At 42.1% G+C, this 65627-nt stretch overlaps 3 protein-coding genes across 5 annotated transcripts; 1 reads left to right on the plus strand and 2 right to left on the minus strand.

Annotated features, from left to right (window-relative positions):
- Window positions 1–5030: 5030 nt before the first annotated feature.
- LOC120560192 (histone-lysine N-methyltransferase SETD1B-like) lies at window positions 5031–27798 on the plus strand. Of its 3 annotated transcripts, none has more exons than XM_039802435.1 (19): window positions 5031–5130; window positions 5691–5825; window positions 8049–8153; window positions 9247–9517; window positions 10451–10563; window positions 11758–12585; window positions 13472–14566; window positions 15204–15308; window positions 15994–16072; window positions 17867–18087; window positions 18665–18770; window positions 20534–21055; window positions 22573–23020; window positions 23660–24039; window positions 24683–24834; window positions 25691–25798; window positions 26261–26380; window positions 26650–26787; window positions 27275–27798. In XM_039802435.1, the coding sequence occupies exons 2-19, from the start codon at window positions 5706–5708 to the stop codon at window positions 27446–27448; spliced, it is 5085 nt and encodes a 1694-aa protein (XP_039658369.1). In that variant the 5' UTR covers window positions 5031–5130; window positions 5691–5705; the 3' UTR covers window positions 27449–27798. The 3 variants fall into 3 exon arrangements, with proteins under 3 accessions (XP_039658369.1, XP_039658370.1, XP_039658371.1); XM_039802436.1 differs by having other exon boundaries at window positions 25694–25798; XM_039802437.1 differs by having other exon boundaries at window positions 20537–21055.
- An 806-nt stretch (window positions 27799–28604) lies between these two features.
- Window positions 28605–43753, minus strand: hpdb (4-hydroxyphenylpyruvate dioxygenase b). Its single transcript, XM_039802496.1, has 14 exons — window positions 43687–43753; window positions 43565–43591; window positions 41840–41902; window positions 40862–40966; window positions 40314–40356; window positions 35633–35715; window positions 35452–35541; window positions 34229–34332; window positions 33963–34040; window positions 32405–32567; window positions 31520–31591; window positions 31131–31253; window positions 29361–29477; window positions 28605–29154 (listed from the first exon to the last, which is right to left on the minus strand). Exons 1-14 carry the CDS (start codon window positions 43687–43689, stop codon window positions 29044–29046), a joined length of 1182 nt encoding a protein of 393 aa, XP_039658430.1. The 5' UTR covers window positions 43690–43753; the 3' UTR covers window positions 28605–29043.
- A 5540-nt stretch (window positions 43754–49293) lies between these two features.
- LOC120560191 lies at window positions 49294–58080 on the minus strand. Its single transcript, XM_039802434.1, has 2 exons — window positions 52936–58080; window positions 49294–52266 (listed from the first exon to the last, which is right to left on the minus strand). Exons 1-2 carry the CDS (start codon window positions 57989–57991, stop codon window positions 51416–51418), a joined length of 5907 nt encoding a protein of 1968 aa, XP_039658368.1. The 5' UTR covers window positions 57992–58080; the 3' UTR covers window positions 49294–51415.
- Window positions 58081–65627: the final 7547 nt, after the last annotated feature.

Here is a 65627-nt window from a genome sequence, read left to right on the forward strand (position 1 = left end):
ATCTAGAAACAATTGACCTCAATGAACAAATTTAAGTTTACAAAAGTAAGGGAAATGTCAACAAAAATGGAAAATATCATGGGATGTGTTAATGTAGAAATGGAGGTGGAGAAAACAACGAATATATTAATAAGCTGCATCTATAGAACACCTGGATCTCGTCTTGTTACCTTTTAATGAGAAGACGGTTGACATGTATGATAACAGACATAATAATAAGATGATCATCTTATGTGGAGACTTTAATCTAGATTTGTTAAAATTAAAGGAGCACAAACCCAGCAGAGATTTTATCAACACATTGTATAGTATACCAGTAGGTCTATTAGCTTCAATCTTAAAGCCAACTAGAATAACAACTGAATTGATAACATCTTTACCAATGAAATTGGAAATAGAGTAATAAGTGGATTGCTTATCACTAGCTATGTTTCCATCGACCCGTTTTTATCCGAATTACGTGATATCAAATGAAAAATGCCTTATGGAAACAGTAAAATCTTATTGAATTTCATGAATATCGACTCAAAGAAAATACGTTCGGTCTCATCGGATTTTCTCTTGACCGATATACGGCTTATGCGATAAACGCTGATGGAAATGTTATTTGCCAAATAAATAATGAATTGCGATTACGCTTTAGGTCATTTTATGGTTGCAATCCGCAATAACCCCGATCTGTTTGCACACATGACAGGTGTCAACAAAAACAGATGCAAGCGGACAAACGAGGAGACGAGATACGTTTTTAATTTAATTTACCAGAAAAATATAACAGCTATTTTAGATAGCAAAAATCTAAGAAACGCCATCATTTATCAGCAGCTCGCGAAGGAAATGACCAACAAAGGTTACGACAGGGACATTCAACGCTTAACGTGAAACGGTTTAACGTGAAAAAGCTTAACGTGGTTTAAAATCTAACAACAATCAATCATCACCAGATGTATCATGGTCATATCTTGTCATGAACACTTAAGCCTGTCAAAAAAAGTAAATCGAAATCCAACGATTATAGAAGTTATCTCACGTTCAGGTTTTCTTCATCAGTGGCCGTATGGCGAGGAAAAAGCTTAACCAAAACAATGATCAATCATCACCAAATTTCTCTCTCATATTACCCATCATAACCACGGAAAACTGTCAAATAATCTAACCCAATGTCCAATTATTATGGACGTTATCTGACACTATGATGAAGAAAACGTGAGATAACTTCTATAATCGTTGGATTTCGATTTAGTTTTTTTGACAGGCTTAAGTGTCTCCTATACCGGATCCTGACTACTCTGTGCATATGAACATCACAGCAGGGCGTTGCGGGATGCGGGATTCGCATGAGTTTTTTTTACCGAACTTCAGATAATTCGATTGACAAGTGGATGGAAACTTAGCTACTGATATAAGTGACCATCATCCCGTGTTTGCAACCCTGCAAAATTTCTCAAAGAAAAATACACAGAGAAACTCCAAAATTGCTAAGTTGACTCGGAAAAAAACACCTGACACCAGAGAGGCCCTTAAGGAGGGGTTAAGGCTGGGCACCTGGATAGCTCAGTTGGTAGAGTGGGCACCTATATCTAGAGGTTTACTCCTCAACACAGTGGCCGTGGGTTCGACTCTAACCTGCGGCCCTTTGCTGCATGTCATTCCCCCCTGTCTCTCCCCCCTTTCATTTCTTCAGCTGTCCTGTCAATAAAGGCCTACAAATACCCAAAAAATAATCTTAAAAAAAAAGGAGGGGTTAAGGCAGCAAAGCTGGTCTATTTAAATCATGACCCAATTAAAGCCTATGATGAATTCATGTCTCCATTTACCACTCTGTATGACCAAAATTGCCCTTTACAACAGGACAAATACATATGAAGACAAACCCTGGATTACGTGGGGACTAGAAAATGCTTGTAAAAAAAAAACTATTGTAGGAGCAGTTTCTACAATTTAGAACAAAGGAAACAGAAGATGAATATAAGAAATATACAAATTACTTGACTAGCATATTGAGAATAAATAAGGCCGCAGGTGAGATCTTCTCTGGACCAGCCTTGTCTAGGAGTAGACGACGCTGTCATCTATCTTCTGCAGCGAGCTCATTGGCACCTGGATGGCGGTGGCGGCACTGTGAGAATGACAGATTTAGATTTCTCCAGTCCATTCAACACCATCCAGCCACTGCTACTGGGTGAGAAGCTGCAGATGATGGGTGTTGGTGCGTCCACAGTCTCCTGGATCACTGACTACCTGACAGACAGACCACAGTCTCCTGGATCACTGACTACCTGACAGACTGACCTCAGTTTGTCCGTCTGGACCGTGTTCTGTCTGATGTGGTGGTGAGTGGTACGGGGGGCTCCACAGGGGACTGTGCTGTCTCCCTTTTCTGTTCACCTTATACACCACAGACTTCCAGTACAACCCAGAGTCATGTCACCTACAGAAGTTCTCTGATGACTCTGCAGTTGTTGGGTGTATAAGGGATGGTCAGGAGGGAGAGTACAGAGTGCTGGTGGACAACTTTGTGGAGTGGTCTGGTAAGAATCACCTGCTGCTGAACGTGGATAAGACCAGAGAGATGGTGATTGACTTCAGGAGGAATGGAACGGCTCCGCAGCCCCTTTGCATCCTGGGAGGAGATGGTTGAGGAGTACAGATACCTGGGTGTCAACATCGACAACAGGCTGAAGTGGAAAATACACAGCACTGCTGTTTACAAGAAGGGGATGAGCAGAGGAAGCTGAGATCCTTCACCGTGTGCAGAAGGATCTTGGAGATGTTCTACCTGTCTGTTGTGGTGTTGGAGATGTTCTACCTGTCTGTTGTGGTGTTGGAGATGTTCTACCTGTCTGTTGTGGTGTTGGAGATGTTCTACCTGTCTGTTGTGGTGTTGGAGATGTTCTACCTGTCTGTTGTGGTGTTGGAGATGTTCTACCTGTCTGTTGTGGTGTTGGAGATGTTCTATCTGTCTGTTGTGGTGTTGGAGATGTTGTACCAGTCTGTTGTGGTGTTGGAGATGTTCTACCTGTCTGTTGTGGCCAGCGCTCTGTTCTCCTCGGCCATCTGCTGGGGCAGCAGCATCGGAGCCAGCCACACAAACAGGCTGAACAAGTTGATCAGGAAGGCTTGCTCCGTTATTGGCTGAGAGGAGGTCACTGAACAAACTGTTAATTAGTTAACCCCCCACACACACACACTTGTCCAACAGAGGAGCACCTTCTCTTAGAGGCTCCGACAGCTTTGATGTTGCACGGACAGCTACAGGAAATCATTCCTACCACAGGCAATATAACTTTTTAATACTTCATCACTAAGATGATGAAGTTAGATAAGACTCATAGACATCACAACTGCACTAATCAGACCCAAAGCGCTGCTGTCCTCAGTCTGACTGCAACTTCCAGATTCTGCAAGACTCTCAGACTCTCCTGGACTCTCACAGACTTTCACAGAATTTCTTGGACTTTCCAGGACTCTATGTGACTCTCAGAGCTGTCAAAGAATCTCCCTAACTCTGCAGGACTCTCCTGGACTCTTCCTAACTCTGCAGGACTCTACTGGACTCTCCCTATCTCTGCAGGACTCTCCTGGACTCTCCCTATCTCTGCAGGACTCTACTGGACTCTCCCTTTCTCTGTAGGAGTCTCCTGGACTCTCCCTATCTCTCCAGGACTCTCCTGGACTCTCCCTATCTCTGCAGGAGTCTCCTGGACTCTCCCTATCTCTGCAGGACTCTCCCTATCTCTCCAGGACTCTCCTGGACTCTCCCTATCTCTGCAGGAGTCTCCTGGACTCTCCCTATCTCTGCAGGACTCTCCCTATCTCTCCAGGACTCTCCTGGACTCTCCCTATCTCTGCAGGACTCTCCCTATCTCTCCAGGACTCTCCTGGACTCTCCCTATCTCTGCAGGACTCTCCCTATCTCTCCAGGACTCTCCTGGACTCTCCCTATCTCTGCAGGAGTCTCCTGGACTCTCCCTATCTCTGCAGGACTCTCCCTATTTCTGCAGGACTCGCCTGGACTCTCCCTATCTCTGCAAGAGTCTCCTGGACTCTCCCTATCTCTGCAGGACTCTCCCTGTCTCTGCAGGACTCTACTGGACTCTCACAGACTTTCCCAAACTGTCTTGGACTCTGCCGTACCTGCAGATGAATGTCTCCAGTAGCCGGAGGTCTGTGTTTATCTGCCGGTAAATCTCTCTTCAGAAGGGTTGAAAAGCAGCAACTGTCTCTGCTTAGCATTTAGCTTAGCACGGCGCCATAGCAACCATGACCCAAACTGTCTCTAGCTTCTTCCTGATTGGTGCTGGACGAGAGCACCCATTGGTTGTTGACAATGTTCACATGAATTTTACGGCCCCAAAAATAAATAAATAAAAATGACAATAAAAAAATGCTAAAAATATACTTTTTTAAATGAACATATGTATATAGGTATATATATATATATATATATATATATATATATATATATAAAAACAAAACTGACATATTGTTATTGTTTTTGAACCATGTAGAATATTAAATATAGCTTTCTTCATATCTTAAACATGACTTAATGTCATGTTTCTCGGTCTCTCTGTGTCTGTGTGTGTGGGTGTGCGTGTCTCTCTGTGTGTCTGTGTGGTTGTCTGTGTGCATGTCGTTATGTGTGTGTGTGTGTGTGTGTGTGTGTGTGTCGTGCGTGTGTGTATGTCTATGCGTGTGTTTCTGTGTGTGTGTATGTGTGTGCGTGATACACATATATAACCTATATAAAAACAACACTGACACATTATTATTGTTTTTGAACCATAGAAAAGAATATATAGCCTTCTTCATATCTTAAACATGACGTAATGTTTCTACATAACTTTCACTTTTTTTATGACTCATCAGCACATTATTGTGTTATTGTGTTATTGTGCAAAAAAACACAGCAGTCGACTGTTTACTCTCCTTCCTCCAACCTTTCGTGTCCTTCCGCCTGTACGGAAGGATCTATATTGTGTCTGTGCAGCCTCCTGGCGGAGGGATCTTTCCTCTTTCATCCAACCTGAGGCTACCTGCGCGACCAACCGTGTGGGGAAACAACACCGAAAACAGCAACAGCTTTTCCACAATGTTGCTCCACAAAAGTGTCGAACTTCGCTTCCGGTAAGTTACAGTTCAAAATAACTTTAAAGTATTTGGAAATGTTTGATGTTTCTGCGTGTTTTTAAAATGTTAGACAGAAGAGAACAGGTGATGCTCTCCGTCTCCATCACCTGTTGGGGCGTGTTTCCCTCAGGCGGCGCAGCTAGCTTAATGCTATGTTATGCTACATTTATATTTATGTTTACTTTGTGTGTGTGTGTGTGTGTGTGTGTGTGTGTGTGTGTGTGTGTTGTGTGTGTTGTGTGTGTTGTGTGTGTTGTGTGTGTGTGTGTTGTGTGTGTGTGTGTGTGTGTGTTGTGTGTGTGTGTGTGTGTGTGTGTGTGTGTCTGTGTCTCTGCGTCTGTGTGTGTCTCTGCGTCTGTGTGTGTGTGTATGTTTCTGTGTGTGTATATCTGTGTCTCTGTGTGTGTGTGTGTGTGTCTCTCTGTCTGTCTGTGTGTCTGTGTGTGTGTTTCTCTCTCTCTGTGTGTGTGTGTCTGTGTGTGTGTTTCTCTCTCTCTCTCTCTGTGTGTGTGTGTGTCTGTGTGTGTGTTTCTCTCTCTCTCTGTGTGTGTGTCCAGGTTGTGACCGATGTGATGGACAGTGCCAGACGTCCTGCTGAGCCCTGGAGAAGCTGTAAGCTGATGATTGACCCTGCTCTAACCAACGGGCTCTACAAAGTGTACCGTTACGATGGACAGCACTTCAACTTACCGGTGAGCATCTTTCACTATCACCTGGTTATTAAGGGCCCCCACTGGCCCCCGCTATGACTCCACATGCCCTCGACAACAACACCCGGGGAAAACACATGCACTAATGTTCAATACGGCTTAGATGAAATACTGTTTATACCTATACTGAAACTTAATATAGTAGCACACAGAAATCTAAATCAATGCTTGAATATCCAACGGATCAGTTTTAGATTAGATTAGATACAGATTTATTGTCATTGTGCAGAGTACAAAGACAACGAAATGCAGTTTGCGTCCAACAAGATGTGCAAAAAGAGCAGAAAAGTGCAACGTGATATTCAAAATATAGACAGGACAAGACATATAGAGCCGTGTAGACAGTAGTGTAAAGTTGGTGTACAGAAGGTGGTTCAGAGTGATATAAGTTAAATATAAATATGTGCAGTGTATTAGCAGTTACCTTATAAGAGCAGAATACATATGACTATGTAATATGAACAATGTATGAACAACATGTACAGATATGTGCAATGTAGCAGCAGTGACATTATAATAGTAGTAAGAATAATATAGATATATGCAGTGTATTAGCAGAATATATAATAAGAAAAGCAGAATACATATGGATATTCAGTATGAACCATATAGACAGATATGTGCAGCGTGGTAACATTATAAGAGTAGTGACAATAGTTGACTGCAACAGTAAAATAAAGCAGATAAACGTACAAACAGCATCACAGAAGAAACTAAACTTCAAACCATAGACATGTTTAAAATGCAACATAATATTCAGTAACAAATATAAGCCAATCTTTCCACTAAGGCAGATGTTGATACCGAGTGTACCGTTAGGATTGACAGCACTGGGAGCATCTTTCACTATCGGTTGTTATGTCGACATATGTCCCCTGAAAAAGCATCAAAAAACTCAGAAAAGGCGACAGAAACGTTGAGGAAAAGCGACATAAATACAGAAAACGGCAAAAAAAATCAATCATTGTTTCCAAATGTTAGCTTCAATGTTGTGCGATTTAGTGCAAATATGAACTGATATCAACACCTTAAAACAGAGTTTCCATGTTTCACCAAGTGAAATTTAAGACTTCTAAAGACCTTTTTAGGACCTTTTTATGAATGAATTTTAAGACCTTTATTACAACATCAACTATAGCTGGGCAATATATTGATATTATATCAATATTGTGATATGAGACTAGATATAGTCTTAGATTTTGGATATCATAATATTGTGATATGACGTAAGTATCTTTTCCTGGTTGTAAAGGCTACATTACAGTAAAGTGATGTACTTTTCTGAACTTACTAGACTGTAACTGTTCTATTATTCACCTTTACCCACTTTGTCATTATATCCACATCACTGATGATTATTTATCTAAAATCTCATTGTGTAAATATTTTGTGAAAGCACCAGTAGTCAACACTATAATATCGTTGCGGTATCGATATCGAGGTATTTGGTCAAAAGTATCGTGCTATTTGATTTTCTCCATATCGCTCAGCCCTAAATTTATTTATTTATTATTATATTTATTTATTTAGTATCGCTAAACCTGCACTTCCCGTTATGTCGACATATTCCCCGTTATAATCCACTCTGTTACCAGTTTATTAGGTCTGTTGATGTGTATTGTTGTTATGTAGACATATTTCCCCGTTATAATCCACTCTGTTACCAGTTTATTAGGTCTGTTGATGTGTATTGTTGTTATGTAGACATATTCCCCGTTATAATCCACTCTGTTACCAGTTTATTAGGTCTGTTGATGTGTGTTGTTGTTATGTAGACATATTCCCCGTTATAATCCACTCTGTTACCAGTTTATTAGGTCTGTTGATGTGTATTGTTGTTATGTAGACATATTCCCCGTTATAATCCACTCTGTTACCAGTTTATTAGGTCTGTTGATGTGTATTGTTGTTATGTCGACATATTCCCCCTTTATAATCCACTCTGTTACCAGTTTATTGGGTCTGTTGATGTGTATTGTTGTTATGTAGACATATTCCCCGTTATAATCCACTCTGTTACCAGTTTATTGGGTCTGTTGATGTGTATTGTTGTTATGTCGACATATTCCCCGTTATAATCCACTCTGTTACCAGTTTATTAGGTCTGTTGATGTGTATTGTTGTTATGTCGACATATTCCCCGTTATAATCCACTCTGTTACCAGTTTATTGGGTCTGTTGATGTGTGTTGCTGCTGGTCAACAGGTGGAGGACTTAGGTCTGGTCCCTGTGGAGGCGGTCAGAGATCCTCGCGTCTGCAGACTGTGGAGCCAAAGCAACAACGTGGAGCTCCTGCTTTCTAGGTTCAAGGTAAATATTAGAGTCACCTTAACCCATGACACGAACACCTTTTTGATGCTTTTTCTGACATTTATATCCCTTTCTTCGACACTTTTGATGCTTTTTTCTATGTTTTTGTCGGGTTTTTTTTTAAAGGTTTTTGTTGCTTTTGTTACCCAACCACCAAACACCACTAACACCAAGTTATTACCACTATGGTTTACACTTATTTTTGGAATTCATGGACAATAATCCTCATTTGTAGGAAATTATACCTAATTTTTGAGTTAAAAAAGCAGAAAGGATGAAATATTTAGACTATTATTAGAGGAACGTATGTTGATGGATAATCAGACTTCAAAGACTCAAAGTTTAGTCAGAATACAGTTTTAAAACCATTTACATTTTTTTTAAATGCTAAAACTTGAATAAAACATCCAAAATTCAATAAAAGTAGTGATCATGAATTGTACGTGCGAAGAGCATTCACATTTTTGGGTACTTTTTATTTAAAAACAGCATATTTCTTATTTATTTAAAGTTTTTAATGTCTTTCAACCAAATTGCCCAAAAATAACATGGATGTATGTTGTATAGAACCCATACAACATTTAAAAAAAATAATGATTATTTACATACAATTTTGTGTGTTTTATTCAGTGTATCTGTGTGTGTGTGTGTGTGTGTGTGTGTGTGTGTGTGTGTGTGTGTGTGTGTGTCTGAGAGATCACCTCTCTTTTGGAATGGCCATGTCGCCAAGGTTGACCAGCAGACGCTACGACTCTCACTAACAGCCGTCACACACACACACACACACACACACACACACACACACACACCACACACACACACACACACACACACACACACACACACAGACACATGCGCACACACATACACACACACACACACACACACACACACACACACACACACACACACACACCCACACACACACACACACACACACAAAACATACACACACACACACACACACCTCGGTCAGACAATAAATACCAGCAACAGAATGATCCATCATGAGGTTTAAGATGAGAGCTGTGATCTGAAGGCTGGTTGTCAGTCACAGTTCTAGTCGTTGTTGTTGTTGTTTGTGTCCCTCCAGGTTGATGAATGGTACGTCGGCCCCGTCCCTCCCAAAGAAGTGACCTTTTCCCGGCTGAATGACAACGTGAACGAGGCGTTCCTCACTAACATGTGCAATATCTACGGGAACGCTGAGGAGGTGGAAATATTTTACAACCCGAAGAACAAGAAGCACTTAGGGATCGCAAAGGTGGTCTTCGACACGGTGAGAGCTGCGAGAGACGCCGTGCAGCACCTCCATCAGACCTCAGTGATGGGAAATGTTATCCACGTGGAAATAGATCCTAAAGGTAACACGGATTCTGGGAATACCACACTATACATCATGCACATGTACAACAATCTTGGAAAATGGTAATAGTAATAAGCTAGAACGCTGTAACCAGCAGCCGTGAACCGGGCTGTAATGTAACCCTACAGGACTAATGTTCAGCATCAGTTATCATCACTAAAAGTTCTGTTGTTGCCGCTGACAGGCTCAGATTATTATTCTAAGTGTGTGACAACATTATGAGATGGATCCCTACAGAGATAGACCTTTTAGTTAAAGAGTAAGATCCTTTTAGTTTAACATCACCAAACTACACCAGACTCCATGTAAATAATCAGGACTTTTAACGTGTATAGAGCCAGCATATTTCCACCAGACTCCATGTAAATAATAAGGACTTTTAGCGTGTATAGAGCCAGCATATTTCCACCAGACTCCATGTAAATAATCAGGACTTTTAGCGTGTATAGAGCCAGCATATCTCCACATGTAAATGGGTGAATTAAGAGAGGTGATTGTTGGAACAGTGGAAAGATGAACCAAGATGGCTTTTGATAGTTTAATTTAGTTTCTGTCCACTTTGAATGAAGTGTGTTTCTCGATGATAAAAGTCCTGATTATTTACATGGAGTCTGGTGGAGTTTGGTGATGGTGATTTCGGGGCTGTTTCATGTTAAACTCTGTAGGGATCCATCCCATAATGTTGTCAGACACAATCTGAGTCTGTCAGCGGCAACAACTGAACTTTTAGTGGACTCTAACTGCTGCTGAACATTAGTCCTGTAGGGTTACGTTACTGCTTGGTTCTTGTTTAATACTGGACCAGTTTCAGAGATTGTTGTTCCCATCAGTCACTCAGACACACAGACATGGGAACATACTGTAGGGTCCAGGTTGGAAAGTACCGAAGTTACCTTTTAACGTTGTTGTTGTTGAATGTTGCCTTCCTCAGGTGAAAACAGGGCGCGGCATCTGCAGCTGCTCTCCCGAGGCTTTTACACTCCGTGCATGCTGCCGGTGGGCAGCAGCGAGCCAACGCTCCAGAGCTTAATCGACAGTCTGCTGGTAAACATTTTAGAAGCACATCTATTATATACCGTTGCCAGGTTCATTATTGTATTCTGTGTTTCTACTAGAACATGTTTACATGCTTTAATGTTTGAAAAACACTTTATTTTTCTCTTACTGTGTGTCTGAATATACCTGTATTCAGGGCTTGACATTAGCACTCACCGTAGATTTCAAACACTCTCACTAGCCACTTTGGCGGGTGGCATGCCCTTATATTCCAACACTGGTGGCTGGAGTACTGGGCCACTGTGCCTCCGCGCGACCGCTGCACAACACGATCTAAGCCCACGGCATGAAGCGCCTGGCGCAGGTGTGTTTAGGGCGTGTCCAAATCCACTTTTGCTAGTTTCACGGCGGTAAAAAGTGTCCGTGCACCGGGCGCCTGGTTCTAAAGGGTTGTCCTTAGTGTCTTCATTAATCAGAGGTGTGTTTTGGGCGTAACATGTAATCAACCAATCAGACATCATCTCCCATTCCCTTTAAAAGCCAGGCGCGTTTGGACCTTGGAGCATTGCTGTTATGATGGAGGATTTGCACCGTAATATTTGTATTTGTAATCTTCTGCATGTGTGTGTGTGTGTGTGCTGCTACTGTGCGTCCCTGTGTGTGTAACAAGCATAGTGTGTGCCTGCTGTGCACGAGCCTAGGAACATTTTACTAATGCTCTGTTAAAATAACAATGAAATGCTGCGTTATTGACTTTAGACCAGGTTTTTGTTGGTCAATGGCGCGATCACTTCCCGCTGCCTCAAGATAGCAATACTCCCAGAATGCACCTGAACACACCTCCCTGTAAGACCAGCACGCCCAGAATGCACCTGAACACACCTCCCTGTAAGACCAGCACGCCCAGAATGCACCTGAACACACCTCCCTGTAAGACCAGCACGCCCAGAATGCACCTGAACACACCTCCCTGTAAGACCAGTACCCCCATGGGCCACAGATGGGTGCAGGTGCATTTGTTATTTAAACAACGTGGGAGCTGGACGGGAAACTGACAACTGAGTCAGTCTTAAATTAGCAGACACTTGCGTCTGGCTTTGCGCTGCGCCGGGTGAAAGATAGGGGCCTAACAGTAAAGCTATCCATTTATTAAAGCTATCTTACTAAAAGATATTTTTTTAACGTTATAGATACAATAGTCTTCTTTAAGGATAATGATTCTCATGTTGTTTTCTCTACCAGGGCAGCGCAGCCAATCAGCGGCAGCCGAGCAGCTTAAGCCCCACCCTGTCTCTGGACACCGCCTACTCCAGTATTTGGCAGGACACGCCGGGCAGCTTCGGGCTCACCCCTCGCTCTCAGGGAACTCCCTGCTTCTCCCAGGACTCGTGTTACTCCAGTCTGCAGGCGACTCCCGTCCTGCAGGGGGAGCCCTCCGTCTCCGTCCTCAGTGTCCACAACCCCTTGAGACGTAAACTCGTGGCGAGGTTTCCCAGCAGACGATCTGCCGAGGACCCTGACGTTTTTTTAAAGCATTACAACAACGCAACCAGCAGACAGCAGCTCACTCTGTGCAGTCACAACACACAATCCTCCACTCACAACAACACAGACCTCGCCTCCCCTGCTCAGGAGTCCACGGACGGGTTTGGGGTCACCGGTACGTCTCCAGACTCTTTCAGCATCCTGAGATTTAACTTCACAGCCGCCCAGCAGACGGCCGCTTCCTCGCTGCCGCGGCAACACGAACGCGTTACAGACGGTTCTTCCGAGAGTTTGGACTCCCGTATTGAGAGTTTGCTGACAAACAGCCAGACTGAACCGTCGCACTTGGACAGGAGGACTTTAACGTTTCTTGATCAGAATCAGGACAGTCCGACCTCGCCGCTCTCAGACGGCTCGCTTGTTTGCACTTCCTGCGACATCACAACCGGCTGCCATTGCCACGACGATGTGGAGGACGTTGATGCGTTGTCGCTGGAGGATGAAACTGCTCAAGCTGTTTTTTTTCTGACGAGAAACTCCCCCCAGTCTCCGTCTGATTTCACTCAGAAGATTCACGGAGACACGGTAAGTCCTCCAACGGGCAGGGCTTAGTTGCTAGTTTTCATCTTTGTTTAGAACATTTTTGACACTTATTTAGATGTATTTGATAGATAGATAGATAGATAGATAGATAGATAGATAGATAGATAGATAGATAGATAGATAGATAGATACTTTATTCATCCAGAGGGAAATTTTAGGCATCCAGTAGCTTAGACAACCATAACACACCAAACACATATATCTCACATGCATAAAAATCACTCACAGAAATGTAAAGAGTTAACAATTAGTGCAGTGACCATGTGACCATGTGATGTAATGACCATGATGAGGTGCTATGGTAGACTGTGTGCAAAAGAGAACCGTGCAGGGATTGAACAGTGCAATAGCTTATTACGAAGTATTAACTGTCTATGACTATGAAAAGACAATAATGTTAACATAATAGAATTGCTTGACAAACAAGAAAAGAATAATATAATTTAAGAACAATATGTAACAGGGAATAAGTTATAAGATGTAGATGTTATGGCCACAATCCAGATTGTGTAGGACTTGTGACATTTTCCAACGTTATTGGCACATTTTTCTATGTTATTGCCGTAGTTCCTGTTGTTCTCAGGGTAATTCCTCAACATCTCTACATGCGCCCTAACTTTCCCAACCTGGCGTGTTACTTTAGGGACATTGTTGAACCCTGGTTATTTTTGGCTTGTTTTTCAAAGAATTCGTCCCCTTTTTTTGCAGACCCAGAATTCGGAAGAATTTAGGAATTATCTAAGAATTAAGATCGGACACAATAGCAGAAAACTCACCGCTGAAAACTGACAAAAACTAATTCCACAGATTCAGGTTTTTATGTCGATCTACAAATGAGTCATTCAGATTTGAATGTGTTTTTGTTCAGGAGCATCATGCAGCGAATGAAGACGGGGAGCCCAGACGGTGCCAGATCTCCCCGGTTCCTCCGGCTCCGTCCGCTCACCTCCCCCCTTCCATCGCTCCTCCAAACTTTAAATCTGTCATCTCCCATCCACCCGTCCCCCCTTTCCCGTTCCCCGTCCCTCCCTTTCCTCGGTCTGTTCCACCGGTTCCACCTCGCTTGCCGAATGGCACCATCCCCATCCCTCCGCCAGGCTGGATCCCACCACCGGGCCTGATCCCTCCTCCAGGCCGTCCTATCCCTCCTCCAGGCCATCCTATCCCTCCTCCAGGCCGTCCTATCCCTCCTCCAGGCCATCCTATCCCTCCTCCAGGCCGTCCTATCCCTCCTCCAGGCCGTCCCATCCCTCCTCCAGGCCGTCCCATCCCTCCTCCAGGCCATCCCATCCCTACTGCAGGCCGTCCCATCACTCCTCCAGGCCGTCCTATCCCTCCTCCAGGCCGGATCCCTCCTCCAGGCCATCATATGCCTCCTCCAGGCAATCCCATCCCTCCTCCAGGCCATCCCATCCCTCCTCCAGGCCGTCCTATCCCTCCTCCAGGCCGGATCCCTCCTCCAGGCCATCCCATCCCTCCTCCAGGCCGTCCTATCCCTCCTCCAGGCCGGATCCCTCCTCCAGGCCATCCCATCCCTCCTCCAGGCCGTCCTATCCCTCCTCCAGGCCGGATCCCTCCTCCAGGCCGTCACATCCCTCCTCCCATCCCTCCTCCCTTCATTCCTCCCCCTCCAGCTTTCCTCGGACCCCCTCCATCTTTCCCTGTGCACGCTGCGTACCCGTTACCGCCACGGCCCGCAGGCCCATTGGATAAACCTCCCCCGTTCCCTCGACCGCCCTTTCTCGCTCCGCCGTTCCCCAGGTTTAACCCCTTAGTCCCTCCGCCAGACTATCCCACCGCGCCGATAAAGAACCCTCACGAAGTCACGGTGGAAAAGGTTTTAGAAGTTATTGCAGATGAACTGAAGTCGATCATTAAGAAGGACATAACACGCAGAGTGATTGAAGGTGGCGCGTTCAACGCGTTTGAGGACTGGTGGGACCGTCAAGAGAAGACAACAAAGGTAAGTTATCTACCTCACACACACACACACACACACACACACACACACACACACACACACACACACACACACACACACACACACACACACACACAAACACAAACAGTCTGACCGAAAACCCCACCCCACTACCTTAACTAACATATTTTCTGTGGGAAGCCCTGTTACTACATATACATTCTATGATCTCTACATCTACATCATATGCAACATTATTATATTAACATGATCTGACCCGAGAGTTTACAGTTTACAGTGTGGACTCTGAAGTCCAGCCGACAGTAGCTTCCCTCCTGAATCCTGCAGGTTGTTGTTACTCAGGTCCAGCTCTCTCAGACTAGAGGACTGGGAGCTGAGAACTGAGGACAGAGCTTCACAGCTTCTCTCTGACAGGTTACAGCCACTCAGCCTGAAGAGACGGTAATAAAGAAAAGTTGAAAAGTTGAAAAGACAGCAAAGCATTTAAGTTATGATTTTTTGGAGGCTTTGACCACTGGCAGCAGCCTCAGAAGAGCCTCGTCTGAAGCAGAGTATTTCTTCAGGTCCAACATGTTCAGATCTTTTTCTGATGACAATAAGATGAAGACCAGAGCTGAAGAATAATGTGTTTGTTGTTGTTGTTGTTTTTCTTCATAAGATCCAAGTTTCTCCGGTGAAGAGCGGAGCAGCGAGCGTTCTTCTGAATCCACTCGGTCACATCGGCGGCCACAAGAGCCAAAAGCCTCCACTGCCGTCCTTCAGGGTAAACTGTGACGCACAACGGCTTTTATTTACACACACACACACACACACACACACACACACACACACACACACACACACACACACACACACACACACACACACACAGACACATAGACACAGACACAATCAGAAACACACACACACACACACACACACACAGACACACAGACACACAGAGACACACTCACTCTACCCCACGCATCCACACACGCACACACACACGCAGACACAAACACACAAGCAGACACACGCAGACACACACACACACACACACACACACACACACACAGATACAGACACACACAGACACAGACACAGTCAGACACACACAGACACACACACACACAGACAGACCAACAGAGACACACACACACACACACACACACACACAACTTGCTCACACTCGCTCTACCCACCCCCACACACACACACACACACACACCTTGCTCTCACACTTGCTCTACCCCCACACACACACACACACACACACAGACACACAGAGACACACAGAGACACACTTACTCTACCCCACGCATCCACACACGCACACGCACGCACACACACACACACACACACACACACACACACACACACACACACACACACACACACACACACACACACACACACACACACCCTCTGAGTGATGATTCTGAAACATAAAAGGACTTGTTGTTCTTCAGGTAAAGAGGAGAAGAGACGATGACGTCGTTAGGTCAGAAGAGACAGAAACTGTAACGTGTTCTACTCACCAAAGCTCAGGTAACTAACTCTCTTCTATAAATATTAAAGGACACCTGTTATGCTTTCATGTATTTTCTCTCATAGCTATAATAAAGGGGGGGGGGGCGGTTTCAACCCTCCCAATTGTCGTCTTTTTTTGGGCAATTTTTTGGGCATTTTTGTCTCCCTTTTCAACGTTTTTTTCCAAGTCTTTGACGCTTTTTCCAACATTTGTCACCTTTTGATGTTTTTGTCTCTACCCCCCCAATGTGGTTCTATATAACAATAACAATAATATATTTTATTCATATGGTACTCAAAGACACTTTATAGAGTTTTTAAAAAGAAATCCACATACCAAAACTAGCTGTTGGTCTTCTCCAGGCAGGATAGAAACACTCCTACATGTAGAAACACGCTAACGCCAGGGAAAGATCTAACTTTAAACGTGCTCTTTTTAGGCTACAATATTTTTTGTCACATACAGCAAACATCTCCTCACTATCTGCTAGCTGCCTGTCCCCTGAACACACTGTAAAAAAATGTGGTCTCTGTAGACAGCTCAGGCTACCCAAACGGCAACAAAAACAAACTGCACCAACCTGCACCACCAAACATAACAAACAGTGTTCCAGCCAATAACCGACAAGAAGGAGTTGGTTGAGTCATGAATACGCATTGTGGAAGTAGCCTACGTGCTAACGCTGCTGCAGTGATGGCTCAACCAGCTCCTACTGTTCCTTCGGTTAACACTGTTTGTTATGGTTACAGAGACTGAATTTTTTTACACCGACGCCTATTTTTCACGCGACACACCAGCGTGTTAGAAGCGTCTCCAGACAACATGGAATAGGAAATGTTGTCATGTCATTTTGACATTTTGACATACATTTAATAAATGAAATGTTGATGTTTGAAAGTCTCTCGAGGTTTTGATATAAATGCAGATATATAAATGTGATTTAAAAGAAGGAAATATTCTGGAGCCTATTTTGCCGTCTATACTGCCGACGTTGTCTTTGCTGTAATCAGATCGGTATATATTTATGTTTATGTTTATGGCAAACATCCATGTGTCCAGACAAGGCTAGCAGCAGCGCTGCGTCAGACACCTTTCTGGTGGGGAAAGACATAGAAAACGCCACATTGCCGCCACGCAACTGACACGCAACAGAAACGCAACACTCATGCCACGCAGCCAGTGTGCAGGAGACCTAATATTTGGTTTAGAAACCTTCATCAGCGATTTGTGACTGTATAAAGTCTCACTTTCTGATAACCTCCAAACAAAATACAAGTGTGAATGTTAACACAGTATATGATAGGTAGGGTTGGGCATCGTTTGGATTTTAACGATTCTGATTCCAATTCCGATTCTTCCTTTCGATTCCAGTTCTTATCGATTCTCGATTCTGATTCTTTGAGTGGTGGAGTTGAAACGGGTCACATGCTCATATCACAAATAAGAGGAAAGTTTTATTTTGATTCAAAGGTGGTTTGCAGTTTTACAGCTTTTTCAACATAAAATAAAGCCACACTAGAGCACCGCTTACTGTGCTCCAAGGCTGCAACACAACAAGCACCTGGCCGCTACGGAAACCCAAACTTGCGCATGTTAAATTTGGAAGTGATGATTGGATTTGAAACCAAATCCTCCAAACGATTCCAAAACGATTCCAATACAGAAACAATACAGAAATTCCGATGGAATCGTAATTTTTTAATCGATTCCGATTAGGAATCGGTTCTCGATGCCCAACCCTAATGATAGGTCTCCTTTAACTCATGTCTCTGATCCAGACTGTGGTCGTCTGTGTGTCTCTCTGAGCGTAGATGTGAAACAGGGCGAGGACGAAGCCAGACTTTGTTCTGAGAGAACCAAACGCAGACACGCACGCCCGCACGCACTCGACAGCGACGACGACGATGATTATGATGATGATGATGATGATGGAGAGAAGGAAGAAGAAGAAGAAGAGAACACGCTTCAGGATGAAGAAACATCAGAAGAAGTGGAGGCGACTGGCCCGGCTGCTGCGGATCCTCAAAGTCTGGTAAATAATGACGTAGAAAGTTAGAAAGACTACAGAGTTCCTAAAGTGGCAACGCTTAAAGTCCGAGATCTGGAACGATCGGCAATGACTAAACAACATTTAATAAACTCACTTTCAACTTTCATGCAACATTTATTGGGGTTGAGTTCTCTCCTGCTCATCTTATGGACTGATTTAGGTGTGTGTGTGTGTGTGTCTCTGTATGTATGTATGTGTGTGTCTCTGTGTGTGTGGCTGTCTGTCTGTGTGTGTGTGTGTGTGTGTGGTACATAGAACAGTACCTTTTTTTTTTTTACGTTATTGTCGCTTTTTCGTCATTTTATTCCAACTTTTTTATCACCTTTTTTAGAATTTTTTTAGGTTATTGTTGCCTTTTTTTTGTTTTTTTTTAACGTTGTTTTTGTCACCTTTTAAAATTTTCTTCTCTTTTTTCAGCAATTTGTTTCGAGTTTTTTGTCTCTTTTCTCAACACATGCAGACGTGTCCTGAGATAGTTGGAGATCTCAACTCCCCCAATGTTGAACCCAAAGTCAGGCCCTTGCAGTATATTTATCTCTATAACTCGTGCTGTGATTAGTGTGATAGAGACGAAGGTGATGGCGCTGATCATCTGGAGGAAGAAAAACCCGCCGAGGACGAAGACGCTGTCCCAAGCAGCGACGGAGAGCGGGGCTCAGATGCCGGTACGTTAACCGGCATGAACAATCCCATACGCCTACACTGTAAACTAGAGCCCGACTGATATTATCGGCCGATATTAGGCATTTTCTACTCAACTATCGGGACCGGCATTTATAATGGCCAATAAATGAATATTTAATGAACAAAAACCCTTCAACCAGGTTCTGAGTGTTGGCGTTGCTTAGTTTGTCCACCAGAGGGTGCTCTACGACCTCCCTCGGGTTTAACCCTTTAAGTTTCATATAGAGCTGCACTGATTACAACTTTCTAGGCCGATTCCGATTTTATTTGAGTTAGGCCAGCCGATACCGATTTTAGCCAATTCCGAGTTTATTAAAGGTTGTCTTTACTGTAACTCGAGTAACAAGTGGCCAACACAAACAATTTAAAAAACTCACCAAAAACAGACAAATCAGTAACTACCTTAATGATATTTGGAACCTATTCCCAGGGCTGTAGTACTCCAGCCTGCTCTCATGAACCATACGTATGAAACATTAAGCCCTGTAATTCATATCATTTAGATGGTTTTTTTCGCTGAATTCATTGCATTAATATTAGAGATGCACCGATTAAAACTTCCTAGGCCGATTCCGATTTTCGAGTTAGGCCAGCCGATACCTATTTTAGCTGATTCCGATCACATTTTTTCTAACCACTTTACAGCACACACACATATTTATTCTCTATCTTTTCTTTAATAGAAAATGTGTTGAACAGATAATGGATCACTATAAAATAGAACTATATAAATGATTCCTGGTGTGGGACATTCACACACATCTAAAGAGCAACGTTAGAACCATTTCCTTCTTTTCACATCTAATATCACAATAAAGAAATGGGATTCTGGTTTTTGGTGTGGTCCCTCCACGCCCTACTGTCTCTTTGCAGGTGTTGCATATTGTAAACTTGTTATCTTGTGACCACACGCTGAAGAATGTCCAAACACACACACACACACACACACACACACACACACACACACACACACACACACACACACACACGCTGAAGAATGTCCAAACACACACACACACACACACACACACACACACACACACACACACACACACACACACACACACACACACACACACACACACACACACACGCGTCGAAGAATGTCCAAACACACACACACACACACACACACACACACACACACACACACACACACACACACACACACACACACACACACACACGCTGAAGAATGTCCAAACAGCTGACATGTTGCAGGTTAACTCATGAGGTTCCCTACATGTGCGATAATAGCGCCAGAACACGCTTCACACCGCGAGCGGGTACATGCCACAGGGCGGAGAAGTTGAGAGAAAGGAGAAAGAGAGCGTGCTGTGGCGTGCGTGCCGTGGCGTCCGTGTGTGCGTGGCGTCCTTGAGAGCTGTAACTCATATAACTTCTGTTGTTAGGTAATTGTAGCGTTGACCGGCATGAAATCGCCATATGTCAGACTGACCTGCCGGACGGTCGTGGCCGAGCACGGGAAAACCGGCCAATTCTGATCACCGGCCGCTCTATCGGTGCATCTCTAGTTTCATATCCTAAGAATACAATTCAATACATGAATACAAATATACACATATAATACACATTATGTTTTGTTACACGTTTCGGCCGATATATCGGAATATCGTATTTTTAAATCGCCAAATATTTGTATCGATATCGGCCTTAAAAATCCTTCATCGGTCGCGCTCTAGTATTCTATGAGTCAGTAAACTTCTGCTTCTTGTGTCAACAGCAGAGAGTTCTCCAGAGAGCAGCTGCTCGGAGGAGAGCCAGTTCTCCTCCGAGCAGCTGGAGAGTTTCGAAGACTCGTCGTCCTGCGACATCAGTCCCGAAGAGGAGGAGGAGGAGGAGGAGGAAGAGGAGGAAGAGGCCGCCCGCGAGGACGCCGAGTGTATCGTCATCTCGTCAGACGAAGAGCCAATGGAGACGGAGATGTCGGCCCCGCTGACCCCCGGCGCTCTGCTGGAACCGGAAGAGATCCACAACACTTCCTGTTTCCTGGAGGAGAACCAGAACTCTTCCTGTTTCCTGGAGGATAACCAGAACTCTTCCTGTTTCCTGGAGGAGAACAGGAACACTTCCTGTTTCCTGGAGGAAAACCAGAACTCTTCCTGTTTCCTGGAGGAGAACAGGAACACTTCCTGTTTCCTGGAGGACAACCAGAACTCTTCCTGTTTCCTGGAGGACATGATGGAGCTGCAAACCAGCGAGCGCCAGGACCACCGCCCGCCTCCGTCGCCTGCAGGACTCCCAGGTTAGATGGACCAGAGTCATTACTAGACCTGTACTAGACATGGACCAGTTATTACTAGACCTGCACTAGACATGGACCAGTTCTTACTAGACCTGCACTAGACATGAACCAGTTATTACTAGACCTGTACTAGACATGGACCAGTTATTACTAGACCTGTACTAGACATGGACCAGTTATTACTAGACCTGTACTAGACATGGACCAGTTATTACTAGACCTGTACTAGACATGGACCAGTTATTACTAGACCTGCACTAGACATGGACCAGTTATTACTAGACCTGTACTAGACATGGACCAGTTATTACTAGACCTGCACTAGACATGGACCAGTTATTACTAGACCTGCACTAGACATGGACCAGTTATTACTAGACCTGCACTAGACATGGACCAGTTATTACTAGACCTGCACTAGACATGGACCAGTTCTTACTAGACCTGCACTAGACATGGACCAGTTATTACTAGACCTGTACTAGACATGGACCAGAGTCACTGCTAGACCTGTACTAGACATGGACCAGTTATTACTAGACCTGCACTAGACATGGACCAGTTATTACTAGACCTGCACTAGACATGGACCAGTTATTACTAGACCTGCACTAGACATGGACCAGTTATTACTAGACCTGCACTAGACATGGACCAGTTATTACTAGACCTGCACTAGACATGGACCAGTTATTACTAGACCTGTACTAGACATGGACCAGTTATTACTAGACCTGCACTAGACATGGACCAGTTATTACTAGACCTGTACTAGACATGGACCAGTTATTACTTGACCTATACTAGACATGGACCAGTTATTACTAGATGCACTAGACATGGACCAGTTATTACTAGATGCACTAGACATGGACCAGTTATTACTAGACCTGCACTAGACCTGGACCAGTTATTACTAGACCTGCACTAGACATGGACCAGTTTTTATATTTTTATATATAACTAATGATATATATTATATAAATAAATATTATAAACATGACATTTATAAAAAAAAGAATTAAAAAAAAATAAAAAAAAAAGTTTTTAAAGTTTTTAAAAAAAAATAAAAAAAACTAACCTGCTTTTATATAATAACTGATTTTAAAAACACTAAACTGGACTTTATAAAAGCAAACCTCCTTTTATCTCTAAAAGGACAGAGTTATGCCCCCCCCCCCCCCCAAAAAAATAAAAAAAAAAAAAAAAAAAAAAATTACACAAAAAAAACAAATAAAAAAAACCCCAAAAAAAAATAAATAAACCACAAAAAAAAAAATAATAAAACCCTCACCGACTAAGAAAGGAAAATAAAAAAAACCAAAAGCAAAAATAAAAAAACAAAAAAAGAAAAAAAAAAAAAAACACCAACCTGGAACAATAAAAAAAAAAAACCCAGGACCTGACAAATAAAAAAAAACACAAAACCGAGAAAAAAAAAAAAAAACACACAACCCCAACAAATAAAAAACCTCCCAATGGACAATATGGAATCCTGTTGTTGTTTCTCTGCACAGCGGCCGAGCCACACCTGGACGTGGAGATGGAAAGCCCTGATTGGGCGGAGGAGTCTCCCTGCAGGCCGGTGACTCCGACCGGCTCCCTGCCGGACAGCGACCCAGACCTCCGGCTCAGAAGCTCGTCTCCGGCAGCGGAGGAGGTGGAGCGGCCGCCGACGCCGGGGAAAGGGATCGTGGTCGGACCGGACAGCGAAGACTCTGCCGACGATGACGTTGTGTCTCTCTCCTCGGCAGACAGCGAGCTCGTTCTCGCTCCCTCTGACCCCCCGGGCTCGTTCCCTTCGTACCAGGAAATGCCCCAAACTCCCGGCAGAGAGGAGAGGCTTGGATGGACTCGGTGCTGCTCGCCACCGGTGATTAACCCGTACGTCACGGCCCCGAAGACTCCCGGGAGAGACATCATCATACCCAGAAGATCCTTATTCCACACGAGGAAGACACAAAGGTACACACACACACACACACACACACACACACACACACACACACACACACACACACACACACACACACACACACAGGTTTGTTAACCCTCAAAACAGCCCTTAAAACTTGTGGGGTCCAGAATTTTGGGCCCCACAAGGCTGTGCAGACCCCACAAGTATACTGTATTCCCTGGTTATTGGACCCCACGAATATAGTAAAACAAGCCCACACACACACACACACACACACACACACATGGACACACAAACCTCCCCAGGAACAGAAATCACACTTTACTGTCTGAATTGTTTTGCTTTACATTACTTTTGAGTCACTTTCACAAAATTAACCACAGAAGTATGACTTGGCAGGTAACGTCTGAATATCAACACGGGAGTCCCTTCTTTATCCATTTCAAGTATCATCATTTATTTATTCATTCATTATATTTATTTATATTTATCTAAATCTCCGTGTTTTCATCTGTTTTTATTCCTGTTCGTCTTTTACAGCTTGTTGATTGTTTGAGATAAATAAAACATAAAAAAACAAATCCTCTCAACTAACGTTTCTTTTTGTTTTCTCTGTGTTTTCTCCGTCTTTTCTCCGTCTTTTCTCCATCTTTTCTCTGTGTTTTCTCCGTGTTTTCTCCATGCAGCCTCTCGGAGTCTTCCTCCGACTCCTCCGACGGGAACGCTGCCTGGATGAGTTCCTGCGTGAGAGCGAAGCCGCTGCGGGGGCTGGAGAACATGCCGGGGCGTCTGGGCGAGACGGAGAAATCCTTACGGAGGAGAAAACACTGGAGGAGGCGAAGGAGGAGGCTCCGTCATCGGAGGAGGATCGCCCGTTCCCTGTCCTCGCAGCGTGAGCCTGGGCCGTGGCGTTCCCGCGGCCAGGAGACCAGGATCCTACACAGCGTGTGGACGGACGGCCTGGACGAAGAAGACGCGCGGCTGCTGCGGTGCACGTACGAGCGGCTGCAGGAGGTCGACAGCAGCCTCGGCTGGATCAGCGACACGCGTTGGGTTCCTCACCCTCATATCCTTTAACAGATTACACCAGATCAACACAAGCTGGTTTGAGTTTGGTTGGATTTGCGCAATGCTAAAGGTTCTATATTATTATTATTAAAAATACTGTAAGAAAAGTTGAAATAATCATCAAAAACGTCACAATTTTTTCTTCTTCCTGAAAGCGTAAAAAAATGTCAAAAAAAGCACGAAGATTTGTTGAAAAAGCAAAAAAACTTCAAAATTAAAGGCCGTTAAAAAAAGCTTAAAAATGTCGAGAAAACAAAGGATACAAAATATTAAAATAATCATCAAAAACTTCAAAATTAAAGGCCGTTAAAAAAAGCTTAAAAATGTCGAGAAAACAAAGGATACAAAATATTAAAATAATCATCCAAAACTTCTGGACAAAAAAGTTCTTAAAAGGCATCAAAAACAGTTGAAAAAAAATGCAAAGATTTATTGAAAAAGTGACAAAAACTTCAAAATAAAAGGCCGTTTAAAAAAAGCTTTGAAAATGTCGGAAAAAAAGGTAAATAAATGCCATTTGTGTAACTTTTTTCAAGGTTTTTGTCTGTTTTGTCTTGTTTTTGTCTGTGGAACGTCCTGACACGGTAACCTTATTGTCTGTGAATCACGTTGTGTTGTTCGGATCCTGAGCTGCGTCTCACTGACTAAAGTCGTTGCGGAGAAGAGTTCGGAACACGATCACCGGACCGGCTCGGCTCGCAGCGAAGGTTTCTACAGAATCAGCCGGAGAGAGAAGATGAAATATCTCAACGACACGACGCCGGCGGCTGAGCTTCCCTCGACCAGCTCTCAGGTACCCACCCAGGAATGTAACTAAGTACATTTACTTGTACTTGTAAGTACACATGTTTGGGTACTTGTACTCAGAGCCGGCCCGAACCGGTTCGTCGGTACCCGAGACAAGATTTCAGCTGTTTATGACGCTTTTACAAAGTTTATATTTTTTCCCCGATATTTTTTTGTTGCTTTCTCAGCATTTTGACATTGTTTGTGAATCATAGTTTCTTTTCCTTATTATCCTAATTTATTTATTCTGTGTTGTTTTCTTTCAGTCTTTGTAATTTGTGTCAATGTCGTTGTAGAAGAGGGCCGTCTCTCTCACACACACACACACACACACACACACACACACACACACACACACACACACACACACACACACACACAAAGACACAGACACGCAGACACACACACAAACACACACACACAAACACACAGACACGCAGACACACATACACACAGAGACACACATATACACAAAGACACACACACACCTCTGCCGTCTCTCACTTTTTTCCGATGTTTTTGTCACTTTTTTCGACTTTTTGGTCACTTTTGTCCCCCTTATGTTTGTCACAAATTTTCGATGTTATTGTTGATGATTTGTTTTTGCACTTTTTTTGACATTTTTTGTTGTTTTTTCCAATGTTCTTTGACCATTTTTTTTTCAAATGCTATAAAAGTAAATAACACACCCAAATTCAATGAAAGTAGTGAACTGATCATTTGTTTAACTGGTGAAGAGTAATGTTCATATGGAACCATCCACGTTATGTTTTTTGACAATTTGGTTGAAAGAAACCCCAAATTTCTGACATACAAATTAGACCCGAGGACACCAGGAGGGTTAAAGCCGTCTTGTGTTTCAGCAGGGAACGAGTTCGCTGCGTGCTGGATCGGACTTCCGCTCGGAGCAGCGCCGCCTGCTGGCGTCCTTCAGCTGCGACAGCGACCTGCTCAAGTTCAACCAGCTCAAGGTGACCAACACAGTCTTATGATATTCTCTGTAACTACGGCGACTGCTGGCCGCTCACACGATGTAAGTTTAGCGTTCTTTACAGTTTAAATTTAGCGGAGAAAAGGTGACTGTGAGCTGGGTACAGAGCACTGTGAGGGGAGGGCTCTTTAGAGGCAGTCAGAGTTGAGTTTAGCCAAGAAAAGTGAGCTTCCAGGACATGAACACCTGTTTCCTGGGTGAAATTCTTGTGTTTTCTCCTTAACTAAAAAGCAACAAAAACATTGAAAAAAAAGCGACAAAAAAGCATTAAATGTTGAAATAAACATCGAGAAACTATGACATAACTGCTGCTGGAACAAACGACTTCTGGGGGAGTTTTTCAGGGGTTTAAATGGTGATTAAGTGATTAAATCATGCCCGTATGTGCAGCTGTTGCAGCCTGTGTTCACAACGTGTTTCTTTACGTCTTGGTGTTTCTCAGTTCCGGAAGAAGAGGATCCGTTTCAGCCGGAGTCATATTCACGAGTGGGGCCTGTTCGCCATGGAGCCGATCGCAGCAGACGAGATGGTGATCGAGTACGTGGGACAAATCATCAGACAGGTGAGACACATTCAAACGAAGGGCTGTCCCCGATATCAGGAAGCTTAAAGGGAAATATTCAATATTCAAATCAACACTGATCTTCATTTTTAACACAATAATTGTCAGGGTTTGTGCAATAGCTTGGACCCAAAATGCAGTAGGTTGACACGTGGAGGCAGTGTGAAGGTTTGGGACCCGTTGGGGCCCGTTGGGACCTGTTGGGTGTTGTGGTACTTTCCAGAGCGACAGAAACAACCGACTCTGGCGTGTGTTTTGTTTGTGTTCAGGTGGTGGCTGACATGAGGGAGCAGCGGTACGAGGAGCAGGGCATCGGGAGCAGCTATCTGTTCCGGGTGGACCAGGAAACCATCATCGACGCTACCAAATGGGGGAACCTGTCGCGCTTCATCAACCACAGCTGCAGCGTGAGTAACAGCTGCTCCGGCTGGGATTAAAGGGACTCTGGATGAGATAGAAGCTGCAGGAATAGTTCTTCATACTACATAGTGGGTTGGGATTCAATTTCCTTCACTATATAGTTCACTATAAAATACCCACAATGCACAGCTAATCTGAGCGTACATACGATGTACCCTACATTTTACTCCTGTGTACCACAGCGCAACGCGGTTGTGTTTTCCCGGAGGATAAATATATATATTTATGTGTGTATATATGTATATTATATAAATTAGACAAATTTTTTGATGTTTTTTTCCACATTTGTTTCAATATTTTTGTTGCTTTTTCAACACATGCAAACGTGATATTTAGAGATCTCAACCCTCCCAAAGTTACGCACGCTGCGTTTAGTTTCCCCGGGCCATCGGGAAACCTTTATTGTTGAACCCTGGTACATCATGTCTTTTAAATGTCTTTATTTAAACACAATCCCCGTTGTGTCTTCTGCAGCCTAACTGTTATGCAAAGATCATCAGTGTGGAGTCTCAGAAGAAGATCGTGATTTACTCCCGGCAGCCGATCAGCATCAACGAAGAGGTCACGTACGACTACAAGTTCCCCATAGAGGAGACCAAGATCCCCTGTTTGTGTGGAGCGGAGAGCTGCCGCGGCTCCCTCAACTAAACTCTGACAGAATGTCTGATTATTAATGGCTCTTCACACAGGGAGTGACAGTCCGCCTGCGTAGTCGCGTGGATCCGCGGACTCTACTGCACTCCTCATGTGAACAGACAAGCGGGCAACGCTCCGCCTGTAAACGCCAGGCGATCGGTGTGTGGTAACCATCGAGTAGGGATGAAACTCACTCTGTGTGAGTTCTCACTTGGACCAACAAGCCACTATTTTGGCTGAAATCTTTTCCACATGTTTTGCAAGAATATGACTTCTCACTAGGGATGCACCGAATCCAGATTTTCAGGGTTCGGCCGAATACCGAATCCCCTGGTTGAGATTGTGCTGACTCCTCCTCCCATCCTCAGTCCATGAACCCAGTAAACACATGAATGAAGTAAACAGGGACTGTCCTTCCTTTGCCGTACCTGAAGTTGCTGCATTCTGGCTGCTGTCTGGAGACTCCTTCGTGCACAACTCGTATTCTTTCGGATGTTTCATACCAAATGTTGTAACAGCGGCCATGTTGTGTATAGTTTAGGGTCCTCGCCACCACCAGACCAATCAGCATTGAACAGATTGAACATGTAGCTGGACTTGAATGGCCTTCTTTTGACTGAAAGTTCTGCCAAGAGGAAGAGGTCAGAGGAATCATGACCATAAAACATTTGATTTCGGCGCTAAACAAAATTTTGAAAAGGGCAAAAAAGAGAAACAAGGCTGTGTACAGAAACTATCAGAGACTTCAACGGTAGAAACGTTGTGGATTTGGTAAACATTTCCATGGTAACAGCAAACCAATCAGTCGAACGTCACTGTTAACGCTAAGGATTGTGGGTAGTGTAGTCTTTCCACGTGTTCTGTATTTATTTCAGATCAACAACAGTCAGATTTACGGTAGCTTGTGAGAGGCGGCGAGCCAAAACGGCCGCTCCTCATTTGCATAAAGTTGGCTGGATTCAACGTTATGCAAATGAGGAGCGGGCGACTAGACGGTCCACTTCTCCCCGCGAGGCTCCCAGAATGCATTGCACGACTGCTTCGTTGCTAGAGATAATGGGAAGCGTTGAAATGACGCTGACAGTGGACACGTACCGTAAGAAAGAATCGGGACAGAGAAGCGTGTTACCTGCAAACATGTAGTGTTAAAACATCCCAAAACTCTACATTTGGTTTCACATCACAGTTTATGAAGTTTCACACATTCATACAGATATGTTTCTGTTACAACAAAGGATAACAGAGGTGTACAGTTAAATGTTTTCATTCCTGAAAGCTCTAAACGATGTTCTGCTTGAGTCAAGCTTGTCCCATAATAATGTCTTTTTTCTTGTTAACATTTTATATTAAAAAAAGAAAATCATTGTAAAGTTGTGACAAAGTCTTCCAGAAACATCAGGAGAGATTATAATAAAGTACTACTCTGTTGTAATAAAACATGCAATTCACAGAGACATTAAAGAGTAACAACTTTGATAAAAAAACAAGCTTTGTGCATTTGTAACTGTAGCACGTTATTGGTATATTTATACAAGTATAAAGAGAAGTGAGCGCTGGGATCACATGTTGTTTGAACGCTGGGATCACATGTTGTTTGAACGCTGGGATCACATGTTGTTTGAGTCTCCGTTGGGCGTCAGGACCGTCAGATTTCCCCGAAGGTTCTGATCGGCTTCGATGGCTGCAAACAGAGACTTGAAGTTTCCTGCTCCAAAGCCCTGCAGAGAAATCACACGTTTAACTTCTGTCTGTCTGTCTGTGTGTGTGTCTCTCTGTCTGTGTGTGTGTCTCTCTGTCTGTCTGTGTGTGTGTGTGTCTCTGTCTGTGTGTGTGTGTGTGTGTGTGTGTGTGTATAACTTGCTGCTGTAAAGCAGTCTGTGTTCTCTGTAAAGCTGTGCTGTGTCTCCAGTAGCGGCGCCCTCACCTGGTGGTTGTGTCTCTGAATCACTTCCAAAAACACGGTGGGACGATCCTGAACCGGCTTGGTGAAGATCTGGAGTAAATACCCATCGTCATCGTAGTCCACCAAGATGTTCAGCGCCTGGATGTGTGAGTCAAACGCACACACACACACACACACACACACACACACACACACACACACAGTTTGTTTTATACACAACATCAGTTACAGACAGACAAACAACAGCATAATCCAGAGCTTAAGGGCCCAAATTTGGGTTCAACATGGGGAGGGGAAGGGGAGGTCCCGGGACATGTCTGCCTCAAAAAGCGACAAAAACATCGATAAAGTTGTTTAAAAAAAAAAACTCAGAAGGAAAAAAAACTCTGAAAAAAGCAACAAAAACATTGAAAACGAGACAGAAACGTCTAAAAAAAGCAACAAAAACTTATGCAAAAACCCAGAATGGATTATTGGAGTAGGGTTGAATGCTCAGTCATCATAAACAAACTTGAGGCCTGTTTGTTCTTTAAATATCAATTTAAAGATTATTTGTTTGGTCATTTTTAGGCCTTTATTTTCACTGGACAGATGAAGACATGAAAAGGGGAGAGGGGGGGGGGGGAATGACACGCAGCAAAGGGCCGCAGGTCGGAGTCAAATCCGCAGCCTCAGCGTCGAGGAGTAAACCTCTATTTATGGGGCGCCTGCTCTACCAACTGAGCTAACCGGCCACCCGCATATCAATTTAGGTTCATTTTTTGACGTCTTTTTACCCTTTGATCCTATGACTTTTACACTCAGAGTAACTCTTAAAGGTCCACTGTGTAGGACTTTCTCCCATCTAGCGGTGAAATTGTATTTTGCATTCAAACGAATAGTGCTCTATAGCGCCTCCCCCCCTTTTTCGAATGCGTGTTGCCACTACGGTAGCCGTTATGTACCAAGAAGCTATGACAACACGTCTTCCGAACTAAAGGGCAGTGACCATCGCCTCTCACCGATCTCCTTCTCTGTTTCAGCTGGTTTCAGTCACGTGACGCTGGCTCGGAACCAAAACGCGTTGTGCTGCCTTTGCTGCGTGTCGTCCCCCGTCTTTCTCCCCTTTTCATGTCTGTACATTGTCGCTACTAAGGGGAGGGAAAAGCCCCCAAAAAATAATCTTAAAAAAAATAAATAAAAAATACTATCATTGTAAACGACTGTAGAATTAAATAAAATGCAGTAACCAATTATTTGGAGCAAACTGTCATCACTCAAATGTGTGTAAGAGTGCTTTTCAGTGTGTGTAGATTTTGTTCTTAGCTAAGAACAAATCCAAGATTAGAAAACATAAGTGAATGTCAGAATCTTTGTAAAAAGTGCGTACGTGGGGTTTAAGAACACATTTCTTTGTAAGAACGCTTGGTGAATGAGGCCCATTGATTTTAGCTTATAAAATACTTAAAACACTACACAGTGTACCTTTAAGGGCTGTATGTCGACCGAAGTTCGACATAAAGTTGAAAAGTGACAAAAAAGCAAAATGTTGCAGAAAAATCAACAATAAAAAACGGGACAATGCAGTAATACAGCCTTTTCTTTTGGGATGTATGAATGTGAATCAGCTCTACATGTCTGGTCCTTGATGTTGCCCTTAGACAAACTGAGTTTCACACTCCAAACTGTGAACATGGGACTTCATTTTGGCCCAAATTGACCCCCGTATGTAGACACTGTGGGTCCGAGCCTGCCGTTCCCTAGACCTGACATCTGTACATGAAGTTCTGAATAAGATATGAAGGTATTAACCTGCAGAACATCCAGGTCCTCTGAGATCTGGACCTTTGAGTGTTGGAGGTTTTCTCTCAGCTGCTCGTAGTACGTGTCCGGTACTCTCATGAACTCCATCCCTCGCTGCTTCAGGTTACGGATCTACAAGATACACACAGAGAGAGAGACTGGTTGGTAGGGCTTTACATACATATACCACACACACACTCACACACACACACACACACACACACACACACACACACACACACACACACACACACACACACACACACACACACACACACACACACACACACACATGCTAAGATACATACCACACACACACACACACACACAGACCACAGACACAGACACATACACACACACTCTAAGATACATACCACACACATACACTGTAGACTTACTGCAGTGATGATATCTGATGTGTTCATGGCTATGTGCTGCACACCTGGACCTCCGTAGTACTCCACATACTCCTGGGAGACAACATGTTGACAAAGATACCTGTTATTAAAGGATAATTTTGGTATTTTGCGTCTAAGTGCTGACAGACTCAGATTATTATTCTAAGTGTCTGACAACATTATGGGATGGATCCCTACAGAGATAGACCTTTTAGTTAAAGAGTAAGATCCTTTTAGTTTAACATGAAACAGCCCCGAAATCACCATCACCAACCTCCACCAGACTCCATGTAAATAATCAGGACTTTTAGCGTGTATAGAGCCAGCATATCTCCACCAGACTCCATTTAAATAATCAGTGATTTTATCATCGTAAAACACACTTCATTCAAAGTGGACAGAAACTAAATAAAACTATCAAAAGCCGTCTTGGTTCATCTTTCCACTGTTCCAACAATCACCACTATGGTTTGGTTGAAATAAACCCTTAATTCACCCATTTACATGTGGAGATATACTGGCTCTATACGCTAAAAGTCCTGATTTATGGAGTCTGGTGGATATATGTGCTCTATACACGCTAAAAGTCCTGATTATTTACATGGAGTCTGGTGGAGATATGCTGGCTCTATACACGCTAAAAGTCCTGATTATTTACATGGAGTCTGGTGGAGATATGCTGGCTCTATACACGCTAAAAGTAGTGATTATTTACATGGAGTCTGGTGGGTTTGGTGATTTTGGACTCTAACTGCTGCTGAGCATTAGTCCTGTAGGGTTACATTACAGCTTGTTTAATTCTGGACCAGTTTCAGAGATTGTTGTTCCATCAGACACATATATTCCAGTTTTTTAACGTTTGTGGTTTCAGTGTAAAGAACGTGCCTGTATCTGAGACTTCCTCTTGCCCATGGCTGGCTCGTTGATTGGCATCTTCACCGTCTCCTCGTGATTGGCCACGACGATGGAGCGCAGCGCGCTGAACTCCGTCTGCAGCTGCTTGTCGTCCACGGACCAGAACCGGTGGAACAGAAGGTTCCTCTGATACCTGTCCCATCACAAAGACATGTAAGCATTTCACTCAAATATCTATATCTATAACAGGATAACATGATGAAAACTGTTTTAAAAAGTGTGCATTAATCTAAAAGAAAAAAAAGCCCAGTTTTTATAGGTTCAGACAAACAGAAGTTCAGAAAAAAGGGTCCAAAAAGTGACAAAAATTAAGGAAAAAGTCAAAGTGTACAAACACACTTCCCCAAAGTGTTTTATTAAACTTAGGTTACGTTACTCACTCACGTTAAATCTCCACTCATGTTCCGTTATACGGCCATGAAGTTGGCGTTATATTCCATCCTAATATGTTAATTTTTCCAGAATTTTTCTGCTGTTTTTTATTTTGTTAAGATTATTTTTTGGGCATTTTAGAAGTTTACCAGGTGACCTGCCCAGGCGCCCCTTTTCTGCTGCTTTTTACTCTTTTTTTTTTATTTTTGTAACTGTGGCTTATCCCAGCCTGCAGAGCATGAATGGTGGACTGAGTGACTGTTTGAGTTACGAGGCGGTGGAGTGAGGCTCCTCACGTCTAAATTCCTGCAGCCACTCATTCTAGGATCAGCCAATCAGCTGGCTCGCTCAGCGAGCTGCCTCTCGATGCCTGCCTGCATGTGTGATCGTTTGACGGTGTGGAAACCAGATCCAGATGTGCAGACCCTCTTAAGAAAATGCAGAGTCATGCTGATCCCCAGAAAACCAGAGTTACACAACAACAGACTGAAAGTACCCCGGGTCCCTGAACTAAACACCGGAGAACCGATTCCTCTTTAAATGACGGCGTGCACCGAGTTTCAGCTTCTCTCTTCTGGAGAGACGTTCTGAGTTCCAAACCAAATGACAACAGGGATGGTATTGGTATTTATTAGATATTTCAGCATCTTAATTAGGACTGGTGCCCTTTAGCTGTTTGTATTGTTAGGTATTGTCCCATGTTGTGTTGTCTGTGTGTCAGTGACGCTCTGCACTCTTTAACTGAGCAACTAATCTACCTCCGGCTCCAAATATAGAGTAGCCTGAACCTAAAACCTGGATCTGAACTGACATTACCAGTCCACTACTGCACTCTAAGATAAAGAAATCTGTCAAATAACAGAAACACTTCTGGCAGCTCGTTAGCCGGACTTTGTCCCGTAAATTAAAAAAGAAAATAATGTGTAGCTACAAGTTAAAATACAGAACATTTGGGAAAAAAAGCCAACAAAAACATTATAAAAAGTGTCACAAAATGTCGGGAAAAAAATGCAACAAAAAAAACTTCAAAAATGCTGTAAAAAAGTGATAACGTAGACTCTCCGTGGAAAAAATGATGCAGTTTGAAATGTAAAAACTGAAATACAACCGTGAATCACGCTCTACAGACACACAGCTGTTAATACTGAGATATTACCAGTCCACCGCTGGGACCATGTGGTCCTCCGGCTGGTTTCCCACCACGTGATCGATGAAGTTCAGCTCTCCGCTTGGCCTGCAGGACGCACACACACACACACAAACACACACACACACACAGACACACAAACAGAGCATCATGGGACCGTTGCATCATGGGAGATTCTCTCAGAGAGTCTGGATCTCAATGGGAAGAGTCCTGGTAAACTGTAGTAAAAGCTGGTACTGTGTAACATGTAGTACAACCTGGTACTGTGTACTCACAGTGTGGCCAGCAGCGGGTCTTTGAACAGCGGGGGGTGGAAGCCCGGCAGGAAGAGGCCGCTGTAGCCGCTGCGCTCCACCAGCGTGTGCGTGGTGTCTCCGTACTGAAGGACACACAAAACATCATCCTCAGGGTTCTACTACAGTAGTACTGCTGCCTCTCAATGTTCTACTACAACATTAGGGTGTAATCTGCAGTACTGCTGCCTCCTCTGAGTCAGTGAGTTGACTGATCCATCCTTTTATTTTGGTCTTAGGCCTCCTGCACCCTGGCTACGTGGCGTGTTTATTTGGGTTTCCATGGTAACCCGTTAGAGCGTGCACACTGCCTGCGTGACACACACGTGCATGCTAGAAATAGGACAGACGCCTATTTTTCACGCCACACGCCAGAGTGTTGGAAGCGTTTCCAGACAACATAGAATAGGAAAAGATGTTTATATGTCATTTAGACACAAATACATATTAATAAATGACATATTGATGTCTGAAAGTCTCGAGGTTTTGACATAAATGCAGATATATATGAAATTTAAATATGGCAGTTGTCAATCCAGAAGGTAATATTCTGTAGCCGACGTTGTCTTAGCTGTAATCAGATCAGTATATATTTATGTTTATGTTTATGGGAAACATCCATGTGTCCAGACAAGGCTAGCAGCAGCAGCAGCGCCGCGTCAGACACCTTTCTGGTGGGAAAGACAGAGAAAACGCCACGCTCACGCCACGCAGCCAGTGTGAAAGAGGCCTAAGAGGACATTTACACCTGGCCCCCGGTTCTGATGTAGAAACCAAAGCTTTTGGGTTATGTAAAATGCGTGCACACATATGAATAATGTCGGGCTGTAAATGGGTTAAGGCTTTTAAAAAGCTCTCAATCAAAACGTAGTTGTCGGGCTCGGGCCTGGTCAGGCCGAACTTTTATGGCCCGATTACAGCTGTAATCCTGGGATCCAGCCCTACTTCTTACCAGTAAATATTATGGCCTCAGGTTTATGTCATATAAACACACACATGCTCAAAAGCAAATATATCATTTCTCAGGTGCAGATATAAGTCGTGCTGCTTAGTTTTATACGTGCAGCGTCCTGTATAACTCTGGGAGGTTGAATCGGTGTGAAATGATAGCGATTTGATCGTGGAGCATGTTTTATGCGCTCCCGAGATATGACATAATCCATAATGCTCCTCTACAGCTGTAGCGATGTGAAAAGGTTTCTCACCGTCTGCAGCACGGCCAGCCGGACCTTCCCGCTCTTATCCTCCAGCGTGTGCGGCTCCGTGACGATCAGCGCTCCTCGCTCTCTGGCTTTCTGACAACAACCAGACGCTCATGTGATCAGAATACCATCGTATCCAACGTTCAGAAATGTTAGAATAAAAGCAGCGTTGAGATGTATAAACCTGCACGAGGAAGTCACAGTCTGTCACGGTGAACGCCACGTCCTTCACGCCGTCTCCGTGTTTCACCAGATGATCTCCCATCTCTGACATCACAACATCACGACATCACAACGCTCAGTAACGCTTTCACAACCACACACAAACATCCAGCGCTGGAATGTAACTAAGTACATCTACTCCAGTACTGTACAGTCCAAATGTTGAGCTACTTGTACTTTACTCAACGTGACATCATGACTTCGTGTAAACATACACGCCCACTTTCTTAAGCCAAGTGGCGTGCTATCTGGACTCATTTTGAGCGCTGTATACAGCAGACGGTTGATTTTAGGAAACGTGACACGTGGGACCTGATCCCCGGTCTCCTGGGTGAGAGTTCTGTGTTTGACCCATCCTCCCCCCCAACCAACCTCCTAACCTCCAACCTCCCCCTTTCATACTACTCGCTACGGCGTAAATTCACACACAATCACAAGGTAATGTAAGTCAACGGAGGCCGACCGGCGTTGATAAACACGCTAAAAAGCGATTATGCGTCTTGATAACACGCCAATAATGGCGTACCAATTGGTGCGTCATACATACACCACTTCATGACATCAGTCTGACTTTACTTGAGTCTTTTCTTTTCATGCCACTTTCTACTTCTACTGCGCTACATTTCAGAGAGAAATATTGGACTTTTTACTCCGCTACATTCATCTGTTCCAGCTTTAGTTACTAGTTACTTTAGTTACTCCACTACATTCATCTGTTCCAGCTTTAGTTACTAGTTACTTTAGTTACTCCACTACATTCATCTGTTCCAGCTTTAGTTACTAGTTACTTTAGTTACTCCACTACATTCATCTGTTCCAGCTTTAGTTACTAGTTACTTTAGTTACTCCACTACATTCATCTGTTCCAGCTTTAGTTACTAGTTATCTTGAGTTACTCCACTACATTCATCTGTTCCAGCTTTAGTTACTAGTTACTTTAGTTACTCCACTACATTCATCTGTTCCAGCTTTAGTTACTAGTTACTTTAGTTACTCCGCTACATTCATCTGTTCCAGCTTTAGTTACTAGTTACTTTAGTTACTCCATACATTCATCTGTTCCAGCTTTAGTTACTAGTTACTTTAGTTACCCAACAGTTCATCTGTTCCAGCTTTAGTTACTAGTTACTTTAGTTACTCCACTACATTCATCTGTTCCAGCTTTAGTTACTAGTTACTTTAGTTACTCCGCTACATTCATCTGTTACAGCTTTAGTTACTAGTTACTTTAGTTACTCCACTACGTTCATCTGTTCCAGCTTTAGTTACTAGTTACTTTAGTTACTCCACTACATTCATCTGTTACAGCTTTAGTTACTAGTTACCTTTAGTTACTCCGCTACATTCATCTGTTCCAGCTTTAGTTACTAGTTACTTTAGTTACTCCACTACATTCATCTGTTCCAGCTTTAGTTACTAGTTACTTTAGTTACTCCACTACATTCATCTGTTCCAGCTTTAGTTTACTAGTTACTTTAGTTACTCCACTACATTCATCTGTTCCAGCTTTAGTTACTAGTTACTTTAGTTACTCTACCGTTCATCTGGCAGCTTTGTTTACTAGTTACTTTAGTTACTCCACTACATTCACCTGTTCCAGCTTTAGTTACTAGTTACTTTAGTTACTCCACTACGTTCATCTGGTACAGCTTTAGTTACTTTAGTTACTCCACTACGTTCATCTGGTACAGCTTTAGTTACTAGTTACTTTAGTTACTCCACTACGTTCATCTGTTCCAGCTTTAGTTACTAGTTACTTTAATTACTCCACTACATTCATCTGTTCCAGCTTTAGTTACTAGTTACTTTAGTTACTCCACTACGTTCATCTGTTCCAGCTTTAGTTACTAGTTACTTTAGTTACTCCACTACATTCATCTGTTCCAGCTTTAGTTACTAGTTACTTTAGTTACTCCGCTACATTCATCTGTTACAGCTTTAGTTCCTAGTTACTTTAGTTACTCCGCTACATTCATCTGTTCCAGCTTTAGTTACTAGTTACTTTATTTACTCCACTACGTTCATCTGGTACAGCTTTAGTTACTAGTTACTTTAGTTACTCCGCTACATTCATCTGGTACAGCTTTAGTTACTAGTTACTTTAGTTACTCCACTACATTCATCTGTTCCAGCTTTAGTTACTAGTTACTTTAGTTACTCCGCTACATTCATCTGTTACAGCTTTAGTTACTAGTTACTTTAGTTACTCCACTACATTCATCTGTTACAGCTTTAGTTACTAGTTACTTTAGTTACTCCGCCACATTCATCTGTTCCGCTTTAGTTACTAGTTACTTTAGTTACTCCGCTACATTCATCTGTTACAGCTTTAGTTACTAGTTACTTTAGTTACTCCACTACGTTCATCTGTTCCAGCTTTAGTTACTAGTTACTTTAGTTACTCCACTACATTCATCTGTTACAGCTTTAGTTACTAGTTACTTTAGTTACTCCGCTACATTCATCTGTTCCAGCTTTAGTTACTAGTTACTTTAGTTACTCCACTACATTCATCTGTTCCAGCTTTAGTTACTAGTTACTTTAGTTACTCCACTACATTCATCTGTTCCAGCTTTAGTTACTAGTTACTTTAGTTACTCCACTACATTCATCTGTTCCAGCTTTAGTTACTAGTTACTTTAGTTACTCCACTACATTCACCTGTTCCAGCTTTAGTTACTAGTTACTTTAGTTACTCCACTACGTTCATCTGTTCCAGCTTTAGTTACTAGTTACTTTAGTTACTCCGCTACATTCACCTGTTCCAGCTTTAGTTACTAGTTACTTTAGTTACTCCACTACGTTCATCTGGTACAGCTTTAGTTACTTTAGTTACTCCACTACGTTCATCTGGTACAGCTTTAGTTACTAGTTACTTTAGTTACTCCACTCACGTTCATCTGTTCCAGCTTTAGTTACTAGTTACTTTTAATTACTCCACTACATTCATCTGTTCCAGCTTTAGTTACTAGTTACTTTGGTTACTCCACAACGTTCATCTGTTCCAGCTTTAGTTACTAGTTACTTTAGTTACTCCACTACATTCATCTGTTCCAGCTTTAGTTACTAGTTACTTTAGTTACTCCGCTACATTCATCTGTTCCAGCTTTAGTTACTAGTTACTTTAGTTACTCCGCTACATTCATCTGGTACAGCTTTAGTTACTAGTTACTTTATTTACTCCACTACGTTCATCTGGTACAGCTTTAGTTACTAGTTACTTTAGTTACTCCGCTACATTCATCTGGTACAGCTTTAGTTACTAGTTACTTTAGTTACTCCACTACGTTCATCTGTTCCAGCTTTAGTTACTAGTTACTTTAGTTACTCCGCTACATTCATCTGTTACAGCTTTAGTTACTAGTTACTTTAGTTACTCCACTACGTTCATCTGGTACAGCTTTAGTTACTAGTTACTTTAGTTACTCCGCTACATTCATCTGTTCCAGCTTTAGTTACTAGTTACTTTAGTTACTCCACTACATTCATCTGTTCCAGCTTTAGTTACTAGTTACTTTAGTTACTCCACTACATTCATCTGTTCCAGCTTTAGTTACTAGTTACTTTAGTTACTCCACTACATTCATCTGTTCCAGCTTTAGTTACTAGTTACTTTAGTTACTCCACTACATTCACCTGTTCCAGCTTTAGTTACTAGTTACTTTAGTTACTCCACTACGTTCATCTGGTACAGCTTTAGTTACTAGTTACTTTAGTTACTCCGCTACATTCACCTGTTCCAGCTTTAGTTACTAGTTACTTTAGTTACTCCACTACGTTCATCTGGTACAGCTTTAGTTTACTTTAGTTACTCCGCTACATTCATCTGTTCCAGCTTTAGTTACTAGTTACTTTAGTTACTCCACTACGTTCATCTGTTCCAGCTTTAGTTACTAGTTACTTTAGTAACTAGTTACATGTAGTTTATAAAATCTGATTCTAAAGTAAACTAGCCGACACTATAACGGCTACAAGTCAGCTGAGATGATGAGACCATTAAACACACAGCTGGTTGGATCCTTTACTCTTTCTACAATGGGAGAATACTTTAACTACATTTTCTTCCACTTCCACTTTAACTTGTAACATTTTCACTGCAGGACTTTTACAGAGTATTTATACAGTGTGGTATTACTACTTTTACTGCAGTAATCTGAATACTTCCAGTGCCGGTGTCATAACAAGGCTCCTGTGTGTCGTATTAGAGGAAGAAACGATCACGTAAAGAAAGTATAAGTAGCTCAACATTTGGACTGAAGTACAGTACTGGAGTAAATGTACTCAGTTACATTCCAGCCCTGATAGTTACATAGTATGAGATGTTATCCAGTATATAGTAGATAGTATGAGATGTTATCCAGTATATAGTAGATAGTATGAGATGTTATCCAGTATATAGTAGATAGTATGAGATGTTATCCAGTATATAGTAGATAGTATGAGAATATAGTAGATAGTATGAGATGTTATCCAGTATATAGTAGATAGTATGAGATGTTATCCAGTATATAGTAGATAGTATGAGATGTTATCCAGTATATAGTAGATAGTATGAGATGTTATCCAGTATATAGTAGATAGTATGAGAATATAGTAGATAGTATGAGATGTTATCCAGTATATAGTAGATAGTATGAGAGTACCTTTGTTTCCAGGGTTGAGGGCCGATGAGAACACGTAGACGATCTGGAACACAAAGTGCCGACGTCAACATTTCAATAACTTTCAAAGATACGCTGTGAAAAAAACTGTTCAAGCAAAAAAAATAGTTATGTAAGTTTGTAGCTTTAATTTGACATGAAAACTTGTGTTTGTTTTGGGTTTTTTGTGTGAAAAAAATGTCCAATGAGAGACACAAACGTCTGACCAATAAGAGGGGAGGATGTTCTATCGGTGTTTGTAGTGATGCATTTTGGGGTTTTAGTGTAAAATATTTATTTTGGGTTTTCACAGTCTATTTATGTAATCATTTTTTATGTTTCTGGGTTTTTTAATACAGTGTACAGATGTTTAAAACCTGCTCCGTAACACTCTGCATCATGAGATACACACATACACCACACGTGCACACACACATACACCACACGTGCACACACACTCACACACACATGTACACACACACACGTACACAGGTGCACACACATACACACACACCCCCCCCCCGCTGATAACAGGGTCTGGTTCCCGTTACCTTGCCCTGTTTGACGGCGTGCGAGACCACGTCGCGGCTGCCCGTCTCCAGACCGCGGTACGCCAGCGGCTCGAAGCCCATCTTGTTACAGTAATAGGACGCCGCCTGTTGGAGACAACACAAGTAATCTGATTACATGTCACAGTCAGCTGATTCAGACCTTTATTAAAGACTCAGCCTGTTCTCATGGACCATTCTTACATCTACACACCGCTGTGTAGATGTGGTGGTCGAGTTGCTTCAACAACCCTCTTCCTGCAGTTTGACTTCTGAGCTGACTGCAGCAGTTAACCCTCATGTTGTCCTCGGGTCAAATTTGCGTCTTTTTCAACGTTTTTTTACAACAGAAAATATGGGACGTCGAAATAAGCGATGAAAATGTAAAAACAAAACTAAAACAAAATACGACAAACGTTAGGAAAAGAAACAAAAACAATGAAAGAAGACCTACAAACTTTAGAAAAAGCGCCAAAAACATCAAAAAAAGTGCCCAAAACATTGAAAAAGGTCACAAAATTATCGGGAAAAAGCCATAAAAATGTTGAAAAAAGTGACCAAAGCATTGGAAAAAAAGCAACGTGAACAAAGAAAAGGTTTTTTGTTAATGGTGGACGGGAAGACAACACAAGGTTAAACTGCTGGTGTTCAGCCAGGTCCCGCCCCCTCACAGCAGCCAATAGCATCGCTCAGACCTCCTAAAATCTTCTCCTCCCTCTCCATCTGAGTGTAAAGCTGCTCAGACAATAAATATAAATCTATCAGACAGTGGGAGGTACCTGTTAGATATGTAAATATAAATCTATCAGACAGTGGGAGGTACCTGTTAGATATGTAAATATAAATCTATCAGACAGTGGGAGATACCTGTTAGATATGTAAATATAAATCTATCAGACAGTGGGAGATACCTGTTAGATATGTAAATATAAATCTATCAGACAGTGGGAGGTACCTGTTAGATATGTAAATACCTGTTACCTGTTTGGCGTTTCCGACCCAGAAGGTCAGGTGATCGAAGCAGAGGAAGCTGCCGCGCTCGTGCTGAAGACAGGAAGGACGATATTTAGTATTTATTTAGTATAGTTATTATTGTACAATAAAACATCAAGAAACACGCTCACAGAAACATCTGAGTATTAACAGTACAGTAGTTCTTTACACGTTGAAAGATAATGTTGTATTTCTGTTTATTTACATTCAAATTGCATCATGGGACATTTATCTGTACTCCCACAACTAACGTTATTAAAGGTGCACTATGAGTTCCTGCATGGTTTCTGCGCACATGGTAGTCATCTCTCCTTGATCCGCTAGCTAAATGTAGTTACTTTTCCCATGTGATGGCAGTAGACATACAATAACAAAAATGAATCAATTTTGAATCGGTAGAGCTTGAATCGCGATACAAATGTAAATCAATTTTTTTGCACACCCCTAGTAGTTATTAAGGTAGTTATTAAGGTTAACCATTATCATACATTATTACCCAGAACTTGGATAAGTGAGAGTCAAAAGTGGCAAAAAAGTGATTAACCCTCCTGTTGTCCTCGGGTCAAGTTCAAAAAGTTTTTTTTTTTTCATACTGGATTAGATGAGTAGATGTATTTGTGATGGAACTTACTGCTCAGATTTTATTAGTGATTGATTATAGTTTTTATGAATGGATCTTGATTATATCGCACCAGCACTATGATGGAAAAACTGTCCCTTTAACTCTATTAGGTAGACTTTTGAAGTATGTTTAAAGGATGTGAATGTGGATCTCCTTGTGTTGTAATCCTCCTACATGTATGAGCTGCTGCAGGTTGAAGTTGTTTGCATTATTTCGAGGCGTTCCTAATAAATTGGCCGGTCTGTGTGTTTCTGCCTAGAGGCTGCAGATGCATTTTGTTTTGCTGATTCCACAGCTTTATAATGCGTTTTTTGCACACCCCTAGTAGTTATTAAGGTAAACATTATCATACATTATTACCCAGAACTTGGATAAGTGAGAATCAAAAGTGGCAAAAAAGTGATTAACCCTCCTGTTGTCCTCGGGTCAAGTTCAAAAAGTTTTGTTTTTTTTCAACCAAATTGTCAAAAGAAATAACGCGGATGGTTCCATACAACGTTCTTCACGAGTAAAATAAATGATCAGTTCACTACTTTCATTGAATTTGGGTGTTTTAGTCAATTTGATAGCATTTGAAAGAAGAAAATGATAAAAGAATGTTGAAAAAAATCAACAAAAACATTGTAAAAAAAAAATAAAGTGACACAAATGTCGGAAAAGCTTCTAAAATGCAGGGAAAAAAAATACCAAAAAGTTTAGTGTTAAATTTTGACCCAGAATAACAAAAGGTTGCAGGTCGACTGGAAGACAACACAAGGGTTAAAGCATCATAACCAGCTTTATTTTTTATGAAAGAAGAGATTTATTTTCATAAGTTTACTACCCGAGCAGCTTTTTGTGATAAATGTTCTGAGTTTTAACTGCAGCTACACACGTCTCAGTTTTTAATCAAGAGATAAAGTCCAGAACTTTCTCCCTTATTATCCTTGTTAGAGTACAACATCTTCCAGCGTCTAAACAGTCAGATTGCTAATTTGCCTTGTGTTAAAATTATAGTTCATTGATTATTTTTTGTCAGTTTGTCAGACAACACAAGACATGTGATGACATCCGCTGGTGTAAATAAGTGTAAAGATAAAGCAGTAACTTACCTTTTCACCTTTATCTGTGTACGTCGTCTGGAATAAAACCACAAATCTTTATTAACACAAACTGGAATAACAGAAAAATAAATAAAGAAAGAGAGAGAGAGATATGGAGAGAGAGAACTCACCATGTTTCCGTCGGGGTAAAACTCTCTGAATGAACTCTGAAGTTAAAAACTGAGAGAGAAGTTTCTGAAGTAACACCCCCCAAAGAGAGGGAGGGGGGAAGGGGGTTTCTATAATTTTGTCCACCCCCTCTCCATCCCTGAGTGAAGCAGAACATTAGAAACCTCTGACTATATATTGCTTATTGTTATATATATATAATTTATATCTCTGTCTATTCTCTGACTCTTGCGGATGTGGAAAGTAACTAATTATATTTACTCATGTTCCTGTAACTGAGTATTTTTTTGTGTGTACTTTTGCTTTTTAAAGTAGTTTTTAAAATCTGTACTTTTACTTCAGTATGTTTTGTGGGTTTTTAGCATTTTTTTTTTTTAATTTCGCTTTCTCTGATGTTAAAAAGTAACTAAGTAACTACGGTGTTTCTTAGTGTTTCAGTCTGAATATTGATCATACTGGATTAGATGAGTAGATGTATTTGTGATGGAACTTACTGCTCAGATTTTATTAGTGATTGATTATAGTTTTTATGAATGGATCTGGATTATATCGCACCAGCACTATGATGGACAAACTGTCACTTTAACTCTATTAGGTAGATTTTCAAAGTATGTTTAAAGGATGTGAATGTGGATCTCCTTGTGTTGTAATCCTCCTACATGTATGAGCTGCTGCAGGTTGAAGTTGTTTGCATTATTTCAAGGCGTTCCTAATAAATTGGCCGGTCTGTGTGTTTCTGCCTAGAGGCTGCAGATGCATTTTGTTTTGCTGATTCCACAGCTTTATAATGCATCTTAAATACACAGCGTTGGTTTGTGGACAGCAGCAGGTTTAGAGTTACAGCTGCAGAGAGACAGCCATGTGGTAGTGTTTAGGGTCGAGAGGAGGCTCACTCAGGCTGCTCTCTGATTGGCTCACTCAGGCTGCTCTCTGATTGGCTCACTCAGGCTGCTCTCTGATTGGCTTGCTACTGACGAGCTGAGAGAACTGGCCTCCACATGAAGTATCCCAAATAACTGTCATTCCAGTGTTTTCATCATTCATCAGATGGAAAGAGAAACACACTCTGTATCTAACACCAATATAAAACTATTAGGACGTTTTCCAAGAAAAGTCTCCAAAACATTAATTGTGTCATCTCCAATCCATTTCCTGTCGGTGCTTAGACATCAGGAGGCCAGATCGCACAGCTTTCGTGTTATTTAGTTAATTCAATTTACAAACCGTCCTTTAGCTTAGTTCATGAACATAAATTATAGGATGGACTTCATATAATGGTAAAAAATATCTAAAAAGAAGAGAGATAAATGATTAAGTGAATGAGTAGATATAAGTTGTAGAAATGCCTTTCTAATTCGTTAAAAGTTTAAGAGACTCAAAGCACACATCATTTTCAATTAAGAATAACTTAACTGACTTAGAGCAGAAGTTCTTAAGCTTTTTTCAAATATGTTCCCCCTTTGAACAGTGTTTTTATGTATGCCATGTACAGCGCAAATCATTTTTGGTAGAAATAAAAGTCTGTATAAAGAGGAAGAATACAGCGATGTCAGTGATAGATTTACTAAACAACAGCCTTGTTCCTGGAAAACATTTAGATGATGATGGAAAAAGGAGACAAAAACTGGGAAAAAGACGGTAGAAAGAAGGAAGGAAGGCAAGAATAGGTCGAAAATAGTAACAAAAACTTCGAAAAAAGAGACACAGTAGAAAGAAGGAAGGCAACACTAGGGCGACAAAAGTGACAAAAAGGCAAAAACTTAAAAGAAAAAAAGACAGTAGAAAAAGTAAGGAAGAAAGGCAAGAATAGTGCAAAAGAAATGACAAAAACTTTGCAAAAAGCGACAAACTTGGAAAAAAAGACAGAAGTAACTACAGTCTTGTGACTGAAAAACATTTAGCAAAAAATGTCAAAAAAACCTGCAGTCCTCCAGAGTACCCCTAGGGGGACACGTACCCCCATTTGAGAAACACTGACTTAGAGTATGAGGGGCCGTTTAGGCCATATATCAAGAATGCACATACACAACATTCACCTCTACAGTCCTTATGTTCTGTTGTTTTTGGGAACGAACAGGAAGTTGCACAGTTTTTCAATAAAGTTATTCAGTGTGTTGAGAAAATACAGAGAAAAGCTCCAGATAGGTTATGTAGACAGAGACTCTATAGAGAACTTAATGACCATGCAAAAATGGTTTCTGATTATCTGTCTGTTTCCAGCTTACCTTTCCTTAAAGCTGCTGTATGTATGTTTCCGCTCCTTGCTGAGGGAATATCAATCCTTGCCAGTGGCGGATCTAGAAAATTTTACATGGGGGGGCAAAGGGGTAGCAAGAGATCTTGGTAGGGTGGCAGGGGAAGACGGTACATGGAAACCCCCATACATAAACTGATATGCCCTACTACGCCCCGCAACGCCCTGCTATGCCCTAAACTGCAACCCCTAAACTGCTATGCCCTAAACTGCTACGCCCTAAACTGCTACAACTATTATTTCTATTCATAGTTCCATTATCTTTTTTGTTACTATAATTACCATTATTATGAATCATAATTTTCTATATCTGTATCCATCTGTATCTAACCAGCGACCACCAAGACCCTGGATATGTCTGATGTTTCTGTTGCACCAAATACTTGCTCTTGGGAGAATTGTTGGGTCATTGTAACTTAAAGAGTGTGGTCTAGACCTACTCTATCTGTAAAGTGTCTTGAGAAGAGTGAACTGTTGTTGTATATGTAAATATTTACATATCTAACCCTATAATACAACAGAATGGAAATAGCCCAAAACTGAAAACACATCATGTCACAGGACATGTTATGTTACTGTACTGCAATTTATATGGAAGGAGAATATAAACCAACCATATGGTCCAGGGGTTACTGCAGCCTCCTCTTCCTCTCTGTCATCTTCATCCTCCTGATCACTCTCTGCCTCTGTCCCTCTCTCTGAACCTGCAGCCTCCTCTTCATCACTCACTGTCAATTCTTCCTTTCCCTCTTCTCTTTCACTCATTTCTGCATCTCCTTCTGTGGTCTTCTCCTGCTCTGACCTGCCTGGTCTCTCCAGTTTCCTGTCTTCTCCTTCTTCATTTCCCTCCTCCTCTTCCTCCTGTGCACTACTCAGGATTTTCTTGGCTGGCAATATCCCCACTTTTAGGCTTCAGCTAATATCTCCAGCTACTCTGGCCTGCAAAAGTCAAGATGTGAAAAGATCGTTATTCTTGTATTACATTACACTGTATGGCCCTGTAGCTAATAAGTAGCCTAAAAAACATAACATCAGACGAGATTTATTACATGCACACATCAGTTATGTTTAGACTAGCCTTCTTAATCCCGTTGTATTTGTTGTTTTCCCAGTTTGACAGTAAAGTATTTTGCCTGGTTTAATTTGTGCAGCCGTATTGCCGTGATATGTGAGAGGAAGTGGATTTTATAGTAGCCTACTCCTTAACTAATCACATACAAATGATCGGTCTCAGCAAGCACTGTGTAGTGTGTTGTAACGCGTAACGCACCAACGGGCGACCCTCTGTAACGTTATGAATTCAAACATGCCAGTTTGTAATATTCTGTATTATGCTCTTCTTGTCTTTACTGAAATCAAACTAATCAAACAGCAGAATGCGCGCACAACCAGCGAGGGAGCAATTTGACTTTTGACTAACGTAATGGACCGCTGTTGTTGATACTGACTCGCCTTTAGCAGACATTATAATTATTACAAATTTAACTTTAGATGAAACGTGTGTTTTAACTTCACCTGGGGAAACAGACTTCACTTTGAGAGGCTCGGGGGGGGCAGGTTCAGTCGCTCCAGTCTTTGCCGGGATGCAGGGCCAGCACCCGCCAGCAGACTCGCTGTACGGGCGAGCCTGAATGTGACGGCGGCTGCTACGTTTGATGCAGGGACGTAGCTAAGTATTTGAGGGGCAGGGGGCTAAGATTACATCTACAATTATTATTTATTATGAATTAATATAAATTAATTGTTTGTTTCAATGTTTTAAGAAGCCTGTGCACATAGTGGCAGTTTGTTTTTACAAGCAAAGTTTTTTGAATGCCAAAGTTAGGGGGGCAGCTGGGGGGGCAGGGCCCTACAGTGGGGGGGCAGCTGCCCCCCCTTGCCCCCCTGTAGATCCGCCCCTGATCCTTGCAATCCTTAAAGTAGGTTTAATAAGACCCTGATTCCACCTACAGGGACAGCGATCCAACCATGTCCTTCCGATTGGTAGACGACTGCTCTACCAATCAGGAGGTCAGAGGTTGTATCCCTGGCCCTGCAGTACTGTTCGATGATCCTTGGACAAGACACTATAAACAACTTGTATGGCAGCCTCGACCACCGTGGTGTGAATGTTTGTGTGAATGGTGTCTCTACTGTGTAAAAGCCGGTTGAGTAGACGTTAAGACTAGAAAAGCTCTATGAAAATACTTCTCCAGCATTGGGAGTAGCTGGAGTATGACCAATATTACCCTGTACAGGTTCTCATTTGACATAGTTGTGTACTCAAGCGGTTGATTGCTAAGGTATTTGCTAAGGTATTATCGATGCCTTTCTTTGCCAGTTCATGCCAACAACCAGACAATGACTGATTATTATGTATTATATATATTATATACTGTTATGCAGTGATTCTGTAGCAGTGGGTGGCCTCTGAACTCAGTCATAAAAATGAAAATAATATATTAGCCTACATTACATTTAGGGGATGCTTTATCTGGATGGTGCAGCGTCTGGAGCAGTTTGGGGTTCAGTGTCTTCCCTAAGGACAAATTGAAATGTAGATTGCAGGGGCTTGGGATCCAACCACCGACCTTCCAATTGGACAGCCACTCTAACAGCTGCTCACACAGACAATTTTATAACTTGTACACAGACAAGTTTTTAAGAGAAAAAGTAGTGTGCATAAGGGGGAAATTAAGTATGTGCATCCATTATTGATATATGGCCTAAACGGCCCCTCAAAGAGTTCACAGGGAAGGGAAGGACATTCTTCTTTAAAATAAATACTTTAAGACAAACAATGATTTGAGTGATTTAATTTCCAATAATAAAACATAAATGATACATTGATTATAAAACATCGGAGTACAGTAACAGTTTTTGTTTGATTTCATTACAAATGTCTAAAACTTTTAAATCAAAACACAACATGTAGTTATTCATAAGATTATATTCCGTTTATAGAGATATTTTCCTAAATATAGATTACTAAATAATTCCATTCAGACACCGTAAGAAGGAAACAATCACTAAATGATTTTAAAATAACATAAACAACAAATTATAAATCAGCTATAAAGCTAGGACCCTCTGTGTTTGTGTGTGTGTGTGTCTGTGTGTATATGTTGTATGTGTCTGTGTGTGTGTGTGAGTGTGTGTCTGTGTGCGTGTGTGTGTGTGTGTGTGTGTGTCTGTGTGCGTGTGTGTGTGTGTGTGTGTGTCTGTGTGGCGTGTGTGTGTGTGTGTGTGTGTGTCTGTGTGCGTGTGTGTGTGTGTGTGTCTGTGTGTGTGTGTGTGTGTGTGTCTGTGTGCGTGTGTGTGTGTGTGTGTGTCTGTGTGTGTGTGTTTGTGTGCGTGTGTGTGTGTGTCTGTGTGTGTGTGTGTGTGTGTGTCTGTGTGCGCGTGTGTCTGTGTGTGTGTGCATGTGTGTGCGCGTGTGTCTGCGAGTGTGTGTGTGTGTAGCGAAGGTGGGGCTAATTGACTGCTAGTTTGCTGCCACCAATGTTACGTGATGGCTGGATGTACCAAACAAACTTTACTTTACTTTCCTGGAGTCAATCAGCACGAGCGACTTAATCTGTAGGGACGTCACGATACCAAAAATCTAGTTCACGATACTTGATACCTAAACATTAATTCACTAATTCCTTTATATAAAACCTTTGGGGGAATTGGGAAAGTGTCATGTCAACCTTTTATAGCGTCAGTTTTTGTTTTGTTTCCACTTTCTGTCACTGTTTTGGTGTGAAGTGGAAGGGGAAAGAGAGCGTGATTTAGGGCTGCAGGATACATCTTCCATGAGTTCAGCTGGAACTCCCAGACAGCAAGCATGTTTAGTTACGTTTGTTTCTCTCTGCCGTTGTTGTTTCACATAGAACAAGGCTGGTTAAAAAGTTATAAAGTCAGCTAACGTCAGCTATCATAGCTAACGTTAGGCACTGTGTGAAAGACAACGTCAGAGAGAAACAGACATACTTTCTGTTTGGGAGTTCCAGGTGAAGTTGAGAAAGCCGTTGCTGTCCAGGTAACGTTACGGTAAAGCCAGAGGCTGACTGCGGTCAAGCCGTCAGTCAGCACTGTGCACGAAGATGAGGCGCTACTCTCTGTTTTTGTGTGCTCGTTGGCGTTCTTCTTGAACATTTAGGGGCAGACTTGAACAATTTTGGTTTTGACTTGGTACCAAAGTATCGGTTCTCGTGACATCCCTGTAAGCCTGTTTGAAAATGAATACCGCTGCTGAAGTGTTCAATTGTTAACGATAGTAAGTCATCAGGTTTGTTGGAGATGAGCAAGGCCTGCGCAGAATCAATCACAGGCGATCTCCGCCCAGTGCATGCTGGGTAGATTTCTGTCCGATTTGATACAGAATCACTCTGACGTCATGTTGTCAACAATAACCTCATGAGATTGAAGAGGCTATGACGTTTTATTTAAACTTTTCCATGTTTTTGAATCGGAGAGATTCTGACTGATATTTGTCTGATTTAAGATTTATTCTGTTAGCAGAAAACATGTTGTGACGTTTAGATACATTCTGATTACAGATAATCTAGTCTGTTGTATTTTAACATCAGCAAAAGATCACCTGTAGAGCATTTTAACAGCTACTCTGTCAGTATCTAAACAAGCTGATATATGGGTCTGATACATTATAATTAACAGGATGTGAGTGTTTAGTCTTAAAGCTGGAAACTGTCTGACTTGACCGCATCTTTTAGTCACCGCCCAGCAGGGGGCGAGGCACAGCTCATCTCAAACAAGCCTAGTAGTACACAGTTGTTTTGCTTTGGGGTCCTTATGTAAATTTTGTTCGGGGTACAATGGTTGAGAAAGCTATAAGCAGCAATGCAAGAGGCCAAGCAATCAGTCTGATCTAAACAGACAAGTTTTGAACGAGCAAAGTTAAGATATAATGACAAATCATTTTTGAAATTCAGATTCTGTGTCTTTCATTTTTAAAGATACATTTTAGCTGCAGCGCTACAGAACTCTACATTACATCAGCCACCATGGAAACTGATTCTGCATCAACATTTGTTTCTGTGTCTTTTACTGTTTTGCCCTTAAAACTGATGTGTATGTGTGTTGGTAAAATGAAAACTCAGCCTAAAGGCTGTTTTATTCTTCTGCATCAACACCACGCCGTAGCTACGCTGTCGCTCCTACGGTGTTGTAACCCTTTCGGAGTTCTAATTTTAATTTCGAAACTTTACTGACGTATAGACACTTTACAAACCCCGTCATTGTAACCAAAATACTGTATGTCTGAATTTATTTTGCAAAGCTTATGTCAGTGAACTAGCATATTGTTACTCCCCACAGTAGGCTGCTTGAAACACCGACTATCAACACAGAGGACCAGCTGACCAATCACAGTCCTCGCGGTCTGCGTCGCCTCGGCATGAAGTTACAAATGTTTGGAGGTGCACGTTGAGCTACGGCGGAGGGCTCAGAGAGGTGTTTGCGGCGACGCAGAGGGGTCTGCGGGGGATACGCTGTCAATTCGACGCAAAAGCATAAAACTGCCTTAAGAGTACATGAATGATCCAGATAATCCAACTCATGACTAGATACCAAACTGATTTCTTCTGTCTTAACTGACACTCTTGCAGCAGCCAGTCCACCGACACCTCCTGATCTCTAAAAACCAACTTCAAATGACCACATTCGTTCTCATCACTGGTCCAGCCCTGCAGTGTAATTTTAATAGTAGTTTGGTTAAGTCCAAATGAAGTCAGGAGAACTCTGTCAGACAAAAGTTGGCAGTCAAATGGCAGCGTTGACTGTGAGCTCATGTACAAGACGTCTGTAGCGTTGTCTTTGGCACAGTTATCAATCGTGACTGAACCGTTGTTGAAAGCCAACATGTAAATGTCATTTCCATCACCTCCGACCAGGTAATCGCCACCGGTGGATACCAAGATGTCATTGCCATCTGAGCCTTTGAGGAGAGAACTTTCGTAACCGGACACCAAGATATCAGAGTAGACGGTGCCGATGACTATCTCCACATCCTTCAACACGTCACCCTCAGCATCGGCGTAGCGGCCTTGTCCCGTCAGCAGGTTGACATAAACTCCTTTACCTGTGTCAGGATCGCCCCGGTACACAACCGTGTCTCTGCCAGGACCCCCGTCCACCAGATCGGCCCCTGGTCCGGGAAGGAAGACGTCCCGACCAGAGTCTCCCATCATAGTGTCATTTCCGTCCTCGCCATAAAGAGTGTCGTCTCCCAAGCCACCAATCAGGAGGTCGTCTCCGTTCCCTCCGATCAGCGTGTCATCTCCGGCGCCTCCTTCCAAGGCGTCATCCTTCCACCCACCAATCAGAGCGTTGTCTTGATCGTTACCTAAGGCAAGAAGCAAGGCAGCTTTATGTCCACAGCACATTACAGCAACAAGGCGATTTAAAGTGTTTTACATAAATCATTAAAGAGCAGTTAAAAACAATGAAAATCATTCATTAAAGAGAATATAAAATTAAAGCACATTTCAGACAAAAGATTCTCACCAAGATGATTAACAACTCCTATCAGTTCTCCAGTCTGCAGTGTTCTTCCACTGAGTCAAAATGCTTATCTTATCATGTTAATCATGCAGTTCTTGCTAACCAAGCGCTGTTACCCTTTACAACAGAGCCGCTTCCCTACACTTGTTAGATAATGTTTCATTACAGGGTTCTCTTTTGATTTGGCTGTTTGAAGTCCCTCTAGTGCACGACTATTTTATATTAATGAACGTCTGTTACAATCAAGCCATTGCCAAATTAGTTGATACAAAGCTAATTAAACCTCTCAGCTCCACAAAACTCTCTCTCTCTCTCTCTCTCTCTCTTTTTTTTTTATATATATATATATATATATTTCTCAGTATGGTTGTTTTAGAAAATGATACTGCCGACCGATTTGATGGTTTAAATACTACGAGAAAGTGCATGGAGGAGGGGTGGTGGTGGGGGCGATCACCGAAGTGACATTCAAATGGCATTATAGAGGAAGATTGACATCTGTACTACTTACCTAGTATGTCATTGGACTGGGAGGGACAGCCTTGCACCGTGTGGACCTTTGACAGATTCCTCTGAGAGTTGAGGTCCAGGCGGCAGTCAACCTGCAGCTGTTTCCGAGTCACTTTGAAAGCTTCAGTGTGAAAGACAGGGACATCACCGGTTGAGTTTAGGTATTTCAATTTAAAATTCACTCCGTCAGAGCTCTGAAATTCTAAGTGCTGATGTTTGGAACTTTTGGCGTAGTTGACCAGAGTGAATTTGAATTGTTCCCCTTTTGATGTGATCGTCACTTCCAAATCTTCTGTTGATGAGTACAGTGTGACTTGACTGCCATGAAGATAATCCATGTCAACCAACACAGTATCAATACTCTGATCTTCTGCAAAGTTATCGATCATTGAGTTTCCATATCCTTGTTTGATTATGTAAGTGTCTTTTCCTTCACCTCCAAATATGAAGGCACCTCCGGTGTATGGATCAAGGAGATTATCATTGCTGTTTCCAACCATTACGTCGAAACCTGAGGAACCGTACATTTCTTTAACTGAATCATGATTATTCATCAGCATCACTTTGCCTTGAAGGCCGCAGAAGACTTGCTTCATCTGTGAATTGTTTCTACTATATGTGAAACACTCATTTTCAGACTCATCTTCTACATAAATTAAGCGTTTCTGGAGATGTGTTTGGAGCGAATTAAGTGGTTCAGGTTTCTGGTTTCTATAATCGACAGTTACAGGGAACATTAACGAGTCATCACAGCTGCTGCGGTTGGTCATCAGTCCAGCTGTTATTCCATCACTGGTTTTAATCTGCAGGTGCTGATGAAACTTTGAATCAAACCAGTTCTGTAAAATAACATCTTTTCTACCGTGTACCAAAATGATGATGCTCTGTCCTTCACAAGAACACTTTATGTTCTCGTATTGTTCTTTCAGAAAGAGAATATCCAAGGCTAGATCTGGAGATTGGTTGTTGATGGTTTTGACTCCTTGGCCCGGTGTGATAACGTACCAGTCCTCTCCTCCTCTACCCTGGATGAAATCATCTCCTTCTCCTGGGACAATAACATTGTGCTCTTTGTTCCCTCTGATGGCATCGTTGAACTTTGACCCACGAACCTCCGTCACGCTGCTAAAAGACTCGTCCTCCTGAAGGTCCACCAGCAGAGGAGATGGTGAGCTGCTGTAGTCGATTCTGCTACTTTTAATACACTTGGTGAACAGATCTCTCCTGTCCAGGCAGTCGGCCTTGTTATCTGAGATTGTGAAAGTGATCAAATCTTTTGTGACAACAAGCAAATGTCTGTCTGCTGCTGATCTAAACCAATTCCCTAAAGTCACCCTGACGGGCGTGTTGTCATGGGAAGCGTTGAGAAAAACATGGTCAAACACTACTCTGACTGTAAAGGTGTGAATGTTTGCTTCTATTATGGCCAGATCTGTTTTAGTGTCTTTGGAGTAATTTTCAATATACACCGATGACTGTTTTCTGACTTTCACTATGTACATGTCTTCTCCTTTACCGCCCATTAACCGATCATGACCTCCTCCTCCATCTATGATATTATTCTCTCCATTTCCAACAAGTGTATCGTTATACTGAGACCCAAAGATGTTTGTAACTTTGCTTAAAAGTGGCTGGGATGCATCCACATGTTCACCACTAGAGCTGAACATCTTGTTAACCCCTACAGCCACCAGCTGAACAGAAGAAACCACGACAGAGGAAATCTCAAACAAGACTCCGTCTCCAGACATCATGTTCATGTGACGATACGGTTCCCCTAAAAACCATCCTTCTATGGTCACAGTGTGACTTCCCTCATACATTAACACAACATCATTTCCAGATTTAGACACAGAAATGTGACTGTAATCAACACTGAAATGAAGAGTGTCTAGTGCTTTGGAAGGATCGTAGTTGTTAATGGTTGTTTTTCCTCCATTTTTAGGAATAATGTACGTGTCTTTTCCTCCGCATCCTTCAACGTAACTTCTCTGTGGCCCGAGGAAGAATATGTCATCACCTGGTTCACCATAAAGCTTGTAATAGTAACTTAACATGACTTCAATCACATGTTCATCCTCTGCTTTCTGAATTGCAAGAAAACGATTAGAATCTCTATTTCCTATATATTCCCCATACCTTGACTCTGGTACATCTTTATAACCTGAAACCACCGTCACAGAGCCGGCTGGTATGAACCAGAGTATTTTCTTCTGTAGTGTCGTGTACTCTAACTGATGTGACTCTCCCAGGCCAAGAATAATATCTTTGCTTCCCTGTGTATCAATCTGCCAACACCTTTTCCCAAAACTCTCATCACTAGACACAAAATAGTCCATGCAGAGTTCAGACGGACCCTGGTCGGCGAGGCAGAAGTGAACTCCTCCTCCGTTCCAAGAAGAGTCACCACCACTAAAATCAACGGCACTCGTTCCATCCTGTTGCTTTGTAACTTTGTAATATTTGTGATAGTCTGATATCTGATCAACAAGTCTGTGTCCCTGCTCAATTTCATTGTAACGCCAATCGTAAAAGAAACTTGCCAGACTAATTCCAAAATGCCAAATCCCCTTCAGAATGCCAAAATTAACAGCCCATAGTTTCTCCAGAACTCCAGCATCTTTCGGGAGGTTGTTTAGCTCATTCTGTACGCCCATATAAATGTCATCAATGACCATCCGGACTATGCATAAAGCCAGGTTTGTAGGCGCTATAAACGGGGCCAGTTCAGGCACAAAAAGTTCAATAACATCTAAACCAACCATAATACCATCTAAGGAAGCATCGATGTATCCCAGCGCGTCACCTCTCTTAAAATCTTGTGCAAGATTGTTTATCCCGAATCCAATTCCCACTATTGGTATAACTGACGTAAAACCCTTCATTGCAGGGCTTTTCATGACCGATGTTACAGCTTTGGCCATTCTGGCCTCTGAGGACAGAGCTTGTTTTGCAATAACAGACGTTGTCATAGCTGTCACTCCATGAGCCGTTTGCAGAGACCCCACCACGCCATCTTTAATGTCACCCTGTTCAAAAGCACGAACAGCTCCTTTCATCCCCAGCATGAGGCCCAGCGTCCCAACAGCATGCCCAGCGTGCTCTACGTACTTGCTGCCTTGATGGGAGGAGATTGAACCGTGATTTTCCATGTCATGAACTGCTGTTTCAATGCTCTCTGACATTGCTTTAGTGTAGCGTTGACTCTCAGGAGATAACTTAGCCTTAAACTCAGCAGGTTTACCGTCAGCACCGTCTAACAGATGACACACAAACTCTCCATTCTCCATTCTGGCGCTGCCCTCCTGGACCTGCAACCCTGCCAGACTTTCACCATATTTAGCCTTTAACTGACTGTGGACTTGTTCAGCGGTTAATACGCTCAGCCTGGAGTAATACGATTCAAGTTTGAAGGACTTTTCCAACTCAGAGGCAGATTTTAAGTCATGGGATGTTATGTGGCCGTCATTGTAGCCTCCTAATCGGCCGGACGCAGTAGAGCCGCTCTTACCTACTGTATTTATGAACATTTCGTAATTATGAACTTCATCACGTCCAGTTATCCTGTACTTCTCTGCGAATTTGAATATTTGAGACGGATTTCTTTCCCCATTTTGACTCCACCTACTATACAGTTGGACTGCACTTGTTATAAGCTTCTTAAGATCATTCTCTAATCCGTCAGTAGTCGAAGGCTTCGGGTGATTTTTTAATTTGCTGGAATGTTCATTGTCGGTTGAGCCACTAAATCCACGCCTGCTTGGGTCAATCCAAGAATATTGTCTTGCCATTGAATGTTCTTCCCAAAGAAAGTTCAGTCCTTTCTCTTTGATATTGTTGTCTGTGCTTTGGACCATATCCAGGGCCATGAGAGTCAGAGCAAATGTCCGGAAGTTTCTAGCAGATTCAGATATAACTGATGCAGTGAAATATGTGGTTAACCAGGCCTCAGCAGGGAGCGGAAGGCGAGCTTTTGTGGGCTCTCCACGAAAAATACCTTCCATATATTCAGCGTATCCTTCTTTAGGGTCATTTTGGCCCATTTCTGTTTTAATTCCTTTTCGTATTTTAAAGTAACTTTCTTTTCCTATCTGATCTTCAATACATTTCTTAATGTTTTCTTCTTTTTTTCTTTCATTGTTGTCAAGCTTTTTTCCGATTGGAGCGACATACAGCTTTATAGGATCAACCTCTAATATCCAGTCATTGACCTTCAGGTATGTGACCTTTTTTTCTCCGGTCTTTGCATAGTGACGGATTACATTCCTGATATCTTCTCCTGATTTAATCTCATAACAGTTGGAAAGAATTTTATTTTTTTGTTCATTATTCATCTTCTCTACTTCCCCTGTAAGCTCATAACGTTTCTTTTTTTCATTGAACCATTTTTTTCTTTCTAATAAATAATAGGCTTTTAGATCAAATTTTTCAATCTTCATTTTTTCTGGACGGGGTATGTTTTCATCATGAAACAATCCCCGGGACAGAGCTTCAAGTTGATTACAAGCATTACGTTCATTAGCATTCAACTTATCATAAACATTCTGGTTAATAAATCTTTTTGGCTCATCTGGCCAGCTGTCTCTGTAGACCAGGAAACGTTTTTCAGGACCTAGAAAGTTTCTTTCAGCGGTAAAGATTTCCTTTCCTTTACTGCCGGCCTCATTTCTAATAATTACATCTCCGTTCCTGTCAAGGGTTGCGACCACTTTCTTGCTGTCATCTTTATGTTGCCATTGCTCTCCATCCTTAGTGATCTCCAGGGTGATTTTCTCTCCTGTGTGTCTGACCTGGAGCACAGCGTCCCTGATGTGCAGCTCTGTCTCGATGCCGGTGGTCTCATGGAGATCCTTCAGCAGCGTCTCAATGAATGCTTTATCTGATCCGACGTCACAGGCCACCACACTTATTGTTTTAATTTTATTGGAATCCCTGGAGGTTTGTTGAATGATTTTGGAGACTTCTTGCACTTCGTACCCTCCCAGTCTCATTTCTCCTGAGTTGTCTTTCCTGCCGTGGCCGACCAGCACCAGCCGGCTGTCCTCTGTCAGAGGCATGGAGTCACCTCGGATCAGTACTGGTCTTTGGTTGTCATCAAGAATGTAGACAGAGGAAACCTTTGGATGCTTCTCAAAAGATACGTAGCAGCTGTTCTGACAACAGGGTCATCTTCCAGGATGAGGATCTGCTGGTGGTCGTACTGCGGTGCTGTGATCAACCGGTCTTTGTGGAATTTGGTATCCGAGAAACTTCTTCAAGTTGGTTTATGACCTGGTAAGTCTGGTGATTCTCCTGGTTTGTTTCTAGGACTGCTGGGATACCATGGGCCATAAAACTTCGAAGGAAGTTAACGTTGTAAGTCTTTGGTTAATGTTTCCATCGAGGAAAACACAGGCGCAGTTTCCAGTGATGGTTTCAACATCAGCTCTGCGAGTGAAGAGCCAGAAAGGCCAGACACAGTTTGTCCATCTTCTGAAACACTCCCAAATATTTTCACCAAGGTGTAGCTGTCTGCTTCTGGTACACACGAGACATTGAATAGGCATTCTTTGCTGACTATTACTGAGTAACGGGGATCCATGCTGTATTCCTGTTGGACTCTGTCATTTGTTGACTTTTCTTTGTCAGTCATGACCAGAAGTTTTTGGCTCTAGCTGTGCGAGATCTCCGAAGCACTCAGGAGAACATCTTGTGTCTTCTGTTCATCAACAACTGCCAAGAAGCCTTCAAAATCCTGGATAGCAAGTGAAAAATATATACTTTTACTAAATATAAAACACAGCAGATAATCCAGTTAAAATCATTTTTATATATATTACTTTATCATAAATTGGAGGGGATGAACATTTAACTCAAGACAGTCCCATTTGTTGTCTTAAAGGGGTGATAGAATGATTATAAAGGGTATTTCACACTTCCTTGAGGTCGCTAAGGGGGTCTGAAAAGTCGTTAAATCTAGAGATAAAGTCGCTAAGTTGGCAACACTGTGTGCAGGCAGGTAAAAAGGGGAGATGTGTTGTGGCAAAATGTGATCAAATCTGGTATAAAATATATAATGTACAACTAGTATGATACTCAATAAGAGATGACATGTATTCTGCCTTGAAAATAAGGAAAGATCTTCTCCCTCCATATACCACCTTCAGTACCACAGAACACCTACTGCAGCTGCGATACAGTCGCTACTAGCCACGATGATATACCATTGAAGCAGTCGCGCTAGTTGCGGATAGTCTACCCGGTGAAAAGTTCACTCAAAACTGCAAGATCAGTAAAATGACTTCATACAGTGGAAAATCCCCAGAAGAGGTGGTCTTAAGCTTCGAAAGTAGCCAATTGAAGCTTTACACGCATATTCTGAAGGTGGTCATTGGAGCATTTGGCAGGGGGAGGATTTCTCTTTTTTACGATAAAAAGTGGAGTAAGACACAGGAATCTTTAGCAAGCTTACCGGTACTTGCTCGGGCTTTCTTGTGTGTTGATTTACTTTTGTGCACATTAAAGCTCTTTTTCTAATCTGATTCCCTTGACTGCTGTGTAACTCTTTTATAACTCTTAAAACTTGCACCTAAAGCGAGTAACGAGGATCATAGAGTGGTCGCGGTGAGCGGTGGAGTCCGCGCGGCTTATCTGGCCTTGAGCTGCGGACACTTTAAATTTACTTCCTCAGACGTTACGATAGACTTCCAAAAGTGCGGCTGGGCAGCTGCCGCAGCGCCTCCAGAGCAGGAATGGCTGCAGCAGCCGAGGCCCGAGAAAATATCCCTGGCTGGCTTAAAACTTAATTTCTGCTGACACAGTTTAGTTACAGTTTAGTCATCCTCTAGTGTGTTGCGCACACACACCAATGCAAAGTTTAGACACTTTCATTACAACTAGTGTTGTTGTAACATTACTGTTGGGATATAAAACATAGCTAGTTCAGTGTCTCAGCACGGGGGAATTTAGCGGAGAGTGAAGCCCACAGGCACACACACAGAGTTGTAACTACTATGTTCTTATCATGTCTCGTCCTGGTGGCTCCACAGCCCCTAGCTTGTTCCCCAAGGATCCATGTTGGGAACAAAAAAAACGTCAACACACTGTGAAACGCTGCCAGCAGGCAGCTCCAGCACTCACCGCTCATTGCAAGTCCTTTGCGCTGCCACGTTAGATCCACAACTCCCACTAAATTGTCCAATATCTACTCCTTAATTAAGTTCTTAACACTTTTCTCTTGGCCAGTATTCCGTTGTATAGCCTGCAACACTGCATTTACGACCGTGGTTCATTTTCAATATCCTTGAAAAACTTCCAAACTTTCTTCTTTGTAATTCCCATGGAAACTAGTGTCTGAAATCTGCGCGACCTACATTCAGAACACCAGCTGGTCTCAGACCAGTGGTCTTTATGTAAATTTTGGGGCCTGACAAAGGTACAGACCAGAGCCAAATAAGTTACAGCCACCAAGTTGACGTCAACTATGAGCTTTGTTGAGATTTGTCCGTTTTCAGTGGCAGTTTCAAATTCTGAGATTTGCATAGGAAAGAGGTGTCAATGGGATTTTGAGGTACTATGTAAGCCTATTTTATCCACCGAACTGTCGTAATTCAACTATGACAAGGTAAAATCGTTTTCTGTGTGTCCATGCAAGATCATTTCTTTTGCTAGTTTTATTAATTAAACACTGATTTGGGTTCCAGTAAATTAAGCTCAGTTCGTCTGAACTCAGTGCTGCTTTCCATTTTAATTTACAATCCACTAACCTTTTCTTTCTGAATTACAGAAGCTGTGAAATTCTCATTCTCCTGAAGATCAGACAGCAAACTCATCGGGTTTTGGTCAATGTCCTCCCTAAAAGAAGATGTACAACTTTATATCAGAGAGGCTTACACAACACTTACACAGATTGAATAAAACCTGATGCAGACCACATTAAAGTTTGACCATACCTTCCCTAAGAAAAACATTTTGGTTTAAATTTAAAAATATATTTTACCAAGGCCACAGAAGAGATTTAGCTTCTGTTTGTAACAGAATGTTAAATTTGGAACCGATGATCAGATTCAAAACCACATTTTCCAAATTGGAACCGGTTGTCATTGCCAAATCCTAGTTTTTGACTCGATTGAGCTTGTGTGGGCAAGGCCGATCTTTTCAGTGGTTTCAGTGCGGTGGTTAGGTCTGCACCAGAGTTTGATTTTAAACGTATTCTCACCAGAACTGTACTAGAAAGCTTAGTTCTTACCTGCTAATAGATCTCTCAACTCTGGCTCCATGTATGGATGTGTCCCTAAGAGAAAATACAGACATTTTTTACTTTTCAGTCTTTCCCAATGATTAAATTTTTTTTTTTTAAAGAATCAGCACTGGGTTGCCTCAGCTATGCGTTAGTTCAAACATAGACTAGTTTGAACGTAAGTTGTAACTTAGGTCGGAGTTTACGCGCTACTAACATTTTGAGGGTTGCACTAGCTAAAAGTTTTATATATATATATATATATATAACACTGAAGAAATGACACTTTGCAATGTAAAGTATTAAGTGTACAGCTTGTATAACAGTGTAAATGTGCTGCCCCCTGAAAAATAACTCAACATACAGCCATTAATGTCTAAACCACTGGCAACATAAGTAAGTCCACCCCTATGTTAAATTCCCATAGTGGCAGGCAGATTTTCATTTTCAAAGGCCAGTTATTTCATGGATCCAGGATACTATGCATCCTGATAAAGTTCCCTTCACCATACCTAGAGATTAGCATGGGGTACTTTCCATAAAATCATCTCTCAATGCAAATCAAACCAGCTATTAGGCTAACTGAAATAAAACAATGCCAATCTCTAGGTATGGTGAAGGGTATGTAATGACGTGTGTGTGTGTGTGTGTGTGTGTGGGGGACGGAGGGGACGGGCTATTTTAATTCCAAAGGCCAAGGGAACTTTATCAGGATGCATAGTATGCTGGATACATGAAATAACTGGCCTTTAAAAATAAAGATCTGCCTGCCTCTATGGCAATTTAACATAGGGGTGGACTGACTTTTGTGAGATACTGTGTGTATATATATATATATACAGTATAATTATAGAATATTAGTGTTGACTTTACACCAGTGTAACTATGATGAACCTTACGTCTCCGTGGTGCACCAAACATCGACACAACTTTAGTATCAAACCAACTACTTTTAACGTATCGTTTAGTGTGGACATTAAACCCGAACTTAAGATAGAACTTACACACAGCTGGTGCAACAGGCTGCAGATGTTTAACCAAGTCCAAGTGAGTCACAGGTACTGACACCAGAGGCTAACGCTTTGGCTACACTGCACGCGTTATGTATGCAGACTGTTCGTGAGCAGATGTGCCGCTGAATGTATCTTTTAACCATCTCCACCTGCAGCGCCCCACGGCTGCATGTGACAGGAAACGAGAATTAAAAACAGAAACTCAAAACCAAACTGCCATCACGATCACTAACAGTCATTAAGTCGTTTCCTGTGTATCGGTAGTTTATTGTAAAAGAAATACAGACACTTTATGATCCATTTCTGTGTAAAAGGGACACACATACCTCGCGTAAAACATATAAATAGAAGACTGTCCTATTTTCACGCTTGTAGAGCGGATCTCTGTGGTGCATATGCACCTCTTACGCTGCTCTGGTGCCCAGTGTCCAATGTTTCACTGGTAACAGTGGAAGCGAAGCATAGTGTTGGAGCATACGTTAGGCGTGCAATATAGCCGGCCCATAGCCGACATTAGCTGATTATTGCAGACATATTATGTACTGTATATGTTGGATAATCAGTATTAGGAAACTTCCCCTGAATGTTTATAGCAGAGGTGCTGTTCTTATATGGTTACGGGTTAAAATATATATAAAATGTGTTGCTTTGAACAGCTTTGTCTGGTCCAGAAAGAGCATCATGTTTAGTTTTTCAGGAACCGATAAGCAGAACCAAAACCAATTGTTGTTACAGGTACAGTTGTTCTTGGCATTTTTTTTTTTTTTTTACTTTTTTTATTTGTATTTTATTGTGTTCAGAATCTCACATATTTAAATTTTTCAGATTCTATGACAAACAATATACTTATTCTCTTACTTATTCAAGTATACAAATTAAAAGATGAGACAAACAAACAAATGAATCAACAAAAATAAAACTATAGTAACAAAACTATAAATAAAACTGGGAGAAAGTAGTATGTCTGTTTCATGTTAAACTAAAAGGATCTTACTCTTTAACTAAAAGGTCTATCTCTGTAGGGATCCATCCCATAATGTTGTCAGACTCTTAGAATAATAACGTGAGTCTGACATAAACAACACTTTCAGGCTACATCTACACTGCTCCTTCATGTTTTATGGAAAGCACTTGTTGCTGAAATGTGCTTTACAAAAGCTGTCTTGCTATGTTTTCATTTTTAAGCAGCGTTTTGAGACAAAAACGATTTCTGTCTACACTAACTCTGTCTCAAGTTTCAGCTCTAGTAGCAGAACTAATCTGCGTCCATATTAACCCTGGAGTTTCAATCCAAAACCGTTTCCAGATGTCTCTGTGTTAGGGGCTCGGAAACGCTGCAGTAGTGTGGACGCCAGGTGTAAACCTAGGAAAAGATATTTTTTCTACCCAAAGGTAGCCGTTTAGATGTAGCTTTAATAGACGCTAACTGATGCTGAACATTTGTCCTGTAGGGTTACATTGCAGCTCAGTTCTGTCGGTTACTGGACTACTTTCAAAGATTGTTGTTACTATCAGTCACATTGGACACCTGTGGTTTGATGGGTTCTTGAGCCTTTCATGAAACATGTGTTCAGACAGTCCTCTGAGGTGATGCAGTGCAGCGATATCTGGGCCGAGCTCCTCCCACTCTTCATCTCTCACCTCTGGGAACGAAAGAAACAAACAAACAAATGGGGAAAATTCTGTATTCAAATCCATAAAAATCATCTCTTTCTTCAGTCTGTGTCATTTACACTCTAGTCTCGCATGTTCAGCTGTATCTCCACAGAGCTGTGATGTAACGTCTGGCTACACCACAGATGCATTCTGGGATAGGAGAATAAACTCTCTGGGTTGTTTGCATTTCTTTAAACCAATCACAACGGTTTTGGGCGGGGCTAAGCTCCAGACGCAGCGACGGTGGCTCTGCTAAATAGTCTCAGGAAGGAACTTGTTTTGGTGGAACATTTACACCCCTCAAAAGAAAAGGCCTCATCCAATATTAAATGAAGTTAACTGTTGACACAATACAGTAACGTGAGCTATTTAAATGAGCTGATACATGGTTACACCTCATTAGCTCTTACCAGTGTATCTCTGTGTGTACTTCGTCCACAGCAATCCCACCAATCGGTCCCAAAACCTCCCGAATCATATTCTTTATAAAACCTCCCAGTTAGAGAGGAAATGATCTAACATATTCTTATTAAATCTTTACAATCATTTCCTGAAAGAACCAAGCAGACCTGTTGTTTCCTTGCCCCTCTCTCTCTCTCTCTCTCTCTCTCTCTCTCTCTCTCTCTCTCTCTCTCTCTCTCTCTCTCTCTCTCTATCTATCTATCTATCTCTCCCTCTCTCTCTCTCTCTCCCTCTCTCTCTCTCTATCTATCTATCTATCTATCTCTCTATCTATCTATCTCTATCTATCTCTCTCTCCCTCACAAACATGACCTCTGTCCCAAAACGTCCCAGTTAGAGAGGAAATTACCTAATCATATTCTTTTGTAATCCTGCAGCTCCTTGATAAGGAGGTAGAACAATCACAGGATCGGATGGAGACCAATATATTTTATAATGTTTCTTTTTCTCTTTTTAAGAAGGGAGAGGACAACTTACAGTTTTTGCCCATTGCTTACACACTAAAAATGAATGCTTAGACCAAAGCCTCAATACCTAAACTTCTTGTAGCATTCCTTAAACACATTATCAACTTTGCATTTTGTTTGCAGTTCTTTAACACACAAATTGCGAAACACTACACACTACTTACATTTAGACACTTTGTTCGAAAACTAAATCTCCTGTTGTCATTGGTAAAAACACTCTGTTCAAAATGCAAAACTCATCTGGCAATTGTAGGAACTTACATACAGACTTGAAAACACTTGAATAGAAAACAGAACACCAATCGGTCTGAGCCTTAGCTATTATACAGACAGGCCTCAGGTAAACATGTAGAGAACTCTGCAGCATGGAGGCAATGAGAGTCAGAGGAAGAGGAGGACAGAGAGAGAGAGAGGAGTCAGTCGTGGAGGAGCCATCGCCTGTGATATTGACGAGGTCTTGTGGCCAGATCCGAACAGTAGGCCCCCCCCCCACCACACACACACACACACACACACACACACACACACACAGAAAACAAGTATGTTTTTTTCCCCAATAGCAATTCATCCAGTAATTGTTTTGTTTTTACTTTTGTTTTGTTGCTAAATGTGATGGTTTGTGATTCTATTTTTCTTTATTTCTGTAAGAATATTTGTTTTTTGTAAAAACTCTTGTTTGATTACTGCAGAAATTCTACTTCTGAGTTTTACAGAAGACTGAGTCTGAGAAAATGACAATAACAATAGAAACACAAAGACTAGTGTTTTGTATAAAGCCCATCAGTGTGTTGCTGTTGATATGAAAGATGAATTCAAATGGTGCTTGTGTGTATGGTTTTACACAAAAGAATTTCATTTTTAGAAAGGAGTGTTAAAT

Source organism: Perca fluviatilis, chromosome 6 (genome assembly GCF_010015445.1).
Source record: "Perca fluviatilis chromosome 6, GENO_Pfluv_1.0, whole genome shotgun sequence".
Taxonomy (NCBI): domain Eukaryota; kingdom Metazoa; phylum Chordata; class Actinopteri; order Perciformes; family Percidae; genus Perca; species Perca fluviatilis.

Coding starts and splice junctions, on each gene's coding strand:
- hpdb (XM_039802496.1), bottom strand. Junction 40,357..40,861: donor ACGCCGTCAAACAGGGCAAG/GTAACGGGAACC, acceptor TTTGTGTTCCAG/ATCGTCTACGTGTTCTCATC. Junction 29,155..29,360: donor TTCAGAGACACAACCACCAG/GTGAGGGCGCCG, acceptor ATTTCTCTGCAG/GGCTTTGGAGCAGGAAACTT.
- LOC120560191 (XM_039802434.1), bottom strand. CDS start 57,991: ATGCCTCTGACAGAGGACAGCCGGCTGGTGCTGGTCGGCCACGGCAGG. Junction 52,267..52,935: donor CCAGTCCAATGACATACTAG/GTAAGTAGTACA, acceptor TTCTTGCCTTAG/GTAACGATCAAGACAACGCT.
- LOC120560192 (XM_039802435.1), top strand. CDS start 5,706: ATGGACAGTGCCAGACGTCCTGCTGAGCCCTGGAGAAGCTGTAAGCTG. Junction 9,518..10,450: donor CGTGGAAATAGATCCTAAAG/GTAACACGGATT, acceptor TGCCTTCCTCAG/GTGAAAACAGGGCGCGGCAT. Junction 24,040..24,682: donor GCGTTGGGTTCCTCACCCTC/ATATCCTTTAAC, acceptor GCTGCGTCTCAC/TGACTAAAGTCGTTGCGGAG.